Genomic DNA, 67129 nt, shown 5'->3' on the forward strand with positions numbered 1-67129 from the left:
TTACCTTGTAAATCCCAATTAATTGCTTCCCAAATCCAAGGTCAACTTTGTTTCCCCTTCAATTAACAACCTTAATTAACCTTTCCTCTAATTCACAATTATAAGCTTAGTTCTCGGGCGAGTTTGACTTCCAATTATTCTCCTTATAACACATTAAAAATTGATACTCTAATGCGAAGTTTTCTCAAGTGTTATACAAATATTTTTACACATTAAAAATTGATACCCTAATGCGAAGTTTTCTCAAGTGTTATACAAATATTTTTAACCATGGTATACTACATATGTTAGTAAAGGTTCATAGATATCATTATGAGTCAACCGGGCTATAACCAACCAATCAATAAATTCATATTATTCACATTTGGAGATTTCATTTAGATTTTGATATTCATAAATTTATGATCAGATCAATAATTGAACTTGGCTACCAATTAATTAATTAGTTAATGATGTCCTGTTCCGCTAATAATTCTATTCCATTATTTAAATACATTTTTTCTTCATAACCAACTTACTTACATTTACTAATCTAACCCTAATTAAAATCATTTCATTGATAATAATAAATAAATAAATAAATAAATAAATAATGGAACGCATCCGAAGCTGTGAACCACGTGGAGCAATGACATTAAGATTAAGGGGCCATTAAGATTAACACAAAGATTATGAGTTCTTTTTAATCCCATTTGATTAAACACAAACAGAGAGAGAAATTGATTAATTAGAGCGTAAACAGAGATTACACACAAATTTATATGAACAGAGGGAGGCGAAATTGATGATTAATTCAATTACGCCTCAAACCCCAAATCCTTACATTATTATTATTATTATTATTATTAACAAAACACTAAATGGTTTTTTTTTTTTGTTTTTTTTATATAAATCAAGTAAATGCAAGGCTATGATGTGAGAGTGATGGAGAAAGCTAACTAACGGGTCTAAATCAATATTAAAATTCCTAAATTAACCAANAATGGAGGTGGGGGTGATTTAGTTTAATGTGGCCACAAGAATGTTTCGAAGGGTGTGGTAGTGGGAATCCAAGTGTGTGTATAATCCGCCATTGAAATCTGGTCTCCGAACAACCTGTAATCTTCTTCTTCTTCTTCTTCTTCTACATTGCTCACTCTGTTATACCATGGGTATGAATAAAGCCAACCTTCCAATGAGTCAGCGAATACGAACTCTTTCCCCAATTCGGTTGTTTCGTAACTCGTCCCCAGGCTTGGAAGCTCCACGATTTCGCTCAATTCCTCCGGCGTCGACGGACATAAACCGGAAGAGGAAGAGGAAGAGGAGGAGGAGGACGAGGGCGTAGGCAGGGGAGGGGTGGGGAGTTCCATGGAGGCAGCTTTGGCGGCGGCGGCCTGGACGTCGCGGGGGGAGTTGGAAGCGGGGCGAGGGAATTGATGGGCAAGTTGGGGGAAATTGAGAATGGCGGAGTTGCCTTTGATAGTTAAAGCGGCGACGTCGTGGGCACGTGCGGCCATTTCAGGGGTGGAGAAAGTGCCGAGCCAGATCCTGCTCTTCTTTCGGGGCTCGCGAATTTCGGAAACCCATTTTCCCCATGCCCTCATTCGGACCCCACGGAAAACCGGGTGCTTGCTGTTCCCATTGCTACTTTCCCTGGGCCTCTTCGCCCGTTTCCGGTTCGAGTCAACCGCAATCGCCGCCCCTGCCTGATCGCTCTCAACCGACGACGACGACGACGACGACGTCGACGACGACGACGTGGAAGAAGAAGAGGAAGAGTTCAAAATTGCAGGGTCATTGTGAACGATAAGGCGAGCCATTGATAAAAACGGTATTATTACAAATTGTAAGTCACCCCTACACGAATGGGTATAAAAGGGCTTATATATATATATATATTATAAAAGGAGGCATCGATGCCCTTGGTGACTGTGCATTTATCATGCACGGGGATTGTAATAGAAGCGGGTGTAGACGAGTACTTCTCTTTCCAATAATTCTTATTATTATTTTTTTAAAAATAAAAAAATAAATTATTTCTCACTTTCTCTCTCAGTCTCACCCACCACCCTCTTTCCCATCATTCGTATCGGTCTTTCCCGTGTCTCTTACAAATAAAGATCTCAATTATTTATATATATATAAAAAAAAAAGAAATGATATTAGTTATTATAGGGGAGGGAAGGACGGTGAAGGTACAAAGAGTTGGGGGAGATGAACCCTCACAGCCTGGATTTTTTCTTTTTATTTTTTATTGAATAAAATTAGACGGAGTTCGTATTATGTTTAAACAGTGATGATATGTAACTGGACTTCATATCAATAGAGATATTATTGTTTAGACTATGTGAACGAAGGAACAATTTGAAGTAGATATTACGGAGCAGAAAGAAGCGAAAGAAAAAGGGTTTGGTTATTGTGGGTTAGGGATGAATAATTGGAGTTGTAATTTAATGTAGAAGGAGAGGAAGAGAGCATGAAGTTTGGTTGTTATTTATGTACAAATTCAATGAATTGGGGTTGTTTGGTGTGTGGGTGATGTTGCCTTAAGAGTGCAAATTCTTGTTATGAAGCGTGTTGGTGTTTCCAAGCTTATACCCACTATTTTAGCACACAAATTTCCCTAATACTTCTAAATTTAATTTGTACCCTACTACTTTATTTATTTAAACACCAATAACACATGCCTTTTTTTTTATAATTATAATTATTATAAACAATATTATTTTATAAATATATAAAGTAGTCTAAGAAGCGATTCAAAAACGACCATCCACCTTATTGTATAGTCTTAATCAAATAATTTTAAAAACCAAAGTAAAAAAAATAAATAAAGAGGGTCCAATAATAATAAATTAGACACTATTGAAGGGCATGGTGTTGGTTAAATGGTTGTAGTCGTTTTGGTCTCCCAAACCATATTGTAAAATTAATATTCTTTAAAGTAATGGAATTCGCATCATTTTTTAATATACTCTTTTTAATAACCATACCATATTCTTACACATTTAATAAAAACCAGTCAATTTCTTTATTTCTTTTTTTTTTATTTAAAAAATAACTTTATTCCGATCATAGCGTACATTAAATTAAGTCGACAAAATCTAGTACTATAGTCACGTTTATATCGAGACATATTTAATTCCCACATCATTGCCAAACATGTGCTTTTATTTTTCATCCATTTTTCACTCCTGTAACTTTTTTTTCATCATTTTTAAATTTATTTCATTCGGTTCTTATACTTTTAAACGTGGGAGTAAAATATTTGTTAAAAGCATAGAATAATATATTCAATGATGCCATTATTTTGTCCATTTATTTAAATAATAAAATATTAGGTGTGGAGTTTGAAGGCATGTTTAAATTGTCGTTGAAATTATTGATTATAAATTAATGGCATAACTATATTGTTTCATTTTAATGCATCTAATGTCATTCATCTGTCCCATTGAATAATCATTCATTTCATTTGGCTTTCATCATGTTTTTTTTTAAAAAAAAATTATTAATTATTATGATTATTAGGTCAAAATCATGAATTCGAAAATCGAGCCGATGTACTAAAATTGTACGTGTTTATTTATTTATAGAATTAACCTATAGAACTTAGGAAGGTACATACTTGTTTTCCACTAACACCAAAGTCAAAATAGGGGATAATGATTTAGACAAATTCCTAAATTTGTGTAAATATATAGATCAAAATGTTTCTAATATATTTTTTAAAATTTTTAAACATCTAGGGCTAACGACGGTTGAGTAGTTGCTTTATATAAATAGATGAAGCACGATTATTTAGGTATTAAAGACGTTGGAGGAGAAAATATGATAAGCAAACTGACGAGATGAAAGGAAATAATTTGATAACTTGAACAAATAGTTCGATTTAATGAGGCATAAAAATACATAGTCATTAATTAGAACATAATTTGGAAGGCGAAAGTATGAAAAATGAGAGAAACATACAAACATTTATTTCATAATTGTGTAAGGATATTAATGTGGATAGTGATTGAAGCTTCAATACTAGCCCATTACCTCATGGATTCAACCCTATGATCCATTTAATATGTGGACCCATCTATCTTTTATTTTCTAGTTAAATAAATATTGTATTTTTTAATCCAATTTCTTGATTATTTTATCTCCATCACATGGAAATCCATGTGTTCTCCATGTCCAAGATATTTATTTTTTAAAATTACAAACGATCTAAAATTATCTCGACGTAGCAATCCGTTAGAATGTTAAACAAGAATAAGAATAGTTTGGAAATAAGTGACAAAGTTTGAGATATATTTGTTATGTACCTAAAAATGTGTGATAAAGTTAGAAAGAAGTATAATGTTAATCTAAATATAGTAAAAAATTATTGTATTCTGAAATAGAAGAAAAGGATACAGAAGTCAGAAGAGACAGTCAATAAAGGATTCAATTATTTACAACCAGAAAGCAACAGGGTTATTGTGGAATGAGTACAAATAGCTGCCAAAGGCTTTAAATTTGAGTTTTTCTTTTTTATTTATGGATCATGCATGTCTGTGAAGTAAAAAAGCAAACAGATATGGTAGCTCAACAGTCAATTGTGCATTTATTTACCACAAAATGGTCCTTCAAGACGACAAATTTGGATCAGAATCATTGAAAACATAGTAAAAAATGAGTTCTGATTGGACTTGAAATTCACCCTATCCAATAATGGTGGATATGGGACTGGGAAACTTAATCCTGGTAGGCTGGCAAATTTCCATCCTTTAATGAAATAGGGACACTTCAAATCTGTCAAAATTTATTATGGTTATTGGAGTTATGAGAAAAGAAGGAAGGACCCAGAAGGAAGAACCTCATCAGGCCATCATTATAACCATATGCTCTCATTCAGAACACCTAATTTTGCAATCCCCACCATTTTTTTTTTCCATTTTGAAGCAAAGATCACTAAATTCACAGGGACCCACAATCGCTAATATTTTGATTATAGTTTATTGTTGGTACCTGTATGATCATCTGAAGTTTCATGAGAGTAGTAGAGCCTGTAGAAGATCTTAAATATCTGATAATCAGGGTCCCTTTGTTTGTTGACAGCAACCCACCAAGTTCATTAACATCATCGCCCATTCCACATTGCCCCTGTTCTTCATAGGAAGCTTCGTGTTGTGGTGCCATATTAGAGATCATATATGCCTGAGTATCTGATTCCGATCTCAGAGATACGGTTCTTGAATGTGGGTCTCTCTTCAATTGGTCTGGATGGACCCAGTGAGTGAAAACATTTATTGCTTTGGATGGATGTGGTTGATGATGACCCAAAGAACGAGTAATAACTTCCATTGTGGTCCTGGAAAATGGCTTCCTACGTCGACGAGGTACAGGGCAGTATGATTTGAAACCTGAAGTCTCACAGCCAGATGCAGAGGTTGCTGAAAGGAAATCAGGATTTCTACTGCAATATTGACAAATAATCATAGTTTTGTTTTACCAGTCTGCTATATACAAGAGCACTGCCACAGTTGCAGTCCATTTTCAAGGTCCTTCACATGATCCCACCGAGGTTTAAGCAGATTTTTTCCAAAGAGAAGCTGCAAAGGAGTCATTTTGTTCTGTGCAGTTATTTTAGAGTTTCATGGATTTCCTTCATATCTTCAATGGAGCACTTACAACATCTTTATCTGAAACACTATGTTATACCAGAATGAATGAAGGGTAATGTCATACTTCAAGGGCTTGGCATGCCAAAGGGAGCGCTTATGTACTTTCCTGACTCGGAGTTGCATCCGAGATATCTGTCATTTAGTATTGAAAGAGCAGTATGTTGTTGTAAGTAGGGAATATCCTTTTCTGCAACAATCACTGAAAATGCTTCCCAATTCAACACCTCAAAAAATGGTGGCACGAAATTGTCTGATATGATCACAGGTACACACTCATAAAAGATTGCGTCAACAACCCGTGGACTATTGAGCTCGTAACCCTTTGGGCAGATGCAGTATTTGCTGCTCTTCTTATACTGAATGTAACTCATTTTGCTTGCAATACCATGAGGCATTGGACCAAAGATCTTCATATCAGGGTTAAGACATAACCATGTATATTCCCACCATAAAAGGCATGAACATGTCTTTGTGAAGCAGGTTTTCCCCCAATATCTCTAAGAAGATTTCTCGCTACATAAGTTTCTGGAAGAGACATATCTCATCCAATTTTGAAGGCAACTGTTACATCAGTATTGCAAAGTGCTTTTAAGCAGCGCTCAATCATGGCATGCAACAAGAAAATGATCTGCTCCACCAGTTCTATTCCAGTATGGATATTTGGCTGCAATATTTTCCGAGTATTCCTTCAAAAAATTGACGTAATTTGTCCTGTTATGAGAATTACGCACATATAGGACTTGGCAGAATAATTTTCCTGATCACGTAAAGAGGAACTCATTGGTCTCCACGCAAAGCAAGAACAAGATTAAAACCCAGCATAATATAAGATCATCAAACGAACAATTCAAAACTAACACAAACATACTGTTCGTCTCTTCTAGTGAAGTTATGGACTTTGGTGGCATTTCACTCTTCATCTTCTTCCGTTTAGTTGTGCTTTTAGAATCGGTTTCTGAGACTGATGAGCTTATATTTGATATCAAGTTCTCTGAATGAACTGTGTTAACAGGTGAAGCTGGGATCGGTAGCATGGCAGTTGAAGAATTGAAAGTCATATCTATATCCTCTCGCAATGATAAGTTTTTAAATTCTTCTAACTCACCAAAATCCAATCCATTGCACCAAAATCTTCTAACTCGTTCCCTTAAGTGACGGTATCATTTGGTTTCACAAACTGCTCTAAGGGGAACTCAAAACTTGGTATGGAATATGAAACTGATGAGTCATCGAACTCATTTACAAGATGGAAACATTTGCAAATATATCCCTCAAGAATTCCACCATATGATTAGAGAGATTCAAGCTAAGCTTCATCTCTATCTGGAGGGTGTACGATGTTATGGAAGCTCGGCATATTTACACTACATCCTTTTACTTCCCCTTCACAGTCTTCTTATTCATTCGACATTTGTGGCTTTCCGACACCAGAATCCGATGCTACCTAAATCAACTGGTTTTCATCTGAAAAACTCGAGTATACCATACTGAGTGAAGGATCATATGAAATAAATCATACTTTACCGGAATTTTGTTCCAAATGAAATGCTTTTGAACTATTTTCAGTCTTGCATGCATGACAAGGTAGTCCTTCTCAGGAATTGAGAGCAGAATATTTCTCAAATTAGAGATCTCTTTCTCTTGAACAAATACTGAGAATGATTCCCAGTTTAATACCTCAAAGAAAGGAGGCACGTAATTATCTGATAGGAAAACTGGAACACATGCGTTTAGAATGGCCTCAACCACTCGAGGAGTATGAACTTCATATCCCCTCGCACATATGCAGTACTTACTATTTTTCATGTGCTCCCTATAGATTCTTTTCCCTTCAGCATCGCGTGGCATTGGGCCAAAAATTTTCATGTCAGGTTCTTTATTTTCCCAGTAATGAAGCAGTATTGGTCGGAGATAACCGTGCATACCCCCAGCAAAGAAGGCTAATGTAGTCCTGTCTGAAGGAGGTTTTGCTCCAGTAGTTATATCAGGGTCCTTTGTCAAATGTATATTTGTAACTGGTAAGCTAGTGTCCTTCCCAATTTGAAAGCCTCTAGCAGCGTTTGCATTGCAGAGAGCTCTGATGCAGCTCTTCATATACTTCCTTGTGAGTTTGGAGGCCTGAAATTGAATGTAATGAAAATAAATGATAACTTGACTACCAGGAAAGAGACTCCAACAATACATTTAAGATGACAACAAATTGTAACTAAACTATTTATGCTCAAGTCAGGGTTTCGGACACACGGAACAATGTCCACAGAAGACAAAGCAAACAAGCCTCAGCTACTTCAAAGGATAACATGAGAAGAGTTTCCAAGATAAGCAACAAAATACTCGAACAAGACATTGTCGATAAATCTAAATTCGGTATAGAATACATACCCAGTCGTGACAAGCAACAAGAAAATGATCAGCACCTCCAGTTCTGTTCCAGAATTGGTGGTTTCTCCTAATTAAGTTGACATAGTTCCCTAGACGTTCCTCTAGGTTCTTTCGACCTTGGGAATTTTGTTCAGAAAGTGCACTCCTTAGTAACTGCGAACTGAAAGGTAAATAGAACAAGTGTGCCTTCTTGGGATTCTTTGCAACAAATTTTTTATTCTCTTTCATCAATTTCATAAACCATCCTTCTGAGGCATATATCCCTCTCATCCGAGGTTGATGGAAAATAGGCTTTTCTCCTTCCTTGTAGATATAAACTTTAAGCGTTTTTTCCATCAAGTCATAACTCCTGCAAAGGGAACACGCAATATACGCTTCATCCTGGTTAATGTTGGTACTGGTCACAGTATCCAAATTTTCACAATAAGCTAATTGACATTGAAGACACAGGATCAACGAAGATGATAGCTGATGGGATAGACTATATGCCAGGCCACTGCTACATGTCGAGGCAGTATGAACCAAACAATGTTTAGAAAATATTACCTCTTGAACATAGAAACATCTCGGAAAACAGAAATAATTCCTGGGCTGTTCACAGCAGCAGTGGCTTTCTCAATCTCCAGTCTCGCATGTAGAAGTTCACGATCACGTGAAGAAGACAAACGACACTGTGGCTTCTACTACCAAGTAAAATCAGCAGTGCAAGTGTTAGAGTCGAGTTTTTGTCAATGATCTAATTGGAACCTTAAGTTGAAATCCATACCTTCGAACAAGGAGAAGTATGACTTAGAGACAACAATGCGTTCATTTGAGATATTGATATTGATGGCATCTCAGGACTCTTCAAAGTCGATATGTCATACCGTGCAAGTCCATCCAAGGTATCGGAAACATTCTTCCCTTGCTCAGACCTTGTATCCTTCGTAACTATTTCCTCGGTTCTACCGAAACGGTCTTCTGGAATGGAAGATGTGTTTTGAGCAGAAGACAAGTCAGATTTTCTTGGATCTACAATTAACTCTTGAGATTGATTTGAGACAAAAGAAATATGGTTTCTCATTTTACTCATATTTAGATTGCTGCTGTCTTCACCTTCAACAACTCTCTTGTAACTGTTGTCTAAAATTTTTTCCTTCATGGGGGGATTATAACCAAACTCTACCGTCCCACTCCCAATGTCATTATCAACAGTAGAATTTCCATCTGGCATTGCCGAAGTCTCTTCAAATGGTGTACCATTCTCATATGGCATGCTATTAGCAGCATCCAACGTCAAACCAAATCCTCTTTCTCCCTTCTTTTCAGTAATGTACTCAGTTCTTTCCTTCCTATTTTTCACATGAGTGACAGTATACAGGAAATGAACTTCTGAATGGTTTAAACTAGTGATATTTTGAAGACTCATAATGTCTGAGCTCTTAACATCAAGTGGTAGGAAAGATTTTTTCGCATAAGGATAAACGTAGCACTGGGAAACAATGAGAATTGAAATTATGATGGCTATCATAATAAGCAGACTCCGGATTTTGATACCATGAAACAAGTTTGTACAAACATGAATAGCCATATAAGAAACCGTGGGAAGCAACCAATATCTATAAAATATTCCAATAACTTGAAGAAGCTCGGGATCACATTGGACTCCCAATTTTAAAAAACCACATCAAATTGGAGCAGTCGCATACGATCATCATGCACCTTGCAGCAACTGGATACCAATGCGTGAAGAAAAAACCCCACAATTATCAAACAACTCTGAATTAGCTTATGAACTACGGTTGACAATAGACAGCTAAATCATGGCGAAAAATTATGAGCTAATTCAGTCGTTACCAGCAATTAGCACCAATTTTGAGAAGACATTTCTCAGAAACCTTATCGATCGCAGGGGAATGAGATGAAAATCACAAACATTCAAAATTGCAGCTAAAACATCAAACGGACAGAGAATTCGAAACTCAGTGTTACTCCGACCAAAACAGAAGAGAACGAACTGTTTGCGAAATCAAAAAGAAAGTTGGATGTTCAGCTAAGCTCGAGCTTTCTTTACCTCGGAAGCTGTAGCCTCTTCAATTCTATGAGCTACGTAAGCAGCATTTCAACTTTCAAGCTTCGTCGGTACCGTGCGTACAACGGTGATCATCTTCATCGCTTGTTTTGGAAGTGATTCAGACTTCTGAGAACTGTGTGGTCGAGTCCGCCAAATTTGATGGGAGGCTAAATTATTTATATCCTTATATCATTATCTACATCTTTTTATTTTATTAAAATGAATTCTTTCATTTAAAATATCTTCATGCCAGGTTATTTCAGAAATCATTAGCTAAAGCTTCTTTAATTGACGTGACAAGTATATTATTTATGAATCATTTCTTTTACCTTCTAACCGAAAGATTCAGTAAGATTAATATTATAAAAATAATTGCAAGTACCACAAGTAATTAATTAAAACATTTATAATTAGTCAATTAATTAATGGTTTTATACATTATTTAAATTAAAATCTTATATTTCAAAATTATCTCAAAATTTATTTACACCATTTGTCTCTAGAAGGGTAAACATTACCTAAAAATTATTAGGTAACATATATGACGTGTTTACCTAAAAATTATTAGGTAACATATATGACAAACATTACCTAAAAATTATTAGGTAACATATATGACGATCATAATAAGAATGAGAGATTAAACAATCTACCTTTAAAATGGTAAGGAGTATCTAAAAATTATCTCAAAATATGTGACTATTATAAGAATAAAATATTAAACAATCCATATTTAGAACGGTAAATAGTTCTTAAAAATTATCTCAAAATTTATATACTATATATGACGATCATAAGAATGAGAGATTAAACAATCCACGCCCCAACCTAGTAATTCTAATCCATATGTATATAAACATGGTAGAAAAATCTCAAGTAACCAAAACTAATTTCCTTCCCTCATTCAAGACTTGTACAAACTACATTAGGAACATGGATGAGGCCTACCATTGTAACAATTGAGTGTCTTGTTAAATCCAGAATCAAACTTTGTCTAATGTCAGTTGGTTTTGATCTCAAACACTCTCGTGTACCAAATTGAATGAAGGATCATGTGAAATGCATCATACTTTGCAGGCTTTTCGTGCCAAAGGAAGTGTTGTTGCACCATTTTCACTCTTGAATGCATTGCAAGGTAGTTCTCCTCTGGGATTGAGAGGAGAATGTCTCTCAAATTCGGTATATCTCTCTCTTTAACAAACACCGAGAATGATTCCCAATTCAATACCTCGAAGAAGGGAGGGACGTAATTATCTGATATAATCACAGGGATGCACTCGTTGAGAATTGCTTCGATCACCCGAGGCGTATGAACTTGATAGCCTCGAGCACATATGCAATACTTGCTTCTCTTCATTTGCTTCATGTAGGCACTTTTCCCTTCAATGCTATGAGGCATTGGGCCAACAATCATCATGTCAGGTTCTTTGCTTTCCCAGTAGTGTAGAAGAATAGGCCGGAGATAACCGTGCATGCTCCCAGCAAAGAATGCCAACGTGGTCCTTTCGGAAGGAGGTTTCCCACCGATATCGTCTATGGGGCTGTTGTTTGAATGTACAAAAGTTACTGGTAAACTGGTGTCTTTTCCAATTTCGAAGTCTGCAGCAGCATTTGCATTGCAGAGTGCTCGGATGCAGTTCTTCACCAAACGCTTTGTGAGCTTGGGAGCCTGAAATTGATCTATATCAGTCAATAATTACAATGCATCAGGAAACCACACTTCCATTGAAAGCAATGAAAGAACATGAAAGGGCTACAACTCTAACAACCAAAAGGGACTCCAATCCAAAAAAACAAGATGAAACTCATAATTGTAAAAAGGCATCAGGAAACCACACTTCCATTGAAAGCAATGAAAGAACACGAAAGGGCTACAACTCTAACAACCAAAGGGGACTCGAATCCAAAAAAACAAGATGAAACTCATAATTATAAAAAGATTTAGTGACCAAAGCCCAAAAAGAGCGTTAAACCTAACCAGTTTCCAAATAATCTCAATTGATCTATTATTCCTCTCAATCCAAATGCAAAGAACATTAATTACTAGGAAGACATAAAACAACACAGCCAATAAGTTTCAGGTTGTTACAAAACAATTAGCAAGAAAAGTCATTTTCATCTAGGCTAGTATTTGATTCACATAAGCATTACTGTCAAATAATGAACTGAAGCTAAATTGATATGATTAGCGAGATTGAAGAATGTCTACCCAGTCATGACAAGCAACAAGAAAATGGTCTGATCCTCCACTTCTTTTCCAAAAAGGATACTTCTTCCCAATTAAGTCAATGTACTTCCTGAGAAGCTTTTGTAGATCCCTCTTGTTGCGGAATTTGTTTCCAAATGCGACCCTTAGGAACTGTGAACTGAAGGGCAAATAAAATAAATGAGCTTTCTTAGGGTCCTTCACAGTAAACTTTTTGTTTTCTTCCAATAATTTCATAAACCATCCTTCTGAGGCATATATTCCAGTCAATATAGGCTGATGGAAAATGGGTTTTTCTCCTTCCTCGTATATATAGACTTTAAGCATTTTTTCCATCAACTCGTAACTCCTGCAAAGATGACAAACCACAAGCTTCGCCTTAGTAAAGGTTGATTGATGTTTCGCTAAGGTAAAAGAGAATGAGCAAAAATAATCCTACAAAAGGTGCTCTGTCCCTCTCATAAAACAAGTCAACCCAGATAATGTAAAGCTTGGTAACTGGAAATGGTTTAAACCTTTTGGGGCTGATACAGGACCGAGATTTAGGAAGAAATGTTCAGAACAGAATTTTTAGCCTTTGTCTTTCAACTGTAGACTATATAACCTTACAAAAATGTTAACCTTTTGCTTTCATTTCCCCATAAAGAACAAATATGTTTGGGAGTATTATTCACCATTTAAAGTTCAGGAAACTAAGCTCAATGTAAGTGGCATTGGGCAGAATCAAGAGTGCTTAACCACAACATTGTCTCCAAAGAACATTGGAAGATGCAAGAAAAATGAAAAACACCAAATGTTTTAAGGTATTGGATTACCTTGTAAAAATGGAAATGTTTCTGAAAATAGAAGCATTAATTCCTGGAGTGCTCCTTAACACAGAAGAATTTTCAATCTCCCGTCTTGCATAGTGTAGTTCACGATCACGTCGGGATGTCTGTGGACATTGCCGCCTCTGATACCAAGTGGCATTACGAGTGAAAATTTTAGAACTCTAGATGGTTACAGTTACCCAAATCTGGAACCTCGAAATGTAATCCATACCTTCAAACAAGAAGACTTGTGAGCCCTTGATAGCTTTGAATACATTTGAGATATGGATATAAATGGCCCACTCAATGTTGATATGTCTGGCCCCACCTTTCTGTCATTCAAGACAACTGAATCTTTCTTCCCTGGCACAATTCCATCATCGTTTTCTAATTCTTCCATACTGCTTTTTGTATCCTCTTCTTGGCCAGCAGATGCATCTGGAGTCGCGGAAATGTTAGAATATTTATGATCAACCTTTTTAATGCTATTGTTCATAGTTCCATGGGATTGTTTTGAAACAACTATGCTTTGATTTCCAATTTCACTCACACCTGGACTGCTAGTGGCTTTTCCTTCATCGGCTGTCATGTTACTATCTTCTAAAACATCTCCCTTCATCAGTGGACTGTAACTTAATTCTGCATTCGTTTCCCTTACAACAGTATCCTCTGTCAGATTACTCTTTTCCTCCTCATCAAAGGACTCTTTCTTCAAGAATTTTGAGGTCAAATCAACAACTTCTGTTCTTACCTTGTTGTTAGTATCATAATCAACATTTTCCTTTGTATCCAAGTTGTTAATACCCGTATCAACTGTATCAAATCTACAAAGTCCTAAATTGTTCATATGACAGACATTCTGAACCATCATAAGAGTTGAGGCCTTATCGTTTAAACTTTTTGTGTACTGAAACACAGAATATTGGAAAGAAAAGACAGTAATAAGTATCATAATTATGATAATGAGAAGCCGCCGGATCTCCATATCGCCAAAAATCCAACCAATTACCTCGTCAGTATTCCAAATCGCACAATTGATAGACAAATATCTCCATTAAACAGAGGTAGCCATAATAAGATCAATACACGATAGACGGAATAAAAAATCTGTCTCTGTAGACTGTAGCAACATACCGAACAAATCAACTTATTACGCGTGCAAAATATACCAATTCCTCTCTTCCCAGATACAAATTAGATATACCATACTAGTTCTGAATCCCCATAGATTATGAACTAATGATTGATAATTATACCTCATTTCTTAAATCGAAATCTCCAACAGATCATTGCAATCAGGAAGGAAACGTTATAAGAATCTGTAAAGTGCTTTTACCAGGGAAATGGTAGGTCCCAACTCTTTTTGAAGGAGAATCTAGATTCTAGATGACGACAAGTGAAAAAACGAAGTTCACCAAGAAAGGCAAGAAGGGATATAGAATGAGGACCAGCTTACGAGTTCGTTAATGTTGGGACGTGGATTGGCCCGCCGTTTCAGAGAGAATGAAGCGGCAATCATTGGAAGGTTATCACAGAGCCATCTGTGGGGCTGAGCTCCAATCCATTGGTGCATGAATCAATAATTTCCAGTCGCAAATCCCAAATCTCATCCGGTACATCAAGGAGATTCGAATCTTTGATGAAAAAGGAAATTTCTGCCCATTTCTAATCAGAAACAGAGAAGTCGTCTCCGAATCCGAACTTCTACGTTCCAAGCGTCTCGTCAAAAGCTAAAAAGGGGTGGAATAACAATTTTGCTTTTTTAATATTGATTTTATTAAATTCAAATAAATGATGACTTTGGTATAATTAAATTGTAAATTTATTTCTAAATCTAGTTAGTTTCTAAATTTTAAAAGTTATTTAATATATCCATAAATCTTAAATTTGTGTTCATCAACTTTATAAAATAATTATAATTTTTTAAGTTTGCATTGATTTAATCTCTAAAATATTTTTAAAATATTTAATAGTGTTCCTAAAATTTAAAAATTATTTATAAATCTTTAAAATTGTATTTATTTAATCTTTAGATTTAAGAAAATAGTTTAAAAAAATCTCCCAACTTTAGATCCCTTAAAACTTAGGATGTTTTTTTTGACATCCCATGTCCCTCCCAAGTGGGGACATGGGGGCGGAAAAAGGAAAGAGAGGGATGAAGTTTCTCTTGCTTTTGGCATGGTGGGGTTGGGCCACACGATGAGCTATTAACTCAATAGTAGAGCGCACCCCTGATAATTGCGTCGTTGTGCTTGGGCTGTGGGGGCTCTCAGTCACATGGATAGTTTAATGTGCTCATGAGCGCCTGACCCTGAGATATAGATCATCCAAGGCACATTAGCATGGCGTACTTCTCCGGTTTGAACTAATTTTTTCAATTTGTTATAGTTCGGTGTTTGTTCTATTAGTCCTCTTTGATCGTTGTTTCTATCAACAAAAAAGTTATCCGATCCATAGATCGAATTATAATGGACGAGACTTGTCCTTCAATTTTTTATTTTGTATCAACTAAATTCTTAAATCTTTTATTTTATATTTATTAGGTGATTAGCATTGGGAAAAGGGAATTATTTAGGAAGATCCTAAAGTTTGGTTTTAATTGGGTTAAGAGTTGGTTGAATAATATTGGGTGGATCATATTAATATGCATAGGAAATTTATGAACACAAAATAGCAATGTACTATAAAATGCATTTTGTATACTAAATTACAGCCACTTCTTTGATTGTTCCTACACATGTTGAGTCCCTTGTCTCCCGTCTTTAACAAATCTCTTCCAAAACCAGTGGTTCTGCCACAGCAGATACACTTCTTCGATAGGGACTTGCTTAGTTTCTGGCAACAGGAAGTAGATGAAGCTGGACATTATTACAATCAAACCTGCGAACAACAGGAAGATCCCATACCGCAGATGGCACATAGCGGCTAGGAAACACTGCGCTATCAAAGCCGTGAAAAGCATGTTGACACACACCACCATGCTCTGCCCGGCTGATCTCGTCTCCAATGGAAACAGCTCGCTCGGCACGAGCCAACCGAGCGGCCCCCATGACCTTCCGTAAGCCAACACAAATATGCAGATCACTATCACTAGGAAGATCCCTACCCCCTTTGGAAGCTCCTCCTCCCCTTGGTCAAGCTTCAGCGCCAGTGTCACAGCTACTGCAATCTGCAGGCGCGTATGTGTTAGCATTTTCTGTGAAGAAATTGGTTTATTACAGGTCAAGTGAATTTACCAGGCAACATATCATTTCTGCACCAGCTTCGAGGAAGAATGCTCTCCTGCCAAACTTGTCTACCAAGAACATTGAAATGAAAGTGGCAAGAACAAGTGCAGCACTTGTGATGGTTGATGAATAGAGAGCTGCATCAGAACCAAACCCCAAGCTTTGAAACATGACAGGTGCATAGAACAGAATGGAGTTCATGCCAGTGAGTTGCTGGAATGCTGGAATTCCCAACGCTCCAATCACGAGCTGGGGTCGGTTTTTTCGCTGAAGGAGGTTCCTAAACGGGTGTTTTATTGCTCGTGCAGCATTGCTCGCATCAACAAGATCGGCGAACTCGGCGTCGACTTTCGTCGTGCCTCTGATTTTCTCTAGCACAGTTCTTCCCTCCTCCATTCTGCCCTGCTCCACCAAACTGTTTGGTGTCTCGGGAAGGAAAAGTCCCCCAATGAACATCAAAGTAGCTGGGACTGTGGCCAATCCAAGAGACAGCCTCCATCCCCATGGATGAATCTTATCAGTTCCATAGTTTATGAAGTTTGCAATCAGAATCCCCAAGCAAGTAGTTAGTTGAAACAGTTGGTTAACCGCTCCCCGAATCTTCGCCGGGGCCATTTCGGATAGATACAAAGGCACAGCCTGCACAATCAGGAGACAAAAACAAACAAGAATTAGACATCAGGTAAAGAGCCTTCAAATTTCACCACACAACCAACAGCCTTCTTCTTCTTACTTGGTTACCGAAACCGATACCAATGCCGAGGAAAATTCGTCCGATGATCAGCATTGCGACGTTCATTGCAGCAGCATTGATCGCACCACCTAGAAAGAAACTAACCGATCCAACAAGGATGCTCGCTCTTCGGCCTCGCTTTCTTGTTACATATGAAGCCGAAAAAGTAGAGACAAGAGCAGCAAAGTATAAAGAGGATGTGAAAAGTGTTAGAACTTGATTGTCATATTTACAGTAATCCGTCTCTTTCAGATGAAGCTGCTTTCTTCTGAACACTTTTGGGAAAAATTTCTCCAGAAAATCATCCATGGAAGTCACCCCACCTGAGATTTTAGACCACTATACATCATTTTTCTTTTTTTGATGCACGTGCACCTAGCACCTAGCACAAGCCCACAGCTAACATATATTGTTCTCTTTAGACTTCCCTCAAAGTTTTTAAAACGTGTCACTTAGTATTTAGTTCTTCCCAACTGACTGACGATCTCGCAGACATATAACCGAAAACTTAAAAATTTAAAACCTCAAGTGTAGTGCCATTTAAGCACCAATCTTATTCTTTTTCTTATTCTTGGTAAAGGGCATAATCACTAATCATAATTTCATCTCTTTGTTCTTAAATTCAAAGTCAACGAGATAGAAAACAGAGTTCAGTGTGTCATAATTTCTTAAAAATCTTCAAATATCAGATGGAACAAACAATTCCAGAGAGGAAAAACAAGAACATAAGAACACAAAAGATTGTTCATACTGAAAAATGGAAAACAAACGTACCAGAAACTCCAAGATCGTAGCCAAACAAAGACCCACCAAGGGCAGCAACAAAGCAAGCCGCAATGAAATACCCAGTGATTCGATACTCATAAAGATGAGCCCTTTTCAATGGCGCCCCATCTGCAAATCCTCCTCCAGCCATTTCTCTGTCTCTCTGAAACTGAAAAGGCGATGTGGGATTCTAAATATGGAGAGAAAAGGGAACCGACAGCAGCTGCTGGAGTCGGACTTGAAGAATGGTTTGAAAATGTATATGAAATTTCAACCCACTTGTGTTTGAAAATTGGATAAATTATTGAGAAAAAAACGGGGATTCAAAGAGATGATGGGACCTTGGTTACCATGTGCACACAAGTGTTGACTAATTGAATTTTGAATATGAAAAATGTAGGGAATCAATTTCTAAAACATAATCCAATACCATGCTGCAAAAACCTTTCAAAATTCAATCCATTTTGAATTAGTCAAATCTTATATACTTCCCGACCTTTTATGAATATCAATTTAATACTCTGATGTAACATAGAAGATATTTCGATTCATTACAACATCCAATCTAGCTTACATTTATTTCCTATAAGATTTATAGATTACTTTTAATTTATCGTAGGACAATGATCATACTTGTTCAATCTCATAGATTTAATACCAGGGTAAACCAGTTGGAGTCGATTGAATGTGAGCTGTACTATTACAACAACTAATGAATTTTCGACCCATTGTAGCCAAATATTGATTAATTTCCCGTTGATGGTTGCAAATTTCATGGAAGCTCTAACCAATCAATCCAATCTTATATTCATTACAACTTGGTCCCCACCTCATATTTGTTAACGTTTATTAAAGAATTAGGTTTAAAAAATATTAGGGTTCTTAAATTTTCAAAAGTCCAGCAAAAGGATAGTGGTTGACGGAGACTTTTGGGCGTTGACTAAAGAACCAGAAAATTATTAAGTTTGTACTTATCCAACTTCATTTCACTCTCTTACCAACTGCTTTTTATTATCCAAATATCCACGTACATGCCTGGCTGGACCCTGAAGAAAAAGCCAAAATAATAATAATAATAATAATAATAATAATTAAATGTAGATATTAGTTTTAATAGTGTTTTAAAAAACTGGGCACTTTTTATAAATATTTCCAAAATTGGGATTCAGTTTAAAATCTTCCATTATTTCAGATATAATATATAACATGATTCCTTGCAACAATATTTGAATATATCTTTAATTAATATTATTTGAAGCTGATGTAACGGTGTATTCAATAATTATCAACTATGAAATTTTTGTTTTTTTTTTTTTTTAATTTTAAATCTAATGCATTTTAATTTGACAAATAACGTTTACCCTACTTCATTTAATTCATTTTATTGGTCCAGTTAACATTAGCATGTGAACATTAATAATGTAACAATGACAGCCTATCAAATATATATATGTATAAATACATTAATAAAATTTAATTAAAATTCTTACATTAATAAACTGATAAGGGACTAAGTGAGAATTTGGTTGTGGGAATTGATGCTACGGGCTTTTGTTGCTAAAGGGAGGTAGTACGACATGACGTTCAAGCTCTAGGCGTCCAACCTCCACGTGACATGGCACGGGCGAAATGAGTTTTATAAGATGAATAATTCATCTGGTCTGCACGTGACGTGTGGATATTCCGACACATCGACTTGTAGAAGCTTTGGTTTGCTATTACTACTTAGGGAAGGCCTGATGGGCCTGGAGCTTTGCATATAATGGGCCTCTCCTAGTATCGCGGCCCATTTAATTCTTATACTAGAATTGAATCATTTTAACATTTTTTTTTTCTTTGCCTTGTAGTGTCAATATAATATAAAAATATAGTTAAATTGCCTAATTTAGAACTTGATCAAAGTTTAATTTGATGCATATATGTACTAGAAAATGATTTAAGGTATAGATTTCACAATTATGAATTTTTTTGAAAATAATGTATTTCTTCTAAAAAACATAGAAATTGGAAAATTTTATTAAAAAAAAACCTAAATATTATTAGATGAATAGAGTTTTTATGATATTGCTTACTTTGAGTATAAAATGTATTTGGTTTGAGCTTCTCAAAAAGCTTCATTTCAATGAAAAGAATATTAAATTATTATAAATTCATAATCATTTCTTAAATTAGCCTAACCGAAGTAACCGAACAAACATTATTAGTTGGACTAAAATCTAAAATACACATTTAATGAATTTTAAATTTTCGTCCCGTTGAAAAAAAGAAAGAAAGAGAAATAATTCGTAGACCGATCTGGTCTAAGTTGCAGATTCGATCGCCCAAACACCGCGAGTTGCTCCGAAAGCAGGGCCGATAAATCGGCGATTTGATCCGAAGAGGAGTTTTGAGCAAATCAACAATTCGTTCCAGTGAGGAACAAAGATCATGATTCTGATAGAAATATTCATTGTGCCAAATTAGTAGAGATGCATTTCTACTGTGGATTTCTCTCATCCCGCCACGCTGTGCTATAATCCAGGTTTTTGAGTTCATACTTGGTCTTCCTTGACAGGATCACTTGACTTAGGGTTATGTTTCTCTGTTTCAAAGATCTGTTCCCCTGCCCTAACTTGGATTCATTTCCTTTCTGGTAATTTATTCCATTTACTTTTGGCGAGTTGGCCTACTCTGAAATTTTTTCTTTTCTTAGGTCTTAAGTATTCTGGATCATCACGGATTTTACAGTGATTGAGGTGTATGTGAAGAGAATGAGTTGAGATGGGGTTTTGGTTCTATATAATGGGTGCTTTTGATTGTTGGTCTATTGTTTGTAAGCTACCTAGTTTTCTTTTTCTTTTTCTTTCTTTTAATATATTTTTTTAAAACATCTAAGCATGTTTGCAAGATCTGGTGATCGTGTGATCTGAATTGCCATCTAAATGTATGCAAGAAATTAACCGTATGGAATGTTACTTTATTCCCAGACCGAATATATTTATTTCGATCCTGTATGCATTTGGATTGTTTTAGGTAATCTTACAGCAAGTTCCATCATAATTTACATGTTATGTTTTTGTGTGGGTCAGTTTTGATTGGGAAAAGGAAAACTATGTTTTTAAATTTGAGAGTGGATTGAATATCCAGCGACTTTTGTTTAAGGCAACAAAGAATCAGATGTTTCTGACATTTTGGAAATGCCACCGTGAGTTTTGTGTTAAAAAGATTTCCTGATTTGGCAACAGTCTATGTTAGGACAAAGTATCAATGTAATTGGCTTGTTTGTAAAATGTAGTAGATTTCTTCTTTTTGTTTATTATGGGACCTGAGGATTTACCTGCAATGATTAAATCTGGATCTTGCAATCTGCTGCATCTTTTGGCATTTTACAGCACTCAATGTATGTTTCATCGATGGGCAAGGTTTAAATATCATGATATGTTTATCAAATTTGATATCACTCTTACACTCGAGGTTCTTTTTATATATCAGCCTGAGTCAAGAATTGATGGATGATCGTGAATCGTGATCTTTGGTAAACTTTTAACTCGAAGCATGGAGGAGGACAATCGGCTTGAGCTTAGCTTGGGCTTGTCTTGTGGAGGATCATTGGTCAAGGACAAAGGTAAAAGTGTCTGTTCTGGTGATGTTGGAACAGAAGAAACTGATAGAGGCAGTAAAATAATTGATGATTTCAAGAATTTCCTCCAAGGTGGCAATCAGAGACAAGATATGAGTCCAGGTCTCTTGAGAAGTGACTCGATGAAGGTTAAAGAAAATTTTTTTAATGACCTTTCCCGGGCTCATATAGATGGATATAATTCTATGAATTTGAAGGCCACTGGAGTCTGGGCAATGAAAAATGAGAACCGTGTAGATATCCAGGAAGAAAAACAGCCTGAGGTGGGTAATAAACGAAAGATATTATTTGAGGAGATAAACGGCCAAAAGAAGCTTGAAGGAGAGTCTTGTCAGAACAATGTAGAGAAGGCAAAAACATCATTTTTTTCCACATACGAGGACGGTTCTGCAGCTGAAATTGAGGATGTAGGAGAGTCTGAACTTGAGGGTTCTACATCAAAGCCAGTTTCACAAAATGATGGACATTCTGAGTTAAGTACTACAGACTTGAGTGGGCAGAAGAAGTTCAACAGTTCATCAAGTAGTGACCTTGAGCGTCATAACTTAAACAGAAGCGTTCCGTTCTCTATTCAAACTACAAGTATGCGGAATGGTATTTATCCATCAATAGTCAAGGAGTCTCACGATGCTGGTGGATCCAGTTCAACTGGTCATTCTCTGCATGGCACAAGGCAAGTTTTCCTCTCTGGAAGTGGTGTACAATGTGAAGTCCAGCCTATGAATCCTGGGAACTTGCCTTTGATGTTTGGCTATTCTTCTAGCCAGCTTCCGACTTTAGATAAAGATAATTCCTGGGGTTTGATTTCCCAGGCGCAGTTGCATAATCCCTGTAGCAGAGGTCAAACTTCTTCAGGTAAACATCCTATCCTTAATTACTAATAAAAATATGAATCTGAAAAGCTCATTCCATAATCTTGTAAGATAGGAATAAAACTGCTTCTGTTCCCTTTCTTCGTAATTCTGGATCGATCTTGGTTTGAAACTATATTATTGAATGTTAACAGGAGGAGCGTTCATTGACAATTTGGTTGTTCAGAAGGAATGTGGAAGAAATTTATGCATATATTTTTTATTATTAAACAATTTTGAGGTTTCGTCTGTAACTACGAGCTTGGCTTTAACATGGGTTTAACAGATTTTGATAGAATTTACTCGGCTTTTCTTTCCTTACAAGTTATAAGAAGCTTATTCAACCTCTTTTCCTACTAGTACTTGTACCAAATACTTACCCGGCCCCTCATAGTCTTAAGTAATGACTAAGAACTATCTTTCCACAATTTCTCACCATCTATTCATTAAGGTTAAATTGACATTTTGATTTGTTTGGTTTCAAGAATGTCACAATTTAGTTCGTATGGTTTTAAATGTTAGAATAAGTAGTTTAGGAGGATTTTATCAAGTCACAAGGGATTATTTATGAAGTTTGAACCAAAAAAATGAAATTCTAACTTTTATAACCGTAGAGACTAAATTCTAACTTTCACCCCTTCAATAATTTGGTCCATTCATTAACAGGACAATTTTTCATATTATATTATCAATGTCCCCTCACCCTTCTTCCTTCGGTGTACTTCCACGATTGAAGGTCTATCAAATTTGAAGGATACTTACAATGTCCACTTTGTATGATATCTGTGTACCATCCTATATACCTTAGGGTGATTTCCTTTACCTTTGAAGTTTGTAATTCATGATAAATTCTTACCCTTTGTTATGAATGTTCGTTGGATGCAAGGAATTCTTCCTAATTCAGCTGAGGCTACTCCATATGATGCCAGGACGTTTGAACAAGACAAAACTGATAGCAAACAGCCTATCGTGGAAGAAGGGTCCTCTTCTCAAGCAGGGGAAAAGGGAAGCAGCGGTAGCCACGGAGCAAAAGACGCATTTGAACGATCGGCAGGAGGTTTGTTAAACGAAATTTCTGCTATAAGGCCAGGCCTCGCAGCAGATGTCAAATTTGGGGGATGTGGTTCTTTCCCCAATCTACCATGGGTTTCTACCACTGGTCCAGGTCCAAATGGTAGAACAATTTCTGGTGTGACTTACAGATACAATGCAAACCTGATCAAGATTGTCTGTGCTTGCCATGGTGTACACATGTCTCCCGAGGACTTCGTTCGACATGCTGGTGAAGAGTGTGTTGGTTCGGAAAATGAAACTGGTTTGGCTCCATTCTCAAATAACAACAACCCTTCATCCTCTGCACAAAACTGACACAACGTTTTATCTTTTCATAGTTAGGAATACTCTTTTGGATTGAATTAAACAGCATTCCCTGTATTATCCCCTTAGCACTTCTCATCATTTTTCCCCTTAGCACTTCTCATCATTTTTCTTGGTCACTTCTTTTTTACTGTCTCAATCTTGAGAAACTGGGAATTTTTTGTTTAAACTGATTCAACTGACTTCTGTACAAGGTCTGAGAATGACAGAATTACATTCTTGGAAGCTTTTCTGTTTAGTATGACATGATAGCTGCTCAAATGTTCTCAACCTTGTCCAGAGCCTGAAATAAATCATGTTCTGAATCCATATTCCATCGATTTGCAGAAATGGAGTTCAAGAAGTTGACAAATGCAGAATCTCTTGGGGTTTGAAATTTCAATTCAGATGAGCATAGCTGTTTTGCTCGGCAGAGTAGTTGGAAGTTTCACACGTGTCAGCAACCCGCTTGTCTGTCTTTGTGCAGCTTATCCTGTCAGCTTTTCTCTTCTGTAACCAATCAGATTGTTGACCACCATCCACGTGGTAAAAAATTTCTTGTGTTCACGCTGCCAACTAGCTCCACGTTCCATTTTTTGACATTGATTAACAACTTTTATTTGGTAAATATTCTTTTAATTTTAATATAATGATGCCATTTTTCAATTCTTTTTCCATGATATGTAAATTAAAATTGATATGTTTTATATATTCTTGCACTATCTTTTATTTGAGGTTGAAATTTGATTAAGTATTTATGGTAAATACAAAAGAATTCGGAAAGAAAAAAAAAATGTGAGATCCCACATCATGAGAGAGTAGAACGAAGAGAATCTTGATCAAACATGAAAGCTACCAAAGATTACATCCCATATGCTTAGAAAGCTACAAAAGGCGATCATTTGGAGGGAAGGCAGCCAGAGCTGTGACAAGATCCAAACATGGGGCTGTTTGTGCAGACAGAGGATGATCATCATAACTCTTCAAGGCTCAACATTGGAAGCAGCTTCAAATAAGAAAAAAGAAGTCTTGATCAAACATGAAGCCAGGGAATGCAACAGCGAGGAGCAGGTGCTCTTTCACAGCCATAAACACACGACATTCTTGTACCTGACTTCGTTTTCATGAACACAGAGATGCTTGGGGCCATGTCAAGCAACAGATTCTCCTCTTTCACTGTCTGCAACTGAGGGCACAATGATTACACAGATTAAGGAAGAGATGGAAATGAAGAGATCAGTTATTCCCTCTATATCAGACTCTACCGCAAGTACATCAAGGGCAACAACCCTTAATGAAAGGAAATCTGTCTCCGACACCACTCTTTGGTCTGTTACATATCGCCGTCAGCCTCATAATTTTAAAAATTCGTCTGCTAGGGAGAAGTTTCCACACCCTTATTAGAAATGTTTTGTTCCCCTTTCCAACAGATGTGGGATCTCACAATCCACCTCCTTAGAGGACCAACGTCTTCACTGGCATACCACCCGGTGTCTAGCTCTGACACCATTTGTAGCAGCTCAAGTTTACCATTAGCATATATTGTCCGCTTTAGCCTGTTACGTATCACCGTCAACCTCACGATTTTAAAACGCGTCTACTAGGGAGAGATTACCACACCCTTATAAGGAATGCTTCGTTGCCCCTCTCCAACCGACATGGGATCCCACATGTAGTTTGAATGAGAATGCAATTAAACTGATACAAAAGATTACAGAATTAGGCAGGCTTGGTTACCAATGGCCCAAAGAACAGTCCAATGGTTTGCCAATAGGGAACAAGGTCCAACTGACGAAGTACACACAGCATCCCATGTTGTGCAATTTTGAGTTGTTTTGAAGAATGTGCAGCATGTGTGCATAATTCGGTGCATATTGCAGGACCAAGAATTCCCAATTGTTTAGAGCAGGCAACCCAGATAAAAGCAAATGATATAGATATAGTAATTTGGTATCATTTCCCCTTTTAAGTTGAATGATTGGTGGCATCAAGATAAGTTTTGTTTTAGAGCAGGTGATGTCTGAATTTGGTGCTTACCTATTGTTTTTTTCCCCACTCTTATCTATCTATCTATCTCTACTTGCCTAGCAAGTAATGCCTACCAGATGAGAGCCCCACATTTGTCAACCAAATTTTAAATTCCCTCAACCTTGTCATCATCGCCAACCGACGAACGAACTATTCACCCGACCAACCATCATCGTCTTTGATTTCTTTAGAATTAAACAAAAGAGTATAGACTAGACTGTATAAATACCTTTTAAATAAGTGATTTTATTTCTAGTTAGTTTTAATTTTTATGATTCTACCTCAGGTTTCTTTTTCTACCATGTTTTTATAGTCGAATTTTCTATGCTTTCACAATTTTGGAGAATGTTGAAACATTCTTTATAAGTGTGTGGAAACCTCTCCTCAGCAAACACGTTATCCATATACTAGGATAATTTAGATTTTGGATTTTGATTTAATAAATATAGTAATAATGCAAATAAAACAGAGGAAATTGTTATTGTAATAAAACTTGTCAGTTTTTAAATGATATACGGAGGTGAAGTCATAGAACAGGAGGCAGAGAAGGATTAAGGAAGCAACATAGCCGATGGATGAATCTCTCTCTGTCTGCAGAGGTGTATTTAAGGACTCTTTTACATGAAATTCTAGACTCCTCTCACCCTTTTTCATGCCTATCCAAAAGGGTGTTTTCAGCTATTGAAGAATCGATGATCCGCTTAAATTTGGTCACTTTTTGCTTCTTTTCTGTGTTGTTCTATGTCCAAGCTCAACCTTCTTCTCAAGATGCTGAAAACTATTCATTTCAGCCAAATCTTGGGTTTGTGATAGGAATTCTAGGCGTTATGTTTGTGTTGACATTTGTTCTTCTTGTTTATGCAAAGTACTGCCATAACAGATCTTCTGTTCATGTGAATAATGGTGTAACCCATGGCGGACAAATCAGATCAAGCTCAAGCACACCCATTTTGGGAATCGACAAGACAGTGATCGAGTCCCTTCCATTTTTTAGATTCTCCACTCTTAAAGGCTCCAAACGAGGGCTTGAATGTGCTATCTGTCTTTCCAAATTTGAAGATATCGAAATTCTCCGGCTGTTGCCTAAGTGCAAGCACGCGTTTCATATCAACTGCATCGACCATTGGCTTGAAAGACATGCCACCTGCCCTCTTTGCAGGCAGGGAGTTAGCTCAGAGGATTTGCAGCTCTTTACTAATTCAAGCAGTATGAGGTTCTTATGGAGCAATTTATCAGAGCTGAAGCAAGATTCAAACATAGAGCTGTTTGTACAGAGAGAAGAAGAAGAAGAAGAACATCAACAACAACAACAACAGATCCATGGCTCTTTTAGATTCAGCATTGGGAGAAGCTTCAGAAAGATGTTGAAGAGTGACAAAGAAGGGGAAATGTTGATTCAAAAGGATTATGATGGAGATAAGAACATGAAGAACTTACACAGACATAATCACAAGATCATCATATCTGATTTTGTCTTCATGAATCGATGGAGCAATGTTAGTTCATCAGACATGATGTTCTTGAATAAAGAGATGATTGATTCCATTTCAAGCGGTAGATTTACTTCCTTGGAAACATATTTAGAGGAGTCAACGCTATCAAGATCAGTAGAAAATGAAGAACCCTTGAAGGGATTTCCATCTACATCAGATTGTTCAGCAAGAATTACAAGCACAGAAGCGAGAAGATCCGTTTCAGAAATCACAGGCGTGACAAGATTTGGTGGTGATGTTCATATGAATTTCAACAGAAAAATTGAAATGGGGGAATCTTCTGAGCTGGAAAACAATGTGAAGAGACAAACTTGGTACCCAATTGCTAGAAAGACAGTCCAATGGTTTGCCAATAGAGAAAAAACAAGACAACACAGAGTAGAAACTGTATAAACCAGACCAGTTCTTCATCTTTCTTTCATTTATTTTTGTTTTGGTTAAGAATCATTAGTTTAGATAGTTAAAAACATCAAGTTCTTTGAACTGTTACCATACAAACTTGTTGAAATTTCAATAAGACAAATGTATAAGCTCTGAAACTCTGAAAAGAAAGCAGAAAAGGCAAGCTTCTACATTTCTCTGCAACTTCGTTACTGTTGTAAAAGATGTCATTTTGGTTTGTGGGGGCAAACCCAATCTGGTAAAGAAGCCTAAAAATTCAAGATTTTGCAGAAAAAGAAGGATGATAAATTAATGGTATAATAGAAAAGCCGGGATTCTTTGTTTGGTGGAAGTCAAAGAGCATGCAGGCAGGCAGGCGCAGAAGAGAACAAGATGATTATGCTTAAAAAAAGGCGAAGTTGCAGAGAATTTAGCATTAAAAACAGGGTGTTAATTAATGGCTGCCGATAATGAAATTCATGAAAATTATTATTATAATTTGGGTTTACTGCATTGACGTAAGAGCTGAGTCTTCTTGCTTGTCTTTGGTTCACAATTTCAGAAAAATAATTCTTTTTAATTTAATTAAAAAAGACTTACAATTGCAGCTTTGACTTTTTGTTCATCCCAACTTGCTTTACCCTATGGTTTAATCATGAATTGTGAACTCTTTAGATTTATGGAAATATTTGAAAATGGAAGGAGGAGGTAAATCTTTGAAATTTAGGAAAGATGTGGATATCTTAAATTTTTAATTTTATTTTAAACCGTACGATTATTTAGAGTAGGTCCCACGTTTTAAGTTTATACGGGGGTAATACCATCTCCATTTCGGGAGGCATTTTGGAGAAGCACAAAGCAAAGTCATAATAGCTGATGCTTACGGTGGATAATATCATATTCAGTAGATATTCCTGATTCTTAACAGGTAATTGTTATAATATTTAAATTATATTTAATTAAAATTATTGAAATTTAGGAATAATCTTTTTATTAATCCTGCTTGAAATTGAAAATTTTTAATTAGTGAGTGAATTTAGTATAAATTTCAATAAGGTAGAAAATGCAAGTTTAAATTTGAAATTGTAAAATTTAATTTTAGAATTTTGAAAAAGTTTGAATTAAATTCAAGAATGTTAGAATTACTTTTAGGGTTTGATAAAACATTCCGAATCCATTCAAATACATGATATGGTTGATTACTCAAACACATACTAAAGTAATATCATTAATTATTATTTATTTTAAGTAATAATAACTTTCACTTTATCGGATTAATTATTAATGTGGTCCTCTTAATAATATTTAATTTGGTATGAATTGTCAAATAATTAAGAAATCTATTCATTTTTTTTAGACATGAAATTCAAGTTCACACTAACACGTTAATATCTACTTACTTTTTTTTATAAAAAAAAAAAAAAAACACACTCGTAGATCAGTATTTATGTGAGCTAAGTTATAGGAGGGATGATTTTTATTTTTTTTTTCAAATAATGAGTTAGGTTTATAGATGGAATTGATGGTTAAATTAGGTAGTGTTAAATTTTTAAACTTTAAATTCAAACTTGTATTAGGTATATTGTATAGAATTATATGCACCCATGTGGTGTATATAAAATGTGGTTAAATAATTAAATGAAACTCTTAGTCTAAAAAAATAGAGAATTAAGTAAATAATAAATGCATGGAATTTGATTGCTTGTTTGGAACGAAATTCTTAATGCCATCTTTTCTGCACGACTTGAAGTGAGAATCCCTTCTTTGTTTCTTCTCTTATTCATTATTTAAATACTTCAAAAGTCAGACTTCACAATTCTGATTTAAATTAAATTATAATGTCATTATTTTTTTTTAAAGTACTCTGCGCATTGCGCAGCATCGTCATAGAGAGGTTTCCACACCCTTATAAGAAATGAATGCGCATCGTCATAGAGAGGTTTCCACACCCTTATAAGAAATGCTACGTTCTCCCCTCTAACTAATGTGGGATCTCACAGTTCACCCCTCTTGCTGGCACACCACCCGGTGTCTGACTCTAATATCATTTGTAACAGCTCAGTCCACCGCTAGCAAATATTGTCTACTTTAGCCCGATACGTCAACCTCACGATTTTAAAACATGTTTGTTAGGGAGAAGTTTCCACGCCTTTATAAAGAATGATTCATTCTCCGGAAGAACTCTAAACCAGTAATAAAGCCCCACCGAAGAAGATGGATTTATTATGAGCAGGCTGTAACACAAGTTTCCAAGAGAAGACTAGTAATGATTTGAATGTGGAGCAAAAATGATGAACTCTCCTCCATTTACATATATATTTACCAACCTACTCTCTATTCACAACTCATCAAATTTCAACAAACAGGTTGGGAAGAATAAGATCTGTTCAATATGATGCAATTTACTTGCAATGCCAAGTAATCAACCTGCATACATATTGATGGAGAGTTTGTCCGACTTCCACTTCTACCACTCGCTGATCCACTCGGGGGCATCCGACTCGTCGGGATCTTGAGGTGGTTCGACTAAAGAACCACAGGAATCTTCAGGGTAGCTCGCCAAATATTGAGCCACACGAGAAGTGATCGAGTCAGGAACGGGAAAGGTACTGTCACGGATCCCCTTCCAATCGACACCATCAAACCAGGGATGACTTCCAACCGAGTTTTCGTTCTCGTTGCCAAGTCGTTTCTTCTCATCAACTTCAAGTAACTGATCAAATGATTTATCATAAAAGGTGAAAACTACCATATATGCCTGGCTTAGCAAAGTTCATGATCCGTAATTGCAGTTTAGGAGATTGTTGATTATATTAGCATTACCTTGACGATGAGATCGGTGGCTTCAGGACTGATAATCTCGGGAAGACAAGAAATATCGAGCTCGCTTTGTCGACACGATCCAAATGGCGTTTCACCTTTCAGCATGAAATAGATTAAGACTCCCAACGCCCACCTGGGATTTTTTTTAACACGGTTAAGTGAGTTGTTGTAAGCTCAAGTACAAAGTAAGTTGCATTTTTACCAGTCAGCAGCAAAACCATGGCCATTGCCCTGAACTATCTCAGGTGCTAAGAACTCTTCCCTCCCCGACATAGTATACGTTCTCTCACCCAACGTTCTTTTCCCGAATCGGAAGTCGACTAACTGAAAAAAGAATGAAATCAAAGAAGAATATAAGCGGGGTTCTACTGACAGCTCCTTTTGTTGAAGACAGAGACCTTAAAAATAGGAACAAATTGGAGCAGGTATGAACCTGTATCCGTCCAGTTTGATCCAGCATTAGAACATCGGGGGAGATTCCTCTGTAGAGAACACCAAGCTGAAAATTCAAATGAATGGCAAAAACATTAATCCAGGACGGAAGAAGACAACACAAAGAACAGCAATTCCACAGAATCAAACCTTGTGCAAATCTTCCAGTGCTATAACAAGAGAGGCTGCATAGAAACGAGCAGAAGACTCGTCGAGTGGAACGTGGAGTATCGAAGCGAAAGGACAAGCAAGGCATGTTTTCAGCAATATGCCAGCATGTGATTGATCTAAACAAGTGCAGAGGAGTTGCGGCACACAAGCTGAAGAACTGACGGTTTTCATAAGATTTTTCTCCTTCAACATTTGTTCTTCAAGTCCCAGCCTTTTGACCTTCTGTCTTGTAAACCTTTTTAAACTAAGCATACTTTCTGCTTCAAATTAAAACCCACCAAGGAAGTTCCATCAGCAACAAAGAAGAATATCATTCATAGCCATTATAAAGAAGATTGACGACAATATAATACAGGATACCTGTGTTCCTTAACCGAACTAGCCCGATCTCACTGTATTCTGTGGAATATAAGCACGTTTTCCACTCCTAAAACAAAAACAATCAAAGAAGATAATATTAGGAGTGTGAAGAATGCATTCTCAGCAGATCAGCAAATGCATTCTCACCAGATCAGCAAGCTCAACTTTTGAAAGAGCTGAAATATCCATAATTGTAGCAGAGTGATGGAGGGAGTCTGAAGAATGTTCCTTTTGGTCATCTTGAGAGATCTTTGGTAAAGGACCAACAACTGATTCAAACTTTTCCTTCGTTAAAATAGCGCATACGACATCTCCCACAGCAACTGCGCGTAAGAAGCCAATATGCTCACCAAGAAGCGCCCATTCGCCAAAATAACTTCCCTCTTTCTTAATAACTGAGATCTCTTTACCATTCCGTGCAACATCGTCCTCGTAAATATTTGAATTGCTCATTAACTCTGCATCAAAAGCAATCCTCACTTGGCCCTTATGAATAATGTGAAGTGCACGTAAACCTTCGGTCTGCAATAGAAAAAAGAGGTACTTGAAGAGTTGTTAAGACGACCTTAATGTCAGTTACGTGCGGTAGTAGTACAATAAGGTTACCCCATCAACTATCAACTGCCCATCTGAGAAGGTAACTTCAGAAAGGCAATCTGCAATGTGACTCAATTGCAAGATCGTTAACCTCGACAGAAGGTCCACAGATCGAAGCAATTTCAGGGACGACAAGTTCGAAAATTCTGATATAAGAATTCCACGAAAGTCCTCTCTTTTCAAAGCCCAAAGTGTTCCACTAGTCACAGCACGTACGGAGGCTTGAAGTGGCTTGTTATACCTGTACATACATTATACACACACCAAACTCATTAAACAAAATGAGTATCAACAACATATGATCAATATATGGTGCTACAGTTAACGAGAGAACCCACATCAAAGCCAGTTCGCCAAAGGAAGATAGCTTCTCAGCTGTATAGTGTTGCAGAATTCGAGGAACCTCTCCATGGCTTTCTTCCTGCAATTGTGATGATAGCATTTCAAGTCAACATAAAATCTCGAGAAAATGCTTTGAATATGTAATATAATGGATATGAACCTGGGTTGCCAAGACCTCAAACTCTCCGCTTCCAACTACATAAAAACAGTCACCTTCGCCACCCTACAAACCAACACGACACGTGCACATGATAAAAAATCGACATCTTAATTCATTCATGTAAAATCCACCATATAAAAGCAGCTGCCTCAAATTCTCATTTGCAGGCATGTATTTGATTTAAGGGTAGCAGTTGGCTTTCATGACAAGTAAAGAAAAAAGAGATAAAGAAAGAAAACTACTTGTTCGACTACAATTTGCCCCGGTATGACCTCGACTCTTTGCATGCAATCTAATAAAACTTGGCACTGAGAATCGGTTAATTTTCTGAAGAGGAAATGATCGTGTAATGCTCGTTCAATATGTGCCTGTGGAATATGAAGCCAAAAAACTCAGCACCTCAAAGGTTCATACTGGATAAATGACAATGAAACAAATATGTACTGATAGTTCCTTGATAATCAAGATAAATTAGAATCATGACATGAGCTTACTTCTTCTTCCCATGTCTTCCTGTGAGCTGGAGATGGAGGCGCCCAGACCTGCCCATTCTCTAGGGAACTTTCGATAGCCCTGAGACGTGCCCGTGACAAATCTTGCCTTGCACGGTTGTTTCGATTCCAGCCAAAGGTAGAGGGAGATTCTGATCCTGTCACCTCCAAAACTTGAGGAACAGTGGATCGAACAAAACCACCTCCACTGGATCTTGTCGATTCACTAGTAACCGTCTAACCAAATAAAACAAATATCTGTTGAACTAAATGTAAGAAACTATAGTAACTAACGATTTTTTAAACTTCAACTTGAACAGAAAAAAAAGATAAAGAAAGCCTTTGTACATTGGTTAGCCCATTAACGTGCACCACGATAACAGTGATATCATCAGTTCGAGTCTCATATTGAAGCCAAAGTCTGTAAGACTCGGCCACAATCGCAGCACAAGCATCACGAGGATCTTTATGTTTAGCAACCTGGAAGATAACATGAAGAAAGAGATTCAATATATTGAAGGTTGCTTGATCATTCACTAGTTCCTTAAACTGTAATCAATCAAGAATTAGCACCAATATCACTTGGTTTAGACAAAAACAAACACATTAGAGTACACTAAACATATCATAGAGTAGTACATTACCATGTCGACCACAGTTTGGCTCGAAAGAAACTCGAAAACCCCATCACTAGCAACGACAAAGAAAGGATTATCCGGTGTCAGCTCTAGAACAACAATTTCCGGTGTAGCAACTACTCCAATAGTCTCAGCAATTGAGTCACCTATACTTCTTGTAAAAGCAGTGCCAGGGTACATCCCATTAGGCACCCATAGCCTAGGAGGATCACCATCATCTCCTTCTTCAGTACCCCAGCACCGAACATCAGGATTCTTCAGCCCCTCAATCTGATCAAGTGTAAGAACTCTGGCACCATAAAGCTTAACACGTTCGAGTTCATCGGTTCGGAACGGGGTTTGATCGATCGAGAGGTCAACAGCCACAATTTCCTTTCCTCTCAGCTCGGCTAAAACCGCTCTCGAATCACCTGAATTAGAAACATATATAGTCGTACCTCTAACTAAAACAGTAATAGCAGTAGTACCACTCATGCTATCATCCAACATATCTGCGTGTAATTGTGAATTAGTCGTCAAATAGGCCGCATGGCAAGCCTCAACTGCGTCACTGTGGAACCTACTATTCCTAAGTAAATTTTCACAGAGCTTTCGTTTTACAAACTGCGAGCACTGTGTTCCGAATTCCCCATGCCCGTCGAAAACTCCAAAGAAATGGTCATCTGGGTTGTTCCCAAATGGGGTGTGGATGCAAAAACTGTCTTGATTCGCCTTATCGAGAGCATCGGGATAGTACCCTCTTTGCGAAAGAAACGAATATCGCAATTCGAAGTTTCCAGAAGGGACTTTGACGGTTCGAGACCCATCAGCAGGCAAGAACTGCGCTGAAATTCTCGACAGCCTCGTTATTCCAACTTCTGAATCTCTGTTGTTTGAATTCAGTTGGTTGCGGATTTCATCTTCTTGGCTATCAGAAGACGAAGTAGAGATCGCGTCGATTTCAACGGCGGTATTGGCATTTTGGGTGTCGGCAATTCTTGAAGATCTTGGAGTTGTAGCCTCGCCAAAACAAACCCTCGAATGAACGCAACCCATTAGAGTGAATACGGAAATGAAGTAGAGCGCGTTAGAAGAATTGAATTGCCGCAAAATTCACCAGGCTCACGCGCGCCAAAGCTCGTTAACCTGTACGAACCTCCTCTGACTGTCGCTCCGTGAATAGAATTACACAACACCCCGCCGCAAGCTTAAACTAACCCGCTGGCGGGCAAAATGCAAGACCAAAAATTTTTCTGATCAATCTTCAGAATCGAAGTTTTTTTGGAAGACCCAGAGCCGGAATTGTGGAGAGAATGCCGGAAAACAGAATACAAAAGGGCGAGAATAGCTTTCAGATTCTAAGCATGCCTTATCTTTGAGGAGACGAGAGGATAGTTGCAGAAGATAAAATTAGAGTCAACAACTTAATCAAAAGTACACCCCGAGATTTTCTGCTGATTAAACTTGAAACTTCGAAAACCCACTAAAATTTTCTAAATTTCGATGAGGAATTCGGATAAACATGAAAACGACATTCTTGATCTACTGGGTTAAAATTAAAATTGAAAAAGAAAAAAAACGCGATACAGCGAAAGAATTAAGAAGAAAACCAACCATTAATGACCCAAAACCGAATCCCCTTAAACCCAAAAAGAATGTAACTGATAAGAGAGTGATATGAGTCAACTTGGAGGAGCCCAAAAATCAAGAAAGACATAAAACAGAGGAAAAAAAATAGATATCAGTAAGCAGAGATAAAAGTAAGTCCGAACATAGAAAAAGTCGCTGAATCCGTCCTAAAACCATGAGCTCAGATTGTCACCGACCTTGAGCAGAGGCTCGACAAGGCAGAACAGAGGTCAGCGAAGATGAAGCTCACAAAAGCAGCTTTCTGCCGCTGAAGATTTTTGGTCTTCTCAAACGGCCCTGTTCGTCCACGCAATAAAGCTTCATCTTTAAAAAAATTACAGAGCAGATGGAGAAATGGGGTGGTTTAAACAGAAGAAACGGCCCTACCCATTGGCCTAAAACGCCTTGGGATGTTTGGATTTGTGTTCGTCTTCAAAGAAGTTGACTGTGCAACAAGTACAGTACAACAGAATATCACCAAAAAAAAAAACCTCTACAGAGATATGGAAAACATTTGATCCCAGAAAGAAGGGCAATAATTTAATTATTTTCTTTGGGGGCTTTGTTTAATCTTGAAAACAGTGGGGACTGGTGGTGGAGCAAATTATCCAACATGAAAAGAGCCTCGAGCGGCTGAGAACGCCACCCACGTTCTCTCATTATCATAGCAGTGGACCCTGACTCGTCTTTCTGACCCCTAAAAGACCCAAACTTTTGTCTTCAAAGTTGTGTGGATAGGATGCTTTTCGCCGTTGAGGTTAACCAAGTTGATTATTCAAAGCATAACCAATTGACTTGACAAGATCTTGATTATATTTCTGGTGGGTGGTAATTCTGGAAGTGGTTTCAGGGGAAGTCAACAGGGATTCTAGAAGCTGTTGGTTTAGTTTGATGTTCGTCCACATTAGATAGCCATAAGTCCTTAGAAGAACATGAGAAAGACGAGGTTAAGAAACAGTAGATGAGTAGGGATTATCCAAGGCGTAGTTCATGGACCCCATGGGAAATAGAAAGCGAAAAAGTAGTATATGCATGAGGCATGAAACACAGAGGATTTAAAGAAATGGGAAAGGCCCAAAAAGATGAACATTTGATTGGGTAACTTTTCATAGGACAGGAGGCACCGGCCCCTGGCTTTGTGAATGAATGAACATGTACACGTTTGGTTGTGATTGTTGGGGCATCTTTTTTTACTTCAAGATATTGACATATATATAATACCAAGGGGAATGAGCCCCACCTCCCCTGCCTCTCCATTATTGGCCCCACTTTCTACTCTGCTGCCTTCGACTCAAAAAACTACAAATGCACTTGCCTTCTCCTTACTTAACAAACAAACACCTCCATTTTTTTTTTAACTTTGTTCTTCAAAAGGATGAGAAAGAAAATGAAATCTCTATGTTTATATGATGTATGAGTCTACTTGATCGGTTGTCGTCTTACGATCATTATTTCATTAAGAAGGCCCATATCCTGCCGGCCCATATTCTGTCCGGCCCAACGGAGCGATCCAAAGAAAACAAACAGAAGGTGAACAGATGGTCGCGAGACAGAGTGATCTTTTTCTGGCGGGTGAAAGCTTTTGGCATATCCCGCAATCGCTAGAACTCGCTGTCTTCTTCTTCTTCCTCTTACTGCGAGGGCTCAAAGTTGCGGAAAATCTCTAGAAGATACGGGAAAGAGAAGAAAAACAGAAACGAAGATTGGAAATTGAGTTTGGAGAACCTGTTTCGCAACTAGTTATTCTGTTCATCACTTGGGCTTTCACAGTTCGTGCTGGAATTGAGCCGAAGTGACGGCGCAGAGTTATGGTGAGGATATTACCAATGGCTTCCACATTGCGACCTTCCATTTCGTCATTTAGGTTTGCTGCTGCCTCTCGTTTGGCTCATTCTCTCACTTCTTACACCCCTACTCGGAGGCTGCCTTCATTTCATCTCGGTTTTGGTGCGCCTTTAGTCTCTTCACTGAGCCCTGGATTTAAATGCTAATTTTTGTACTCCTCAATATGTTTCTGTATTGTTTTATCGTGTCGTTTTGATTTGGCGGCAGTAATTGGTCGGTTCCGGGATTTTTCCGGCTTATGCCAATTGGTTGTGTTCTGTTGAAAGCTTTCCTATCACATTCATAGTTGGATTGCTATGCTGTTTTAGCACGATGCCTTGCGTAGCTTCCTGTTCCTGGGTGTTTTCCACCGTCACTAAAGACTAAACTGAAATAGAAAAATTAGGAAAAAAGCTGAGAGTTGGAAATTTTCATTCATGTAGCAGCATTTATGCATCACTTTCTGGTTTGAAATCTGGAGTTCTTATGAAGATAGATGATATTTTACGGTTGATATCTCAATCCTGCAGCTTTTCAAACCATGTTTTCTATGTGAAGTCTTTTGGTTCGATGGTTTCTAGTTTGTTAATTGTATTTGCTAACTTGGATTCCTCATTTGGTATGAAGACATGAATTTTTTTGTGTTACTCCAGACATAAATGTCTCGGGAGAATGATTTTAAGTTGTTGTATAGCTGTTCCCCAGGCCCAATTCTTTGGTCTAAACACTTCGAAGTTGTGGCAAAAGGAGCATAATAACACCATAAGGGTGGCCATAAATGGATCTGTAGCACAGGCTAGCACAACAACCAGTCCAGAAAATATTCTTGAGTGGGTGAAAAAGGATAAGAGGAGATTTCTTCATGTTGTCTATCGTGTTGGAGATTTGGAGAGGACCATAAAGTATGTATAATTTCCAAGAGACTTAAAGTTTCTTGCTACATCTTATTATCTCTTTTCCCGTCTTCCTAAGACAATTCAATTACAAAATATGTTTACTGCAGATTCTACACTGAGTGCCTGGGTATGAAGCTGCTACGAAAACGTGACATACCAGAGGAAAGATATACAAATGCATTTCTTGGATACGGTCCTGAAGATGCTCACTTTGTTATTGAACTCACTTACAGTAAGTAGTCTACGTGACTTTATCCAATATTTCACCCCCATGAATTGACTAGATCAATCAAATTGATTTATTTTGATTGACTACTGATCACAGATTATGGAGTTGACAAGTATGATATTGGAACCGGATTCGGACATTTTGGTATTGCAGTTGAAGATGTAAGTCTATGCTTTATTTTTTTATTTTTCTATGTTATACGCTTGATTTATACCATATAAATTTATTTACTCTTGTGTCAACAGTCCCTTCTACTTTGTGCTTTTGGCCTCATACCCTTCAAATCATTTTTTTAGTTACCAGCTTTTATCATGGTTTTTTATTCCCACTTTCTACCACTAGGTTTCGAGGACGGTGGAACTTATAAAGGCCAAGGGTGGAAAGGTTACCAGAGAACCTGGTCCTGTTAAAGGTGGCAGTACTGTGATTGCCTTTATCGAAGATCCAGATGGCTATAAGTTTGAACTCTTGGAAAGGGGGCCTACTCCCGAGCCTTTATGTCAAGTAATGCTTCGTGTAGGTGATCTTGATCGATCCATAAATTTTTATGAGAAGGTGAGACTTGTTTGAATGCTATATTGGGCTGTCTAAATGTTCCTCTTTTTTTTTTTTTCTTTCTTATAGTTAGTTTTGTTTGATTGTTTTTCCTTCTCAATACCTTTGTCTGATACGTATTCCGAATCATGTGCATTTTATGTAAGGCTTTTGGCATGGAAGTCCTTCGCAAACGAGATAATCCAGATTATAAGGTAATATGGTATTTTTGTTAGATTTGTTTTCCTACAAGTTCTAAGATAGTTTTCTAATTTCAGAAGATTCTGCAATCTCTGATGGAAAATTTTTGTTTCTTCAATAGCCTGGGCCTCCCGCCGGGGCCCGCTATGTCAAAAATGAGAGAAACCACATCCCTCTCTTTCCTTTTTTTTTTTTTTGCCAGTATGTGTCACATGGGAGGGACATGGGGACTCAAAAAATGGATCCTATCAACTTGTTCCGACCTAGGATAATAAGCTCACACACACATGCATGCTGATGCTTTGATATATGTATTCCATGTGATACTTTTATATTAAGTAACTTCTTTTGATTTTACATGCAACTTTCAGTACACGATAGCAATGATGGGATATGGCCCTGAAGATAAAAATCCTGTACTGGAGTTGACTTACAACTATGGAGTTACTGACTACGAAAAAGGCAATGGTTATGCCCAGGTTTAACATTTACACTTGTGTTCCTTTTGTTTTTGCTATTGGGATAGTAGAAAGAAAAACCTGATGGATGTCTTGCTGTATTTGTAATCTAGTGGAACAATGTTTGGGTATAATTATTTCTTTCCTTTTGACAGATTGCAATAGGCACAGACGATGTCTATAAAACTGCAGAAGCAGTAAAACTTTATGGAGGGAAGGTCACCCGAGAACCTGGACCATTACCTGGTATCAACACCAAAATTACTGCATGCTTGGATCCTGATGGTTGGAAAACGGTACGACTTTCGTATTCAATCCTTGTAGGCTTCAAAATATGCATGAAATCTCTTGATTAACCTTTCGCTCAGCATCTATAGAACTGATTTAGTATTGACCCAGATTCCTCGTTATGGTTCCATTGACTTTCACTGTGCACGTGAGCGAACATGGTAAAAGATGCTCCAACTCAATCTAGTTATGCACCAGATACTGTGCACATGAGCTTTATAACTATAATGATTCAAATCAATCTAGTTATGCATGTTCAGTTCTTATTTAAACTCAGCTACGAGAAAGTCTCATGAAAACCTTCCGAGTATGTGACCTTGTGTCTTGTTTGTGATTCAAACCAATCAAGTCTTGCATGCCTTTGCTGAGAAAATAGTCATTCAAACCTTTAATCACTGAGTTTCTTTATAAGTAGCAGAAAATTGTTTTACACAACGCACTCAAATTGCCGCGTATCTTGTGTTTTAAAAAGCAGAGATCTCGAGGGGAATAAATGCTTCTTCCATCTAGATTTTGATTTTCTTGTAAGGGTAGAACATACCCTGCATATTGATCTTGGTCGCTCAAAATATAACTAAGTGAGGAAACAGAAGAAGAACAATGATCGCAAGTATAATTCTCTCTTATAGGAAAGTGATCAAGAGTGGACACATATTTATAGAAGTGGCTGCTTAAATGAGTTATAACTATCATAACAGTAATTTGGTTTTATTATAACAAAATAATAAAGAAAATGAATAGTCGGTTCAGTTGCCATATCAATCTGGCTGTGCTGTTTTTCACTCTTTGGTACTGATTAGTCGACTTCTCATTTGTTCTCTTATGATCTGCAGGTTTTTGTAGACAACATCGATTTTCTTAAGGAGTTGGAGTGAGAGAATCATGGAATTAATGCCTGCCAGTTCCGTGCCAGTTGAGACCCAAGCCCAGCTTGAAAATAATTCTTTATGCTTGCGTCTAGCTTCGCGCTGATTGAATATAGAAATTGTCTGTATATGCCATGATGTCTTGATAATTTGCTATTAGGCTTGCATAATGATGATCAAGTGTATTTTAGGGTTTGAAAGGCTTACCTGCATGAGTTAAAATGAATAAACTTACAGTTCTCTGTAATGTTTATTTATTGATTTTAACAGCAGAGCTGTGGCATAAAATTTTTGACACCCAACTTAAGTTTAGTTGTATGGTTCAGAATTCAAGTTCCATTCCCCAGAGATGTGTCGGTTGGCTCTGCGGCTATTGACTTGATTGATTCAAAGTGAGTAATTGATATATATAAGAAAATTTGGTAACTTTATTTTATGTGTAAAGGCTAGATTTTGTGTAAGAATCGAGTTATGTTGGAGGCAATTTGATGACCTCTTGATGGAAGCTCTTATCAACGTGATCAAGTTGAGAAACTTTGAAGCAATGAAGTAAGCATGAAATTTTGCAAGTTTTTTTTTTTACTTGGACAAAATTTAGAAAGCAATAAATTCACGATAATAGCAAGAATAAAGGAAATTACATGAAAGATATGAGTTATCTAGAGGTTCTACTTTTTGATACCAAATTATGTGAAAATTACAGTGAATTGGAATTAAAAATTCTTCAATTCAATATTTTGAAAAGTCTCTTGGATAAATTTAAATGGAGCACAAAGACCAAAAACTGAATAGTCAAACTTGAGATAGAATCCAAAAACTTTACATGCATGTCATGTTATAGATCATCTCAAAACGTGTCTACTAGTGAGGGAATTTCACAACTTTATAAAGAATGTTCCGTCCTCTTCTTCAACCAATGTAATGTAGGATCTCTAGCGTCTTCGTTGGCGGTGTCTAGCTCTAATACCATTTGTAACAGTCCAAGTCCATCGCTAACATATATTATCTGTATTGACCCGTTACATATTATCGTCAGTCTCACGATTTTAAAACGTGTCTACCATGCAGAGGCTCTAGCCCTACTTCGACTAATGTCTCATACCATTCGGTAACGAGTTTTGATTCCATTTGTAATAGTAAATAAAAAAATTAAAATTTTGAGAAATTGAGATCCACCCGCACTTCTTGATATCAAGTTTTAGTATATCACGTAACAATTTCAAAATCACTTTTGAACATGCTCTGAATCTCCTTTTAACGTTTTACAATATCATATCATCTAACAATTCACAAGTTCATCACATGCATCATCGTTCTTAATTAACAATGGGTCTCGACTCGAGTTCGGTCATACTCATCTAAGTGATTGTCTATGCTAAAGAGTAATACATTTTCACAAACGCTTTTGTCAAGATCTTGAGAGAGAGAGAGGGTTTGAATGATGGATGAGAAGAAAGTGAACAAAGGTTAGGTCTCTTGACTTACATCAATTGAGAGGTAATGTTCCATTTCCATTGAAAATTATGTGTAGGAAAAAGATGAAATCCAAATCCATAGCCCTTCACACACAGACTTCAAATATATGTTCATGTTCTAGATTATTGAGAGTCTAAGCTCCAAGTCCAGTTCTTGGCTCTCACATGCTTCTGAATTCTGACTCATTCGTCCACTCCTCTCCTGTCGTTTGCTCCTTCGGGTCTGTGTCCACTGCACAAAACAATCAAATGGTTATCAAACGAGACCAAAACGTTTCAAAATAAAAAAAAACATTCAGAACACAGCATAGTTACCTCTGCTTGTGGATTTTGAAGATAACATGGCATGTTTGGTTGTGCAAAATGCTGAGCCTCTAATATCCCACCATTGCTTGGATCCCATCTGTTCCCCAATCAAGCAATAAACAGCTTAGTCTTCCTATAAATGTTATTTAATTAAGTAAAGTAAAAACTATATCTTGATTAACAATGTAATTAAGTGAATATAGTACCTTGCTGCTGTGCTGTACTGAGAATCACCATCTCTAAGGTTTCTTCTTTCATATTCTCCAAACCCCATCTGCATTGCCCATCACATACAATCCTTAATCACTTAAACCTACTTAATTACCATCATCAACAGATACTTTTTCAAGTAATTTTGTGGATTAACAACCTTAATTCTTAGTAATAAATTAATAAATTGTTATGATGAAAAGAGTTTGAAGAGCCCATTTTTATTAGATATTGATTAGAGTTTAAGAAAATTGATCCTAAATTTGTTTCAAATTCTAGGGTTTGCCCTAACAGCACCACACAAGAAATTAATACATAATTAAAATCACTCTTCATAATCTAAACATACCCCAATTAATAATAACTTATAAAATCATCAAACGAAACTACGTACCATAACGTTGGACGGGAAGCCATAAGAGGGTGAGGAAGAAGTAGACGAGGGTACCGACGAATATCCTGTCTGTACTCTCGATACCTCTTGATCCTGATTAAATCGATAATTATTCAGTCAATTTAAACATAGCTCCGTCGGAGTAAAAGAAAAGAAAGAAGGGAGAAAGTGTTACATTATTGAAGGTGTAAGAAGTGGGATGAAAAGCAGCAATTTCACCATGCAATCTGATCTTCTCAAGCTGAGCAACTCCAAGCCCTCTTTGAGGTTGCCTTGGTTGCTTATCAGAACCTCCCTTCCTCCCTCTTCTCGTCGACGACGACGACGACGGTGACGACGAAGACGACGACAACAATCCACTCCCTCTTTCATTCCCGAAACCCGGTTCCCCAAAATAACCACTCCCCATTACGACACGAACTCGAACCAAAACAAAAGGGTTTTCTCCCAAAAGAACTAAAAGGATTAGCTAAGCTAAGCTAAGGGATCTGAGAACTTGAAGCCTTTAAAGCAGTTGTTGAAGGAGGAAAAAAAAAAAAAAAGAAAAAAAAGAAAAAAAAAAAGAAGGCAATGATGCATAGCTGGATGAGATTGCGTTAAGATTTTGAGTGCATTAATAATGTGGTTTAAACTTATAATAATATTATACCAAGCCTGGGAAGCTTCATAAATTAATCTCTTTTTTAATATTTTATTTCTCATTTCAATACGCATTTTTTCTTGACTACAACTTGAAAGCGATTGTCTTAGATTTTCCTCATTTTTTATTCCTTCCACATCTCTTTATCAAATGACACCTCCTTCTATTCCCCTTTTTTTTTTTATAAATATAATGTATGGTCATGTTTCTTGCTCTCAATTATTATTATTATACATCTGCCACGTCATCCTACCCAACCATATATTTTCACCTTAATAATTATTCATATTCCCTAATCATACACTTTTCAAAATTAACCCATCAAAATATTTTTTTAGCGAAAGAGTTCCAACATTCTAATACTATACTATATTCTCATGTGTATTATTTTTTATGCTCGTAGTTGTTAGGTCATTAATCACATGATCATAAAATAAAATTTATATTCATCATGATTGACCCTATGTCTTATTTAGACGTATTTGTTCAAATTAATAATTTTTTAAAATGAATGATGAATTTGTAAAATGAAATTAGAGGTCAACTTTGTTGTAATTAATTAATGAAACAGATCTAGGATTCAATTTAATTCATAATTATTGGTATTATAAAACATTTATAGAGACATGCTCAATCTCCACTACTTTATTTTATACCAGTTGTAAAATAATTGTCACCAGTAACCCAATTTGTTAATAAATGAATATTTGATAAAAGCATTTAATAATAAGGTGAAAAGGGAAGCAAAAATGATTATGAAAAAGTTTACAATAAGTGTGTAGTAATGAATAAAAATGTGGGTCCTAAGATTCAGGTTTTATTATCATATTGTATTTTGGCGAAGAATTTAAAAGCTCAAAATGCAGCAAAAGATGATCCAGCTGTAAGGGGTGTTCTTAATCATTAATGGTGAATTAGATGACAAAGATCTTACAAATTTGATTTTGCAGCCCCCGAGGGATTGTCTTTCTTCATAATCGATTATATAATATATGATCAGAACTTTATTATAAAATATCAAATTTGGACACAATCAGAAGGATTTAGTATTGAAACAAATGATCGCCTCATTATGCACCAATTCAATTTTATATCATTGCTTTTAGTTTTCTGTGTTAGACGAACACGACTCTCTATAAAAGTATGATATTGTCCACTTTGAGTATAAGTTCTCGTGTCTTTGCTTTGAGCTTCTCAAACTTTCTCCCAATGTTTCCACACCCTCGCAACAAATGTTTTGTTTCTCTCTCCAACTGTTGTGGAATTTCACATTAACTAATTCAACTATAAAATTGTAATAGAGATATTGTTGTTGCATGTCACAGTTCTAGAGTGCTTCTTGTTCTTTGTGTTCTTTATTTTTCGTCTACTACTTAACCTTGAAGTTCCTCACGCCTACCCTAAACGTGAAGCACTTTAGAGACTCGAGACATATTGAAATTAATATATATGTATAAATAAAAGGGTTAAATATTATAGGGAAGCAAATCCAAGAGATTGAGGTGGTTGTGTGTGTTGGAAAGTGAAAGGATTTTTGGGTTTCAAAAGGGGAGCATGTGATTGTAAGCTTCATCAACAAAAAAGTTAAATCCCTTACCTAATCCCTCTAAACTATTTTATTTCTTAATATATATATATATATATATATATATATATTGTTTATTTGAGTAAAATAATTAATTTTCCATTTTCATCTAAACAAATACTTAGCCCATCCATTAATATATATATATATATATATATGGTAGAAGAAAAGGATGATATAGGATGCCACGTGTGAGATGTAAAAGCAAGAAGAATAAAATTGAAGTGAAAATGCATTTAATTAGGGTGTGGGGGAATGATTTGAATAATAAAAAAATGTTGATAAAAAGTAGGAGAGGAGAAAAGAAGGGGATCATGTGGATACGATTTGATGATGATATAAGGGAGAAAATAAAATTTATAATAAGAAAGACATAAGAAAGTGGAGGGATATCGCTATAGATTTGGAGCCACATGCACACATTTACACAACAACCTCTTCATATCATATCATATCAATCTATACATATCCCTTCCCAATCCTTCTTCTTTTATCCTATTTCAAATCCCATAACATTATTCATCAATCAAGTTAGTTAGTGTTAGACGATCACGACTCTCCACAATAGTATGATACTATCTACTTTGAGCATAAGCTCTCCTGACTTTGCTTTGGTTTCTCCAAAAGGCCTCGTACCAATGGAGTTAGTATTTCCCACTTATAAACCTATGATCATTCCCTAAATTAGCTAATGTGGAACTTCCATCATCCAACAATTAGAACTCAATTGATTCAAATCGACTGGACAAGCTTGTCTCCTCAATTCTTGATTGGACTTTACATTATATTGAGTTGATTAGCTTTATACTAATGTGAATGTCATATCTTTATTTTAATTGTTCATATTCTCATGACTTTGATTTTGATGTACTTTGTGGTTAATTTTTGTGACATCCCACATCGATTGGAGAGAAAAACGAAATTTTTTATAATTATGTGGAAACCTCTCCCTAATATACACGTTTTAAAAACTTTGAAGGAAAACTCAAAATGGAAAGTCCAAAGAAAACAACATCTACTGGTAGTGGATTTGGGCCGTTATAAATGATATCAGAGCTAGACACCAGGTGATTTGCTAGCGAGGAGATCGAGCCTCGAAGGAAACGATGCGGTGTGTCAACAAGAACGTTGGCCTGGAAGGTGGGTGAATTGTGAGATCCCACGTCGATTGAGAAGAAGAACAAAACATTTTTTATAAAGGTGTGAAAACTTCTCTCTAGTATACTATGTTTTAAAAACCACTAGCAATGGGCTTGGGTTTGTGGACTGGACAATATGAGCATAACTCAACGTTGGCATGCACTACTAAATGAAGTGACCCGTTTCCAAAGCATTAAAAGGAAGAAAAAAAAAAGGTTTCTTTTTTTGCAAGTATTTATAGGTATAAAAAGAATGGATGAGAAGTTTGAAATAAAATAAAAAGGAAACAAAATTATTTGGGAATGTGAAGTTATATTAAAATTATTATGTGTAGATCTGGTGAATCTACATTATTTATTATGTTCTAAGTATTAAGCTAGAGTTTGGTATTAAAATCAAAATTAAGGTTGGGACCACCCTAATTAAACCTTGGAAACAACAGAGAAACAGAGGGGGTGGGTTTAGATCCATGTTGATGTGGAACAAAAATACATTAAAATTAAACCATTTGCCAATTCTTTAATTTCCCTTCAACATTTCAACATATTAATGTAACGGATCTTCTCTGTCTCCCATTTCCCACAAATCACAACTCTAAACAAACCAACATCCCTTTTTCTTTTCCCTTTAAAAACATTACAAAAATTACAAAAAAATAAAATAAAATAATAATGAGATTTAAATCTTTGCTTTAACCTATAATTATTTTAAGAAGATTAACATTAATTAAAGGCCTCTCTAATCATACATGATTAAGCCTTGATTCACCATTTATTTATTTATAAACTTGATTAGATATGCTCTTGATTATGTTTATAATGGAGAGAGAGAAAGAGAGGGCTGGCTTCAACATGCAGGATTCGATTCCAATGACTTTTAGAGATTGGCTAATTAATTGTTCATCGCCTAATTTAAAATATTGCAACACGCATTTTTGTATATAATTCTCTCTGCATGGGCTCTCCAATAAAATATTTAATCCACCCATCTTTTGTTTTTCTATTCCATGTACTCCTATTATCATTATTATTATTATTATTATTATTATTATTATTATTATTATTATTATTATTTCAAATAATTAAGTGTTATGATTATTTGTCACAACTTATTGTTTATCATATTTACATGCATTCATTAATGTCCCCTGTGGATATCCTACGTTGATTTAATTCATAATCTCTCCATTCCAACAATATACTCTCATTATTTGTTCATAATTTTTTTTAGTAAATGAAATATATTTTATTCATCACTTTTTTCCTCCCATTTTTTAAATATTAAAATATTTTTCTTCGACATAAAAACTTGAATATTAGTACAAAGTTCAACGCATCATTTAATGAATATAAAATAGAAAGAAAGCAGTAATATCATATTAAATCAGCTTAAAATGATATGTCTGGTGGCACATGTTGAAATATTTAGATTAAAAAAAATGTATTTTTCAAATATAATAAATCGTTTAAAAATTTACAAAAATAATATAATTCAAGTGTTGATACTCCACTTTAAGAATAATACTAAATTGGATGAAAATAATATCAAAGATATTTGGTTTAAAACTTTATATTATATATTTATCACTAATAATTTCATAGCCCTAACTCTCTCATTTCACTAATTTTATGTATTATAATGACATTAGTTTAATTAATTAAAGAAAAAGAAAAAGAAAGGAACTTGGGCTTTGGGCCGAATACCCAAATGAAGGCAAATCGAGAATTGAATTGGGCTTGAATCCTGGGTTCTATTTCCTTTTACAAAGGCCCGATCTTGCAATCCAGGCCGCCGTGAATGGGCCGTTCGACTCCATCCAACCAAGCCCGAGAAAATGAAGGTCACCATGAACAAGAGCTAAGAGCAAGAGAGCAACAATCGACAATGTCTTGAGATAAGGATTTAAAGACCCACCTTTCATTTCCCTCTCCTCTCCTTCCTTACCATCATGGAATAGCTTCTTATCACTGACTGTCTCCCAATTTTTTGTTTTATTTTTCTCCTTCTATCCAACGTTCCAAACGGACAATTTCTTTGCTGTGCTGGGTTTTCTATTCTAGGGGTTCCGAGGTACACAATTCTGCCCTGTACTCCAATGGGTCTCTGCTCTTTTCTCCTTGTTGCTTCTGTTTCAATGGCTTCTCAATTTAATTCTGTTAACTATCAGCTTCTAGCTTTGTTGCTTCTCTGTGATTGAGATTCTTACTTAAATTTGAATGCATATTCGTGTTGATGTTTCTGGTTTGTTGGTCGGAGACCCGCAATTAGTTTTGGGAAACTGTGTTCCATTGCTTGTGGAAGTTTATATTGGGTAGTGTCGACTTGCTTGATTCTTGAACGCCCATATAATTTATCAGCTCCTAAATATTAGGAGTTTAGATGTCTAATTGAGGTTTGAACTGAACTTGTTCAAGTTCCGCATTCTTGGACTGGATATCTGAAATGTCTGAGTGAACTTAATTATGTTGGATGAAGTTTGGAGAGCTTTAACTAGCCAATTCACACAGCTGATTTTAGAGAAAAATTTCTGGGAATTTCTTCTTACTAGGTTCTATCATTTTTAATGTTGAGTTAAGCTGGCAAAGCATTCTGTTATTAAATGAATTTTTTATTTATGCTAATTGAATGAGTATGGCTTAGCTTATATCTTGAGTACTTATAAACGTTAATATGCCCTTTTGAAGTTTTATCTGGTTAACCTCGAGTTGAATTGTTCTGAATTTGTTGCTGCAAGGTGGATCAACCAAGTGTCGATGGTTTCTTCATTAGTATATATGATAATGAAAATCTATGCTCTCTCTCATGATATGCTATTATGGAGAACTGTCCTGGATAAATTGGGATGCTGCTAATGTCTATTGCAGGGGGAAGCAAGAGATGAAGAACTAACAAGAAAAAGGGGCTTTTCTCCCTACAATCAGAACCTTTTCTGCTGCAATAACTTTCTTGACTAAATACAATGTCGGTGATAAGTCCATCTTCTATCAGCAATGTTTCACTTGTTCCTATAGCCTCCTATACTAGGAAGAGCAATAGTTCAACAAGATTCAGCTTTTCTAGAAAACCCACTAAACATACACTTCATAGCCAAGGATTTCTTTTGCCCCTATCAAGTTCAGTTAGGCTGTTTCCAAATTGCAGTAAAAACTTTTTTTCTAATCATGGCCGTAGAATCCCAATATTTTCTGCCACAGGAACCGATGTGTCAGTGGAAGAATCAGACTCACCGGTTGCTGGTGAAGAATTAAATCGTAGCTCAGAACTTTCTTCCGCAATTGCAACAAATGAAAAGGACCCTGTTAAATCAGATGCTGGTACTGCTGCTCCTACTCAGTCAAAACGTTCGAGACCTGTGAGGAAGAGCGAGATGCCAGCTGTAAATAATGAGGAACTCATTCCTGGTGCAACTTTTACTGGGAAAGTGAGATCAATTCAACCATTTGGTGCCTTTGTTGATTTTGGCGCATTCACTGATGGCTTAGTACATGTATCAAGGTTGAGTGATAGCTTTGTTAAAGATGTTGCAAGCGTTGTTTCTGTCGGACAAGAGGTGAAAGTAAGATTGATTGAAGCAAACGCTGAAACTGGACGAATTTCTCTATCAATGCGTGAAAGTGATGAAAGGAAGGAATCTTCTGCTACCAATGACAAACCTGCGCCTGGAAGAAAGACCTCTCCAAAAGCTAGAGGACCTAAGAGGGATGGGGTGCAGAAGAGCTCAAAGTTTGTGAAGGGGCAAGATTTGCAGGGGACAGTGAAAAATATTACTAGGTCCGGCGCCTTCATATCTCTTCCCGAGGGAGAGGAAGGATTCCTCCCCAATTCTGAGGAAGCCTTTGAAGGATTTGGGAATCTTATGGGTGGCTCTACATTAGAAATTGGCCAAGAGGTTGATGTTAGGGTGTTGCGGATTGCAAGAGGACAGGTAACTTTGACCATGAAAAAAGAAGAAGACAATCAAACATCGGACTCTCAGGTCAGTCAAGGGAAAGTTTTTGCTGCAACAAACCCCTTCTTGTTAGCGTTTCGTAAGAACAAAGATATTGCTACATTTTTAGATGAGAGGGAAAACGTAAAGGAAGTGGCTACAAAATCTGTGGTTCAGAAGGTTACAGAAATAGTAGAAGGAATAGTTGATGCAGATCAGACCGTAGCTGATGATTCCACCGAAGTGATAGATGAGGCAATAAGTGATGATAAGGAGGAGGAAAGTCTGCCTTCTATAGTTGACGAAGCAGTTGAAGTTGATGAGCCTGCAAGTTCAGCTGATTCATCTGCTGTGACTCAAGATGACTCGGAAAGCATATTATCTACTCCAGAACACATCGTGGATGATGTAGTTGATGCGGAGGATAAAGAAGCTGAGCAAAGTCCTGAAACAAAGGCTTCTGATGACAACCAATTAGCGATAGAGCAAGCGGCTGATAAGCCTGAAGTGTTAGATGACCCATCATCTGATGCTTTGGTCACTCAAGATGAAGGAGAAAGCACAATATCTCGTTCGGAAAATATTGTGGATAGTGTAACTGATACGACTGAGAAAGAAGCAGGGGGAAGTTCTGAAGTGAAGGCTTCAGAAGACGAGCAACCAGAAGAAGTCCAGGTGGTTGAGGCTGCTCAACCGATCGATGGACCGGAGACTGATGAGAAAGTAATCGCCCCTGATGATGAAACCAACAATTTAGTCTCTTCAGAAAGTCCAGTTAGTGAAGATAGTGTTGTTACGGAGAAAGAAAGTGAGGAAAGCCAAGAAAATTTGGAAAATGAAATTGTTTCTGCTTCTTCATCTGAAAAAGAAGAGGACAAACCAGAATCTGATTCAAATGGTAGCATCACAAGCTTAGGTAAATTTCAGAATTATATTGAAATTTTCAATATGTTACTTTTTAACTACTCAATCATGATGGTGGATATCTACTTTTTGATTTAGCTTCATTCAAACAACTTGAACTGAAAACTGAGAAGCCAGTATAACTATAACTTGTTTGGGCAATTTTTTCTTGGCCTATTGCTAGAATTTGACAGGGTGAGGCATCTTTGGAAATAATAATCTATTTGCAATTAAAATGAATAGTTCATAGAATTTTGAGTTATCACTAACAAGTAATTATTGATGTATGTTATTCAGTAAGCAATCTGAACTACTAGATCATGATTAATTTCCCTCAAGTTGTGTTAGTTCAACATCAAAAGTTCGAATGTTTATTCACTAATTAAACGTTCACTCTTTTAAGTCGTGGACTTGTAACTGGATGAAATTATAATGTTTCTGGATATTCAACTGAGGATCAAATCCAATCTTCTGTAGGTCAATCTAGTGAAGAAGTTGCTGAGAATCCAGTTGATATCGAGGCACCTGCTGAAAACCCTGAAGTTCTCTCCTCTACACCAGTTACAGAAGAAAAGATAGAAGCCTCTCCTGAAGTTGCATCAAAAGGTTGTTTTTGTATCATTTGGATTTTCTTTTTCTTTCTTTTACATTCAGTTATCACTTGGACGTATCATCATATGGAACACACACGGCGCACAAGAAAAGAAAAAAAAAATCTATTTGGTCAATTTTGGTATGAGTTATGATATGTGAGATAACCACTGATTACTTGGGTAACTGGTAGCACAATCGAATATTTTCACCTGATTTACCATGTTGGTTTTACTTGATATTGATGTTGCTCACCTGCAAATAGCTTTATTTAATTCTTGGAATGTCTGATGTGTTGCAGCTGTGATATCGCCAGCTTTGGTAAAGCAGCTTCGTGATGAAACAGGAGCAGGAATGATGGATTGCAAAAAAGCTTTGGCGGAGAGTGGAGGCGACATTGCTAAAGCTCAAGAGTTCCTGCGAAAGAAAGGTTTAGCAAGTGCAGAAAAGAAAGCTAGTAGAGCCACAGCTGAAGGAAGAATAGGTTCCTACATTCATGATGGTAGGATTGGTGTTTTAATAGAAGTGAACTGTGAAACAGATTTCGTCTCGAGAGGAGATATCTTCAAGGAGTTGGTTGATGATTTGGCCATGCAAGTTGCTGCATGTCCTCAAGTACAATATGTGATGACTGAAGATGTGCCAGAAGAGATGGTGAACAAAGAAAGAGAGGTTGAGATGCAGAAGGAAGATCTTTTATCGAAACCCGAGCAGATGAGGTCAAGAATCGTCGAAGGGCGGATAGGGAAGAGACTTGAGGAGTTGGCATTGCTTGAACAACCATACATCAAGAATGATAAGGTGGTGCTGAAGGACTGGGTGAAACAAACTATTGCAACCATTGGAGAAAACATTAAGGTTAAGAGATTTGTGAGATTCAATCTTGGAGAAGGCTTGGAAAAGAAAAGCCAAGATTTTGCTGCTGAGGTGGCTGCACAGACAGCAGCTAAACCTGCTGTAACTACACCAGTAGAAGAGGAGAAGCCCGGTGTAGACGAAGCAAAAGAAACTGTTCCCAAGTGAGTGGTCTTCTCTTAATTCATCGCTTTCTATGAGCTCTTCTTTCACATTGCATTCTTGTAATGATCGTTTTGTTTCCATTTTTAGTTCTTGGAGTAAGGACTTTTTTCATCTGTGCTGTAAGACATTCCATTTGAAGTGATGCTAATGCCAATGCTGTATTGCAGGACTGCAGCTGTTGCCGTTCCCGCAGCCCTTGTTAAAAAACTCCGAGAAGAAACCGGAGCAGGGATGATGGACTGTAAGAAAGCCCTCTCTGAAACTGGTGGGGATCTAGAGAAGGCACAAGAGTACCTGAGAAAGAAAGGCCTCTCGAGCGCTGATAAGAAATCTAGTCGTCTAGCAGCTGAAGGAAGAATCGGATCCTACATTCATGACTCCCGTATTGGTGTTCTAATTGAAGTGAACTGTGAAACTGACTTCGTGGGGAGAAACGAAAGATTCAAAGAGTTGGTCGACGACCTTGCAATGCAGATCGTGGCATGCCCAGAGGTGCAATATGTGTCAATGGAGGACATCCCAGAAAGCATTGTCAAAAAAGAAAGAGAGATTGAGTTGCAGAGGGAAGACCTTCAGAAAAAACCAGAGAACATTAGGGAGAAAATCGTCGATGGACGGATTTCCAAGAGGCTCGGAGAACTTGTGCTTTTAGAACAACCTTTCATCAAGGATGATAGCATTTTGGTGAAGGATTTGGTAAAGCAAACTGTTGCTTCTCTTGGTGAGAACATAAAAGTTCGACGATTCGTTCGTTTCACCATTGGCGAGACAGTTGCAGATTCGAATGAATGAAGCTAAACAGGGTACCAAGCATGGAGAGTGAAGCTAGACATGGGGCCATTGTAACAGTACAGAAGAATATGAAGCTAAGGTAAAACTATTTTTATGGAAAGAAACTTGAATATTCATTTTCCTCTCTTTTTTTGGTAGGGAAGAGTTGAGTTTACTAAAGCTGCTTTGTAGCATTTTGTTCTGAGAGATGATAAAAGCTTCATTCATATTATTCTCTGTATTTTGACTAATTGATATGAATGATCATATTCATCAATTTCGTATTATGTGAAGAACACTGTTAAAATCTTGGTGATAGCTGATTTGAATACTCTATCCAGAAAGAGGAACACAATTTATGAAGGGTGAGGATACCATTGCCATAGCAAACAAATCATTTACAATACGAAGTAAAGTGTAGTAAAGCAAACAAAGTAAAATGGCAAAGAAGAAGGGGAGGGGCAAACTAAGAAACTCTGAATCGTCCTATTGAAAATCATCTTTGCTAACAAAGAACTTATCTTCATACATCAACTCTCCAATATTTAGAACTCATACACAAAGAACAACAATATTCAGTAAAGATTCTCTCGCTCGATCTAAAGCCAGCACACATGTTACGTCGATCATTGAGCATCATTTGCTCGAACGTGCCTGATCGATAGCAAATGAGTTCGCTAGTTAAGGTTTCTGCGCTTCTCCATGGCCCTGGGAGCTGTAAGAAAAAGAAAGAGAGAAAGGCCAAGCTTTTACAAATGGGGTCACTGGAGAAGATTTTTTTTTTTTCTTTCTTTGGGCGGGGTTAACTTTTTATTCTGATTCCCCATTTTTATTAGATATTGCTCAATCCATATCACGAAATAGCATCTCCTTGTAATGGCAATGACTAAAGCATCAGATTATGATAAACTTTGTTAAAAGATCCGATCATAATGGAATTTAAACTAATATGTTTTGTTTGATAGATCTTTTTCTTTAGGGGTGGGGATCAAATTTTATGAAAATGAAAGATGCTTAATTCTAAGAAAAAGAAAAGGCTTTTGAAGTGGAGAGATAATGATGGTAACTAAGAGAGCACTGAAGAAAGGCCCAAATTCTCAAAGCTTATAATCATGAAGAAGATGAAATCCCACTATAACTTGTCTGATTTCAATTTGTAAGAAACACAAAATTAAGAAATTATTTAAGTCTATAGCATAGCATACCTAACCCAATAGCCTCTGAGCTCTTCATGATCCTCATCCTCGTGCAAGATTCAGTGAACATCCTATTATGTAACAAGAAAAAGACGAACAAGATAAAGACTTGTTTTAGCAGCCAGTCATTTAGAGATTGAAACAACAAGAATTCAGTTAAGAACTGCCACTGCAATAGAGCTACTTTAATGAACTTACTCCCATGGAACATCACCAACGAGCATCCAGTCGCCATCCTTATCTTCATAGGTGAGTACATATTCAGAGCCATGGAGCAGATCCATCAATCGACTCTCGTTTAATGCGTCCCGATTTGGAATTCCATTGGAGCCACAATGACCTTGATGTAATGAATGGAGCAGTAGCAAAGAGAAAGTCACTAATAATTGAACAAACAAAAACTAGCTACAAAATCTACACATGAGAGAAACTGAGCAACATAAACTAATTCACGTGCACCAGGTGTTCTGTTCTTGACCTTCTAGTAGATTTTGGTTTTAGTTAGAGGAAAGAATTAGACATGTAAAGGGTAGTGATTCAGCAACAATTTAGAACAAATACGAACACGTTCCATACATGTCAAATCTAAAACATCCGCAATTCTGGAAGTGCTTGCCAATAAACTATGGAAGGTGTAATTAAGATTACGAAATCAGGCAAGATGTGTAAGAGTGGCCATAAAAGAACATACCAATTGTGAAGCTGCTGAACATTTTCCCGAGGGCTGATGAGAGGTCCAAATAGCTTCCATAGGTTTTCAGATCAACCTTCCTGAGGTATGGTGCGCCATCCATACTTACCTTCACATAAAGGCAACCCGATCCCATCTTACCGTCTGCATCATCTGAATTTTTAGGGGGCTGCGTTGCCATTGAATTCTTCCGGAAAGAACGAATGGGTGGCCATCCTACAACTTGTGCCCTGTAAAGACATGATAAAGAACATTTAGTATCTTGTAATCCAACATATATAACTGTTTTCCAGGTGGGGAAATTTAAAAGGAGATCTGCATGTAAAAACATTAAAATTCTAATGAAACGGCCACAGAAATCTGTTCAAATTAATTCCTAATCTAAACATGGTGGATGAAGGGTCATAGAGAAAGTAAGGACTACAGCTACATGATTGAATCCCAACCCAAAATTCTGATTTAAATCGGAGAAGAAGCTAGAAAGAACGTTAAAGGGAATGCAGGGAAAGAAACTAATGTTGAACAGGGCGAGTTCCAAAGCAGAGTTTAGTGGGGAGGGAAAAAGAAATGGAAGAAGGCATACTTGGCTGCAGGGGGAGAAAGCTGCGGCTTTTCCTCGAGCAGTGGCTTTGGCAACGTAGACATACCATCTTTAGCACCAGAAACAGGCGAAGCAGGTGGTTGAGTCTTATTCTCAGTAACGACTCTGGGAGAAAACAAGCCCCCAGTTTTGGTGGAATCAGGTTCAGATCCGGCAGAGGCAGGCAGAACCCACTTGGAAGAAGCTCTATCAATGGCTACAGAGAAACCCCTCTTGGCCCCGGAAACAGAGGTCTTGTGAGGGTATCCATTAGTGTCGTCGAGGCCATCATCCCTGAGCGGTGAGTCGGACCCAGGCAGGCCCAGCCTGAGCTCAGTGGCCTTAAGGTTCAACCCAGGATTGTTGCGTGTGTCGGAGGACATTTCAGAGGTTTCCAGGGAAGGAACAGAGTCTGTTAAGCCTATGTAATCATGTTCTAAGGGTATAGACATCAGAAACAGTTGAAAGCTCAAGATAAATACACAAAAAGCATGGAAAAACCCAGAAGAAGAGAAAATTAAATGGAGTTTAGGAAGAGAAGGTTGTTGAAGATTGTTGAACACCGTTGGTTTGTGTCGTTGTTTGAAGTGTGAAAGGTAGTGTGAGTGTGAGGAAGAGGAGAAATGGAAAGAAAAAGAGAAGAGGGAATTATTAAATAAAGAAAGAAAGAACGAAAGAAGCAGAGAGGAGTGGGGGGATGGAACTTGATTTAGTTTAAATAAACTAAATAAAAAATTTGTGTGCTGCTTCTTTTCAGGATTTGTTTTGATTTTATAATTCAATCTACCTTTTTGTGGGCAGCCACCCCGACAAGTCACACAAACCCTAAACCCTCCACCTTTTTCTCTAATTAATTAAGTAAGTAAGTAAGTAATTGCCCTTCTTTCTTTCTTTCTTTCTTCCTATATAATTTTTCAGAAAAACAAGGCTAACCTGCGCAGAGCGACAGCATCAAAACAGTAGAGTGAAAATTGAAAGCAGCGTAACACGGGAATGCGGAAAGGGAAAGGTCGGGGGCAGAGGCAGTCTGTAGGAACTCGCCAGATTTTGAAGTCCGTTGCCCTAAACGTTGTTTTTAAAAACAAAAAAACCTAAGAAACAGAAACAGAAATGGTGGAAAGTGAGGGAATTTTGAGAAAGCTGACATGAACACACGCTACACCCCCGCCTTCTCATTCTGAATTTCTCAGACCAAAAAAGAAATTGAATCCCCACGGTTAGGGTTTAGGGTTATTAGGGTTAGGGTTAGGGTTTAGGGTTACAAACTGAAAATAAATGTTTTTGGTTGGATGAATCAGAACTCACTCACCTCTCTACGTTTCTTCTTCTTCTTCTCCTTCTTATGAGCCTCTCGTGTTTTTGGTTTGCGATCTCAGAATTCCTTCCGTCGCTTTTCTTCCATCTTCTTTCCCTTTCACCGCCTAAACCAACTGTTCCGACTTCATTTCTTCCACTCTTATTACTGTTTAATTATCCATTATTTTATCTATTTTTATTATTTTATGTAATTTTGGTTATAAATTGCCCTCCCAACTTACCTCCTATTTTAAAACATGTGTAATATCCTTTGTAGCTCATCGCTAGTAAATATTGTTTATTTTTATTTTTATTTTTGGGTGTAATAAATATATGATATTGATAGAGAGAGAGAAAAAAGGGCGGAGGAAAGGGAAGTAATTGGGAAAGGATGGGTTGGTGGGAGACAAAACGGCGTTATGTTTTGAAGTGGACGGCACTCCCTAAACCACCACTATCCCCGTTATCCCTCCCTCCCCCACCAAAAAAATAAAAAATAAAAAAATAAAAATGGGCCCGGAAAGACAGCATAAGCAAGAAGTGATAATGTCAGGCCATGGAGCAGTGTTTAAATGGCCATGAAAATACATAGACGGAGGCTCACGGGGCCACACCCACACCCACACCCACACCCACACCCACCACACTTTCCGCTCGCTCTTCCCCCCTTGCCTTGAATTGTTGGTGCCCCCTCTATATATTTCCCTTTTTTTTTTTATTTCCAACTTAAATTCTTTATTCACATTAATTAATTCATTAATTTAATTGACATGCTTTTTGCTCTAATTTTTTTTATAATGATTAATATATCTGGGTGGGACCTTCCTTTTGCAAAAAGCCCCCTTGGACTTCATCACTATCCTAATCCAGTCCATTAAATCTTATCCACACATTCAAATAACTGTGGAATCCTAAATAAAATTGACCATATATTATTTATAAATAATAATAAATAAATAAATAAAAGATTTAAGATATAGTATTTGGTGAAAGTGATTTGTTGAACAGTAAAAAAAAACAGTGAAATGAAGTGTGGATGTCAATTTCAGAGGTAAAGAGATATAGGTAGTAGGAGACAACATGAATCTTCAAAAATATTGCACTTATCTCCACTTCTTTACAACTTTTATTTACTGTTTATTTAAATCATACCCACCCCAATGTTACTATATCTTAATTAATAATTCATTTAATTAACAATGTCACACTAAATATGCTTGAGATCATCAGAATATATCAGGCATAATCACATGGTTATCACCTTATTATATCCATATTTGTTCATTTTAATATCATAGGGTAGTTGGGAGTTCATTATTTTTAAGAACAATTAAATAAGGGAAGGGAAAGGGGACCTACCTCTAACTAATCACCCTATTTAATTTCATAATTTAATCACGAATCTATAATAACCATCATAGTTTCGATACGACAACCTAATATTCCAAGTACAATAATCATTTCAAAATTATTCATTTTTCTCTCTTATAATCATAATTTTTCATAATGTGAGATCCCATCTTGCCACTCAATTGGAGAGGAAAGCGAGTGTCAACGAAGGTGTTGGATACCGAAGGAGGTGGATTGTGAGATCCCACGTCGGTTGGAGAAGAGAGTGAAACATTATTTATAAGAATCTGAAAATCTCTCTCTAGCAAACGCGTTTTAAAAATCTTGAAGGGCAGCTCGAAAGAAAAAGCTCATAGAAGACGACAATAATAAGAGGTACATACAATGATGAAAGGATTATCGAGTATGACCCGAAAGGATAAGTGGAAAGAAATAGTTAGAAAAGGGTGAGAGTTAAATTGATTGAAGGTGACAAACTAAAAGAGAAAAAAGGAGGGAATGTGGTGGCTGTCTCTGTGCGTCTCTGGTTTGGTACAGTATTATTATGGGATCAATCAGCTGCAGCAATGTGCTTAATGGGACCCCTTTGAGTTCATCAATTATTATCATTAGGGTTTTCCAACCCCCTCCATCCCCCTTTACCACTACCAGTCCTTCAAAAACTTTTGACCTCCACCTACCAACACACTCCTTCTTTACTTTCAATAATTTAGTCTCTCAAAAATATTTCACTAACATGTTTCACAACACGTCATTTCACAAATAATAAATGACACAGAGAATTAACGAGCGAGCGGGTGCATGTCGTATAAGAAAAACATAATTTAGAGACTCTCGACTACAGATAGAGTTGTTGATGAACGTAAGTGCGTAAAATGATAGATATAATAGTTGTTATCATTGTTGGAGAGTCGTGATTCGTAACGATTGTATTCAAGAATTTGACCTCGACCCACCAAAGATATTTAGCTTTTAATACAATGCTCTCAATTATTACATCAAATCTTTCATAGCATAATCTTTAACGTCAACGCTTGTCTACAAGTCGTCTAGTTTCAACATGAACGATTTAGTTTAGTAATGAGGGTGAAAGTTAAGTAGGTAGCATGTGATGTAAGAAAAGTGTTGGATGAAACTGAAGACACAGAGGTTTGAGACCGAGAAACAGTGGGAGGCTCAGCTCAGCACACACAAGCCTGCATGTTTTTGTCACAGCATGTGCCATCTTCCTTGCTCATCTTATTCTATTTAACAACCACACAGACACAGTGGCAGCTTTTTCCATGCAACAAACTGTAGATTTGTAATGTGTTTCTTACATTCTTAAAATTTCTTTTAAACATTATTATTATTTATTTATTTATTATTATCCATTGTGGTTGGTTGAGTTGTAGGATCGGCAGCTTTCTGAGGCTGATTGTTAGGTGGGAGAGGAATATTTGATTTATTATCTAAATAATATTCGGCGTGTAATGGATTAATGGCTAAATGGGCCTTCTGGCCCATGTCTGGCCCAACTTCAGCCCATTCCTTTTTTTTTCTGTTCTTTTCCTTTTTGAATGATTATCTTAATTAATTAAATTATATTTAAAGAAGTAGTATTTTATATTTATTGATGCGCCTTCCATTTTGATATGAAGCACCATTTATAAGACCTAAGAATTAAAAAAAAAAAAAAAAAAATTAATTAATAAACAAAGTTGTCTAGAAAAAAAATGACAAAAAAGAAAAACAAAATGATTGATAAATAGACTCTTAAATACCTTAATTATTTAAATAAACATCCATATCTCCTTGAATATCATATTAAATCTTCTGGTACATATTTGCTTCAAATATCACATGTTAAATTTATTTAATGTATAAATTAGAAAGAAAAAGAGATTAAAAAAATCAAGTAAAAAAAATGATGAAGATGTTGAGTTGGAGATCTTTCTTAATTATTATGAGCACCACCAATTACCCTCCATTTTAACCCTAATTAATATGCTTTATTTTCTTCATTTCCATGCTTAAAACAGTTTTTGGACTTAATAATTAATATTAAAATTTTCAATTGCTAAATGAATTAGTTAAAGTGGCATGAATTGGGGTTAGCCACATATTATTCATAGTCAACAATACATATATTGGATTAAATCTTCCATTGTTTATTATTAATATTGTAATTAGGGTTAACAATAAGTTTATACAAAGTTGACCAATGAAGTCAACGAGGGTCAAATGAGTTCAATGGGACAGTGACATTTAAAAGACTCGGTTCAATGTGAAAGCGTTGAAATAACTTTGTAAAATTTAAATGTGAAAACAAAATGGGTTGGTGGATAGGAATGTAATTTGTTATATTTTATATTTTTAGAATATTTTTTAAAATTTATTGATGTCTTAATTTTTTAAAATAATATTTATACATTGATTTGAGTATTTTATTCCTCTTTTATCCTTTTAAATCAAGTCCCTCATGACTCCTTTGTTGAAAAAGTTTATCCTTTGGTAATGATTGATTGGAGACCCTAATTTTGTAACTTTTTATAATATATTTAGAATCCAATGAATTTACCAAACCACCCTTTGACTATTCGACTCACTCAACTCAACTTGCTTCAAGCAATGGGAAACACCGCAGCACTCAAGTACCTTCTATCTTATTTTTCCCAAAAACAATTCTAAAATACACCCTTTATTTTCTTTCTATTTTCTTAAACAATTTTAAAAATTGTATTTTGCTGACGTGAAGATGACGTGAGAGTGAGGTAATAAGAAATTATGTTTATTTTTTTATAAAAAGAAAAAAAAGATGAATTTTTTAAAATATATATATATATATATAGAGAGAGAGAGAGAGAGAGAGAGAGAGAGAGAGAGAAAATGAGAAAGAAAGGAGAGGAAGAAGATGTGAAGGGTCGGTGTCCTTCGATTTTTGGGTGTGGAAAAGAAGGAAGAGTAGTGGGCCCAGTTGTTGGGCCCACTTCCACTTTAGTGGGCAGTACAGTCCAAAAACTTTTGGGTTATTTCCACGCGTGGGGAGCCCACAATTAAAAAAATATATTTAAATATAGAGAGGGAGAGGCTATGTAGAGAAAGTGGGTAAGTATTATACTCATACGGACATGGACGGTCGCGGCAGCCCGGGCCCATTCAACCCGCCCCGCCCCCACTTCTTTTTATTCTTTTTTTTTTTATTTATTTTAAATCTATTTCTGTGTATTTAATCTCTTAAATAGGCTTCAAATTGTCGGTAGTTTTCTTTTTTTCCTTTTGTTTTCTTTTTTTTTAAAAAGTACTTTTTGGACCATTTTTCGACTTTTTAGAAGGCTTATTTTAGTTTATAAATTTTGATGTTTTTTTATTTCAGTATATATAATATTTTTCTAAAAGTAATTTATTGACTTAGTTTAAAATTGATAATTTTTGTTAAAAAAGTTGAAATTAAGGTTTTTAAAAATATAAGTGAAGAAAGTAATTTTAAACCTTTATTTTATTTTTAATCAAATTTGTATGGTAGGCCCTTTTTGAAGTTAAATAAAATTATTACTATTTTTGAGAGAATTTTGATTTGAAATGAAACGAAACATTAAATTCAAGGAGGGAATATAATGGAAATTGGATAAAATAAAATAAAATAAAATAAAATAGGGGCACATGGGGGAGGGGGTACGCACGTGTGAGAGTAGCTAAGAGGGCATGTGGGAATGAGAATTAAGTGGGTGGGGAGTTGGTCTGTCTTGTTATGGTTTGGAGTTACCCAAACCCATAAAGTTCTGCTCGTTCATGGTGGTTGACACTCACGTGATCCCCCACGTGACCAATATTTCCCCCCCCCCACAAATTTCCTTCCTCTCTTTTCATTCCAAATCATTCAATGTAATATGATTATCGCTTTTAACTTTATCCACTTTTTTCATGATGTTTGTCTAACATATAAAGCTATCTTCTCTAAGATGAGGATACATGAATGAGTTGCGACCACATTCGCATACAGTAATTTTTAAAGATAAAATGACTAAAAAAACTTAAAATAAATAGTTGGGGTAGATTTTTATAAAGGTTTATATAATTTTATTGAGTGGAATTTTAACGTTATTCGAAGTATTGAAAATTTTAAAATATTTATGATCATTTTTAAAAGAAAATCTTGTGTAAAATGGAAATAAATAAAAAGGGTATTATCGGTATTAGTGTGTTTGATATGGAATTATGAGAGAGATAAAGAGAAAGAGAGAGAAGGAATTATTGGCTATATTAACCATTAATTAATAAAAATAAAAAAATGATTGATGGAATTGTATAAGAAGCAAGACACGGGTTGGGATAATAATCTAAACTCTTGTTTACGTTAAACCGTTTTAATTAATTAATAATTAAAAGAATGGTAAAAAATAAAACAATGTTTAGCTACTCTGTCACCTCGTTCTAAACCAACCTTCAAAAATTGTATTTTCATATTTTATTAATTCATTTTTCACACGTTTTTGTATGTTGAATTTAATATTTCTTTTGGAAAAATCAATATATTTATAATCAAAACTAAGATTATGTAATGTTTTATGTCTAAGGTTCGGAATTTAATTCGATATCTGATGGTTCCGACATTCTCTTGTATTTCCCGCGATATGATCACATTACTTACTTCTTGCTTCTAAGAGAGAATACTATTCATACCTACGAACACTAATTAGTTTAAGATTTTAATTTTTAAAAAAAAATAGAAGATTTAATGGAATTGACTTCGAAAGATTAATGAGTCACATCACAAAACGTTTGTTGAAGGGCCAACTATTTTTCATTTTGATCTAAACTTTAGGGTTTGATTGGTAGTTATCTATTTTTATCTTTTACTTTCTCTAAATAACCTTATTTGCTTTCATTGTCCAATTTATATGTTAACTACAAAAATACATATGAACTAAAAGAAATTACAAAAATTTATTTTTTTAACCCCCTTAATTTAGAAATTTAATGGCGACCATTATAATTTTGATCAAAAGTTGAACCGAGAAAAAAGAAAAAATCAGATTAAATTATTCTAAAAAAACCCCATAAAATTTATAAATATATTCAAGATTAGACACGTTAAATGTTACGATAATAAAATTGTAATATTTTATCTTTAAATATATAATCTTTATTTTATATCTAGTTAATTTAGATTCATAAATTCATGATCGATGCTGAAATTTAAACGAGATAGTCGTCAAGTAGTGGCTCCCACATCAAATGGTTTCTATATCAACCAGCTAAAGCTATGCAATTGTAGGTTAGGGTACAAAAGTAGGTGTAGGTAATGGGTATATATATGGGCCTAAGACTTAGCCAATTTATATAAGCTAAGTTACAAATATGGAGTTTTAATTGTCACGTTCTGACCAAAACAAAAAGCTTCCGAAAAGGTGTGGTGTAGATGCCGTTCACATATCGGAATATATATATATTATTTTCACTATATGGAATGTGAACCTTTTTTTTATTTATTTATTTAATATATATATACGATGCAATGATTAATTAATATTTAAACTAATTATACACGTTTTAATCCCCATGATTTATTCTCTTTTATCTTGTTTTTAAGCTTAAATCTATATACCATCCACATAATTCCACTCTCTATCTTTTTTTATTCTTTTCGTTTTAATTCTTAAAATAATAAAAACTCTCATTTATATAATATAAATATTAATTATATTGATTAAGTAAGATGTTAAATTGGACTATGCTCTCACTTATAAAAATAAAAAAAACAATTAAATTACAGAATTTAGATTTGTGTCTATTTCGTTATAATACATACATGTGTGTATATATGTATATATATAGATGCGTGCACGCAAAAGCAAAAACACAAACGTGTGGGATTATGTTGTCCATGGTGATTTGAATGTTTGAACAACATAGCTTAGCATCAACATCATATTTTATGCAAATGTTGGATCCATTTCATTCTCAATACTCGCACTTTAATTTGCTTTTCAACTTCAATTATTACTTCTTTTTAATATATATATATATATATTTTTAAATACACTATACTTTTCAACTTTTTCTTTAAAATTATTTATCTTTTCCATCTTCTCAAAAGTTTACTTATATTCATTATCTTATCTAGGATCCAATAGCTGTTTATTGGAACCTCTGTAATTATGAATTTCACTACTCTCTCTATGTACCTCCTCAATNTTTGAGGCTTGGCTAGAGGCAGCAGCAATATTCTTTAATATTGGGATCATAAATTAAGGAGAATAATGGAGTAATTCAAGGAAATTGTAAATTCTTTTAATTCATTTATATATATATATATATATATATATATAAGACTTGTGATGGGAGGAATCCGATGATCCACCACGACAGCATCAAACAAAATTTTACACATTCTTTCATGGCTCGAATAATATTTTGAACTATTCAATAACAATTTTTTAAATATTTTTAAATTTAATTTAAGGCATGATTCATCACGACAGCATCGAACAAAATTTTACATTCTTTCATGGCTAGAATAATAATATTCGGAGTTCAATAAAACGACATGTCGGACGCCTCAAAATCGTCTGGTTCCATTTCTTAAATAAATAAATAAGAAAAAAATAAATAAAATAAAAAAACAAAGAATTAAGACACTGTGGAAACATGCGTGCCGGTAGTAATATCATTGAATTTCGTTCATGTCGGATTATGGTTATTTTATTTCTTTTTAATTTTGAGATTTTTTATTTTTTTTAAATTTCTGTAACAGACAAAAATAACCATGAATTTATGGATCTATCAGGTTGGTGGGTGATAAGTGTTTTATTAATTAAAAATAGCAGGAAAATCCCTCAAAATAAGAACATATTATTTTCTCTGTTCCTATATTATTTTATAATGTGTTTTTTTAAAATTAATAAATCAAATCAATAATAGAGAACACATGTGAAGTAACATATAAGAAGATTTTCCCAGCCTTTATTATATGAAGAAACAAAAATAAAAAAATCCGAGTGATAAAAAGATAATATAATTTTGGAGAAAAATCTTATAATTGTGTGGAATGATTCTTTTTTCAATAAAAAAGATGAGTTGATCGTAATATGTCATGTCCTTTTCTTAAGCAATGATTTTTATTTTTTATTTTTAGAATCTTATTCCTCTTAATATATATTTTTAAAAAAATAGAAAGCAAATATTGATAAAGTATTATGAAATAAGTTAGGAGTATTAAAATTGAACAAGTTTGTAGAGCAACCGAACATTGAAGGTGATACCCATCACATGAAAGTGGACAATCGATATACACATAAATTGAGGGAAGGGAAAGCCGTTTTCAGTTATGGAAAACAAAAATGGAGAGAATATAGAGGGGGAGAGTGAAGACAAGAAGGAGAATGTTTAGTTCCTTGTTTGTGTTAGGGTTGGACAGTGGAGTGAGACAAACCGAAAAAGAATATAAACTAAAACCAAACCTTCTTTAAAATGTAACCGCTCAAGCCCACTGCTAACAAATATCATTATCAGTCTCACGATTTTTAAAACATGTTTACTCGAAAAAGGGTCAACATCTGTTAGCGATGAGCTTGGACTATTATAGATGGTATCATAGCTAGATATCAGACACTGGGATCCGGAGGGGAATAGATTGTGAGATCCCATATCGGTTGAAGAGACAAACAGAGCATTTTTTGAAAGAGTGAGAGAGAAAAATATATAAAAAAAAATTAGTGTTATAAATAATAAGGAATAGGAAGAGGAATGTAGTAAGGTAAAAGACAAGGCGGCTCCGACAAAGATTTTGGGGGTACGGACAAGACACCCCACACCACACCTCTCCACTCCTTAAACAACTCTTCATCTTCAAACTCTCTAAAACTAACTACCTACACTTCCCTATTCCACTCCGGATTCGACGTCGTTTCTTTCCCTCTCCGCCTTTTACGCTTTCTTTTTTTTACTTTGTCTTCTTTCCCCCTCCATCCCTCACTAGAATATTAGTGTCACGGGATGATTTTAATTTACTTACTCTCTTCCTCTAAAATTAATAAATAAATAAATAAATAAAATGAATGGTTGAATAAAATAAAAAAGACCCATACATACATAAAGATTTTGGGAAATTGAAATCAACCCATTCTCTAGATTTTGACCTTCATCTTGAGAACTGTGGTGGGGTTGCTCCAATCTCTATCCTCCACAACTTCCCATCAAAAATATCAAAATTATATCATTAATCAAATCTCTAACTATGAATCAAATACAATTTTGAATACAACACAACAAATATGTTATTTTAAGTAACTACCAAACATTCCCTATCATCCCATTTTCATTTTTTACCCACAAATAATAATTCAAAAAGATGCATCTTTTATTTGAGTGAAGGAATGATGAAATTTGATGCATTTATGATACCATCTCCTATATATGGATTTGATATGATCAACAAAATGTAAGCTGAACAATGATGCCATTCCTGCTGTGTTTACAAAAATTCTTTTTTTTTTTTCTCTAAATTTTATGGGAATTGCTAACTCTACCTTTCTTGTCCCACACAGCTTTGGGATAAAGTAAAAGCAGAAGAAAAAGCAAAGAAATTAAAAAAGAAAAAAAAAAAAAAAACAGA

General features: G+C 36.0%; 11 protein-coding genes and 2 pseudogenes across 19 annotated transcripts; 5 read left to right on the forward strand and 8 right to left on the reverse strand.

Moving 5' to 3' along the window:
- Positions 1-984: 984 nt before the first annotated feature.
- On the reverse strand, positions 985-1902 carry LOC111793674 (dehydration-responsive element-binding protein 3-like). The gene has a single exon (XM_023675665.1). It carries the CDS (start codon positions 1800-1802, stop codon positions 1005-1007), a length of 798 nt encoding a protein of 265 aa, XP_023531433.1. The 5' UTR covers positions 1803-1902; the 3' UTR covers positions 985-1004.
- A 2651-nt stretch (positions 1903-4553) lies between these two features.
- Positions 4554-6720, reverse strand: LOC111793596 (annotated as a pseudogene).
- LOC111793595 (probable glycosyltransferase At3g07620) lies at positions 4554-10226 on the reverse strand. 2 transcript variants are annotated; one of them, XR_002814953.1, is made up of 5 exons: positions 8785-10226; positions 8565-8698; positions 8019-8367; positions 4981-7754; positions 4554-4764 (listed from the first exon to the last, which is right to left on the reverse strand). XR_002814953.1 is itself a non-coding variant. In XM_023675547.1 (4 exons), the coding sequence occupies exons 1-4, from the start codon at positions 9586-9588 to the stop codon at positions 7086-7088; spliced, it is 1956 nt and encodes a 651-aa protein (XP_023531315.1). In that variant the 5' UTR covers positions 9589-10226; the 3' UTR covers positions 4554-7085. The 2 variants fall into 2 exon arrangements, 1 of the variants encoding a protein (XP_023531315.1); XM_023675547.1 differs by having other exon boundaries at positions 4554-7754.
- Positions 10227-10948: 722 nt separating this feature from the next.
- On the reverse strand, positions 10949-14798 carry LOC111793139 (probable glycosyltransferase At3g07620). Its single transcript, XM_023674883.1, has 4 exons — positions 13319-14798; positions 13093-13229; positions 12281-12626; positions 10949-11740 (listed from the first exon to the last, which is right to left on the reverse strand). The coding sequence occupies exons 1-4, from the start codon at positions 14069-14071 to the stop codon at positions 11072-11074; spliced, it is 1905 nt and encodes a 634-aa protein (XP_023530651.1). The 5' UTR covers positions 14072-14798; the 3' UTR covers positions 10949-11071.
- Positions 14799-15731: 933 nt separating this feature from the next.
- LOC111793140 (sugar transport protein 14-like) lies at positions 15732-18139 on the reverse strand. Its single transcript, XM_023674884.1, has 4 exons — positions 17821-18139; positions 17047-17369; positions 16323-16952; positions 15732-16255 (listed from the first exon to the last, which is right to left on the reverse strand). The coding sequence occupies exons 1-4, from the start codon at positions 17960-17962 to the stop codon at positions 15818-15820; spliced, it is 1533 nt and encodes a 510-aa protein (XP_023530652.1). The 5' UTR covers positions 17963-18139; the 3' UTR covers positions 15732-15817.
- Positions 18140-20070: 1931 nt separating this feature from the next.
- On the forward strand, positions 20071-24303 carry LOC111793141 (ninja-family protein mc410-like). Of its 3 annotated transcripts, XM_023674887.1 has the most exons (4): positions 20071-20443; positions 21283-22285; positions 23168-23596; positions 23986-24303. In XM_023674887.1, the coding sequence occupies exons 2-4, from the start codon at positions 21346-21348 to the stop codon at positions 24030-24032; spliced, it is 1416 nt and encodes a 471-aa protein (XP_023530655.1). In that variant the 5' UTR covers positions 20071-20443; positions 21283-21345; the 3' UTR covers positions 24033-24303. The 3 variants fall into 3 exon arrangements, with proteins under 3 accessions (XP_023530655.1, XP_023530653.1, XP_023530654.1); XM_023674885.1 differs by lacking the exon at positions 23986-24303 and having other exon boundaries at positions 20072-20443; positions 23168-23929; XM_023674886.1 differs by lacking the exon at positions 23986-24303 and having other exon boundaries at positions 20072-20332; positions 23168-23929.
- On the forward strand, positions 24046-25476 carry LOC111792973 (annotated as a pseudogene).
- A 771-nt stretch (positions 25477-26247) lies between these two features.
- Positions 26248-27694, forward strand: LOC111793873 (E3 ubiquitin-protein ligase ATL42-like). The gene has a single exon (XM_023675939.1). The coding sequence runs from the start codon at positions 26358-26360 to the stop codon at positions 27549-27551; it is 1194 nt and encodes a 397-aa protein (XP_023531707.1). The 5' UTR covers positions 26248-26357; the 3' UTR covers positions 27552-27694.
- Positions 27695-29725: 2031 nt separating this feature from the next.
- On the reverse strand, positions 29726-35711 carry LOC111793085 (protein phosphatase 2C and cyclic nucleotide-binding/kinase domain-containing protein-like). 4 transcript variants are annotated; one of them, XM_023674811.1, is made up of 15 exons: positions 35549-35711; positions 33560-35458; positions 33264-33395; positions 32919-33152; positions 32667-32792; positions 32425-32487; positions 32261-32343; positions 31932-32163; positions 31473-31847; positions 31326-31392; positions 30945-31225; positions 30796-30861; positions 30565-30686; positions 30363-30495; positions 29726-30252 (listed from the first exon to the last, which is right to left on the reverse strand). In XM_023674811.1, exons 2-15 carry the CDS (start codon positions 34586-34588, stop codon positions 30007-30009), a joined length of 3189 nt encoding a protein of 1062 aa, XP_023530579.1. In that variant the 5' UTR covers positions 34589-35458; positions 35549-35711; the 3' UTR covers positions 29726-30006. The 4 variants fall into 4 exon arrangements, with proteins under 4 accessions (XP_023530579.1, XP_023530581.1, XP_023530580.1 ...); XM_023674813.1 differs by having other exon boundaries at positions 33560-34794; positions 35359-35711; XM_023674812.1 differs by having other exon boundaries at positions 33560-34905; positions 35359-35711.
- Positions 35712-36969: 1258 nt separating this feature from the next.
- LOC111794009 (probable lactoylglutathione lyase, chloroplastic) lies at positions 36970-40803 on the forward strand. The gene is made up of 9 exons (XM_023676110.1): positions 36970-37108; positions 37680-37887; positions 37989-38113; positions 38207-38271; positions 38453-38665; positions 38812-38859; positions 39217-39324; positions 39459-39599; positions 40425-40803. The coding sequence occupies exons 1-9, from the start codon at positions 36970-36972 to the stop codon at positions 40464-40466; spliced, it is 1089 nt and encodes a 362-aa protein (XP_023531878.1). The 3' UTR covers positions 40467-40803.
- A 1247-nt stretch (positions 40804-42050) lies between these two features.
- On the reverse strand, positions 42051-43391 carry LOC111793528 (protein SPEAR1-like). Its single transcript, XM_023675451.1, has 5 exons — positions 43018-43391; positions 42843-42935; positions 42445-42512; positions 42248-42335; positions 42051-42164 (listed from the first exon to the last, which is right to left on the reverse strand). Exons 1-5 carry the CDS (start codon positions 43249-43251, stop codon positions 42051-42053), a joined length of 597 nt encoding a protein of 198 aa, XP_023531219.1. The 5' UTR covers positions 43252-43391.
- Positions 43392-48103: 4712 nt separating this feature from the next.
- Positions 48104-53709, forward strand: LOC111793529. Of its 2 annotated transcripts, none has more exons than XM_023675453.1 (5): positions 48104-48277; positions 48942-51051; positions 51516-51644; positions 51931-52648; positions 52817-53709. In XM_023675453.1, the coding sequence occupies exons 2-5, from the start codon at positions 49167-49169 to the stop codon at positions 53439-53441; spliced, it is 3357 nt and encodes a 1118-aa protein (XP_023531221.1). In that variant the 5' UTR covers positions 48104-48277; positions 48942-49166; the 3' UTR covers positions 53442-53709. The 2 variants fall into 2 exon arrangements, with proteins under 2 accessions (XP_023531221.1, XP_023531220.1); XM_023675452.1 differs by having other exon boundaries at positions 49072-51051.
- Positions 53710-53775: 66 nt separating this feature from the next.
- LOC111793530 (auxin-responsive protein IAA27-like) lies at positions 53776-57048 on the reverse strand. 2 transcript variants are annotated; one of them, XM_023675456.1, is made up of 6 exons: positions 56821-57048; positions 55891-56308; positions 55308-55537; positions 54815-54956; positions 54626-54687; positions 53798-54135 (listed from the first exon to the last, which is right to left on the reverse strand). In XM_023675456.1, the coding sequence occupies exons 1-6, from the start codon at positions 56837-56839 to the stop codon at positions 54098-54100; spliced, it is 909 nt and encodes a 302-aa protein (XP_023531224.1). In that variant the 5' UTR covers positions 56840-57048; the 3' UTR covers positions 53798-54097. The 2 variants fall into 2 exon arrangements, with proteins under 2 accessions (XP_023531223.1, XP_023531224.1); XM_023675455.1 differs by lacking the exon at positions 56821-57048 and having other exon boundaries at positions 53776-54135; positions 55891-56616.
- Positions 57049-67129: the final 10081 nt, after the last annotated feature.

This window comes from Cucurbita pepo, chromosome LG04, assembly GCF_002806865.2.
Source record: "Cucurbita pepo subsp. pepo cultivar mu-cu-16 chromosome LG04, ASM280686v2, whole genome shotgun sequence".
In the NCBI taxonomy this organism is placed as follows: Eukaryota; Viridiplantae; Streptophyta; class Magnoliopsida; order Cucurbitales; family Cucurbitaceae; genus Cucurbita; species Cucurbita pepo.

Excerpts from the sequence above, each read along its gene's own strand:
- LOC111793674 (XM_023675665.1), bottom strand. The coding sequence starts at position 1,802 with ATGGCTCGCCTTATCGTTCACAATGACCCTGCAATTTTGAACTCTTCC.
- LOC111793595 (XM_023675547.1), bottom strand. The coding sequence starts at position 9,588 with ATGGCTATTCATGTTTGTACAAACTTGTTTCATGGTATCAAAATCCGG. Across the intron at positions 8,699-8,784 it reads ATACTTCTCCTTGTTCGAAG|AAGCCACAGTGTCGTTTGTC; the intron begins GTATGGATTTCA and ends ACTTGGTAGTAG. Across the intron at positions 7,755-8,018 it reads TTGTTGCTTGTCACGACTGG|GCCTCCAAACTCACAAGGAA; the intron begins GTATGTATTCTA and ends ATTCAATTTCAG.
- LOC111793139 (XM_023674883.1), bottom strand. The coding sequence starts at position 14,071 with ATGGAGATCCGGCGGCTTCTCATTATCATAATTATGATACTTATTACT. Across the intron at positions 13,230-13,318 it reads ACAAGTCTTCTTGTTTGAAG|AGGCGGCAATGTCCACAGAC; the intron begins GTATGGATTACA and ends ACTTGGTATCAG. Across the intron at positions 12,627-13,092 it reads AACATTTCCATTTTTACAAG|GAGTTACGAGTTGATGGAAA; the intron begins GTAATCCAATAC and ends TCATCTTTGCAG.
- LOC111793140 (XM_023674884.1), bottom strand. The coding sequence starts at position 17,962 with ATGGCTGGAGGAGGATTTGCAGATGGGGCGCCATTGAAAAGGGCTCAT. Across the intron at positions 17,370-17,820 it reads CTACGATCTTGGAGTTTCTG|GTGGGGTGACTTCCATGGAT; the intron begins GTACGTTTGTTT and ends CTAAAATCTCAG. Across the intron at positions 16,256-16,322 it reads CAGAAATGATATGTTGCCTG|ATTGCAGTAGCTGTGACACT; the intron begins GTAAATTCACTT and ends ACGCGCCTGCAG.
- LOC111793141 (XM_023674885.1), top strand. The coding sequence starts at position 21,346 with ATGGAGGAGGACAATCGGCTTGAGCTTAGCTTGGGCTTGTCTTGTGGA. Across the intron at positions 22,286-23,167 it reads CAGAGGTCAAACTTCTTCAG|GAATTCTTCCTAATTCAGCT; the intron begins GTAAACATCCTA and ends GTTGGATGCAAG.
- LOC111793873 (XM_023675939.1), top strand. The coding sequence starts at position 26,358 with ATGATCCGCTTAAATTTGGTCACTTTTTGCTTCTTTTCTGTGTTGTTC.
- LOC111793085 (XM_023674811.1), bottom strand. The coding sequence starts at position 34,588 with ATGGGTTGCGTTCATTCGAGGGTTTGTTTTGGCGAGGCTACAACTCCA. Across the intron at positions 33,396-33,559 it reads GCCAAACTGTGGTCGACATG|GTTGCTAAACATAAAGATCC; the intron begins GTAATGTACTAC and ends GTTATCTTCCAG. Across the intron at positions 32,793-32,918 it reads GGAAGACATGGGAAGAAGAA|GCACATATTGAACGAGCATT; the intron begins GTAAGCTCATGT and ends CATATTCCACAG.
- LOC111794009 (XM_023676110.1), top strand. The coding sequence starts at position 36,970 with ATGGTGAGGATATTACCAATGGCTTCCACATTGCGACCTTCCATTTCG. Across the intron at positions 38,272-38,452 it reads TTGGTATTGCAGTTGAAGAT|GTTTCGAGGACGGTGGAACT; the intron begins GTAAGTCTATGC and ends TTCTACCACTAG. Across the intron at positions 38,860-39,216 it reads GAGATAATCCAGATTATAAG|TACACGATAGCAATGATGGG; the intron begins GTAATATGGTAT and ends TGCAACTTTCAG.
- LOC111793528 (XM_023675451.1), bottom strand. The coding sequence starts at position 43,251 with ATGGGGAGTGGTTATTTTGGGGAACCGGGTTTCGGGAATGAAAGAGGG. Across the intron at positions 42,336-42,444 it reads CAGTACAGCACAGCAGCAAG|ATGGGATCCAAGCAATGGTG; the intron begins GTACTATATTCA and ends ATTGGGGAACAG. Across the intron at positions 42,165-42,247 it reads TTCAAAATCCACAAGCAGAG|TGGACACAGACCCGAAGGAG; the intron begins GTAACTATGCTG and ends TGTTTTGTGCAG.
- LOC111793529 (XM_023675453.1), top strand. The coding sequence starts at position 49,167 with ATGTCGGTGATAAGTCCATCTTCTATCAGCAATGTTTCACTTGTTCCT. Across the intron at positions 51,052-51,515 it reads TGGTAGCATCACAAGCTTAG|GTCAATCTAGTGAAGAAGTT; the intron begins GTAAATTTCAGA and ends AATCTTCTGTAG. Across the intron at positions 51,645-51,930 it reads TCCTGAAGTTGCATCAAAAG|CTGTGATATCGCCAGCTTTG; the intron begins GTTGTTTTTGTA and ends GATGTGTTGCAG.
- LOC111793530 (XM_023675455.1), bottom strand. The coding sequence starts at position 56,339 with ATGTCTATACCCTTAGAACATGATTACATAGGCTTAACAGACTCTGTT. Across the intron at positions 54,957-55,307 it reads GTTCAGCAGCTTCACAATTG|GTCATTGTGGCTCCAATGGA; the intron begins GTATGTTCTTTT and ends CATTACATCAAG. Across the intron at positions 54,136-54,625 it reads CTCAGAGGCTATTGGGTTAG|CTCCCAGGGCCATGGAGAAG; the intron begins GTATGCTATGCT and ends TTTTTCTTACAG.